At 37.6% G+C, this 72,089-nt stretch overlaps 3 protein-coding genes across 3 annotated transcripts; 1 reads left to right on the top strand and 2 right to left on the bottom strand.

The window, feature by feature from the left end:
• Positions 1-2,032: 2,032 nt before the first annotated feature.
• LOC136830914 (thiol S-methyltransferase TMT1A-like) lies at positions 2,033-11,369 on the bottom strand. The gene is made up of 5 exons (XM_067090887.1): positions 11,062-11,369; positions 4,278-4,441; positions 3,780-3,914; positions 3,359-3,477; positions 2,033-3,002 (listed from the first exon to the last, which is right to left on the bottom strand). The coding sequence occupies exons 1-5, from the start codon at positions 11,367-11,369 to the stop codon at positions 2,742-2,744; spliced, it is 987 nt and encodes a 328-aa protein (XP_066946988.1). The 3' UTR covers positions 2,033-2,741.
• A 14,124-nt stretch (positions 11,370-25,493) lies between these two features.
• Positions 25,494-31,256, bottom strand: LOC136830805 (thiol S-methyltransferase TMT1A-like). The gene is made up of 5 exons (XM_067090733.1): positions 30,868-31,256; positions 28,298-28,458; positions 27,487-27,621; positions 27,049-27,167; positions 25,494-26,799 (listed from the first exon to the last, which is right to left on the bottom strand). The coding sequence occupies exons 1-5, from the start codon at positions 31,029-31,031 to the stop codon at positions 26,539-26,541; spliced, it is 840 nt and encodes a 279-aa protein (XP_066946834.1). The 5' UTR covers positions 31,032-31,256; the 3' UTR covers positions 25,494-26,538.
• On the top strand, positions 27,465-68,096 carry LOC136830804 (TBC1 domain family member 19). The gene is made up of 15 exons (XM_067090732.1): positions 27,465-27,586; positions 46,800-46,915; positions 48,106-48,303; positions 49,483-49,621; positions 58,366-58,453; positions 58,778-58,838; positions 60,599-60,719; positions 61,041-61,153; positions 61,713-61,787; positions 62,117-62,179; positions 63,789-63,951; positions 64,922-65,031; positions 65,362-65,453; positions 66,475-66,661; positions 67,030-68,096. Exons 2-15 carry the CDS (start codon positions 46,811-46,813, stop codon positions 67,117-67,119), a joined length of 1,605 nt encoding a protein of 534 aa, XP_066946833.1. The 5' UTR covers positions 27,465-27,586; positions 46,800-46,810; the 3' UTR covers positions 67,120-68,096.
• The last annotated feature ends 3,993 nt before the right edge of the window (positions 68,097-72,089 follow it).

Raw genomic sequence — 72,089 nt, 5'->3', positions numbered from 1 at the left:
TCCGTGTTCAAGGAATATATTCAATACTGTAGCTCCGGGTAAATGGTAAGTCAGATCTCTCTCTCTCTCTCTCTCTCTCTCTCTCTCTCTCTCTCTCTCTCTCTCTCTCTCTCTCTCTCTCTCTCTCTATATATATATATATATATATATATATATATTACAAAAACGTGTCTACTTCTCTTTCATGTGCATGTACTAAATTATATATAAGCACAAAATGGTACTTTCGGCCTAGATAACCCAAACTTGTAGGCAGGAAGGGTGGGATCGTCGTTTTGATAGTCTGGTGAAATATATAGATAGTTCGAGCATGGTGAAGAGTATAAAAATCGACAGTCAAGGGTATGTGGAGCATCATTATCGAGGATATTCATGGTAGGCAGTCTCTAGGCTCAATTAAGCGCTCGTGTTGGTATGCAGCATGGGTTGTATGTAAGTCGCCCAGGTCTCGGTCACCTACTGTAGAAGTAACCTCCTTTTTCGCAGAGTAATGTAATACAGTCTCCCAAAAGCCATGATTTTGCTACATTGCCAACAAAGATGGCATGTTTAGTCTTCAAAACGATTGTGTGTGTGTGTGTGTCTAACAGGAGGATGCCTCTAAGGCGTACCGACAAAATTTGATGAGACTTGGGAGATAGGTTCCTTGCAAATCATCACAGTTAGATTGTCTAATTACTAGCCTGCAGGGGAAGGTAAATAAATGGTAAGGAGACGGCCGCATGAAGATAATGTTCATTAATATAATTTGACCAAACGATATGGAAATGACGTATATAATACATCAGAGGTGAGATACTTTGAGAAGTTAGCGTTTTTCGTATATGTTTTGTCGTTCATTCCCGAGGGGCTGGTACTTTTACACATGGCGAAAGTTCCGCGGGACACCGTGTGACCGTATTTAGTACTGTACCATCCCATCGGGAATGAAAGCAAAAATATAAGCAAAAGACGGTAAAATTTCCGTTACCTCGGTAAATTTCTCAAATGATCTCGCTGTACTGTATTATATGTACCTTTTCTAAATTTTTCAGTCAACGAATTATTATATTATAGTCAACATCTTCGTGCGGCCGTCTCTCAGGTGACGATTTTTGCTGTGGAATCCATTTCACTCATGTTAAAATGATTTTCGGCGCTGAACTCTTACAACAGATTTGAAGTTTTTTTTTTCTATTAAATTCATGATAGCCATTTCTTTCATTTTTATTAGTTCATTTTGGTGATTGGCTTCTGTCAAGTGCTTTCTGTTTTAGGCTATTTTCATCTGCATATACTCTTGCATTCGTTTAGCACTGTTTCTTTTACTTCACATGAACATTTCGTCCGCTGCGAGATAGTCAGGAGAGGCGAAACATATCAGCCTATCAATGTTTCACATACACTCGTGAGTAAAGTTCTGTAGGCCAGAAACGAGTTTTCAAGATGAATAAAATGTTGGTCTTCCTTGTCTTTCAAGCTATTCAGAGGGAAATTTAGGCAAAGTGGCATATCTTATGGAATCTTACAGCATTTACTGATAATTTGTACTAGGCAGCACCTAAGCTTGCAGTGCTTCTTAACGTTCGTGTCTGTGGTGGGATTTAACTGGTTCACGGAGTGGAGGAAGGGGAAGTCAGGTAGGACGCTGCTGCTGCGTGGTATTGGTTAGGTAGGAATTTAGCTTAGGTTAGAGTATATCCTTTGCAACTGAATGTTGGTATCAGGTGATCCTAAGGGAAGGGGCCGGGTAACGACCTGACCGATATTTACAGCAAAATTTAAAATTGTTATAACTAAGGGATTTTTCCCGAAAGATTTGTTCTTAAATGAGAGGGAAAAATAGGAGGAAGGTAAATATACACAACCAGGCGAAAAGAGACCGAAGTGAACGGACGTAAAATAAAAGACAAGGCAGTGCAGCACTGACTGAAGGGACGCTGCAAAGAACCTTTCTTACTGTCTACTGAGCTGATAGTGACACCTAAAAAGGTATCCTTCATTTGAAATTATATTTAAGCGTTCAACTGATGTAATAGGTAAATGATACACCTAATGACATAACCAGTTTAAAGCTTGACTTTCCAATAATGCTGTTATAAAGATGTATGTACCCTCCACGAGTTGGGTTAGCTACAGGTCGCCTCATTTAAAGAATGCTAGAGCTTTTGCTGACACCGATGAAAACATTGAACACTTGCATCACCAGAAAATATAATATTCCTTCAATTTTGTGCTATGAGACTTCCTTATGTTGATAGATTCCACTATTTCATTAAACAAATTCATTTTTTAACCATTCTCTCTTCTCGCTGTTAATTGTTAATGCCTCTGCAGAAATTTCTTAGATTACGTGTTCTTTAACAGTTTTTCTCTTCAACAATTTATGCTCTTTGCAACCCATCAGTGGAAGGAGATTAAGACATTTAAATTTTGTTTAATGTACATAGTTGGTAAAGATGTCATAATTATATAGAGCGTAAACATACGGCCGAAAAAACATACAATGAAGTAATAGTAAACCACAAATGGCAACTTGCAACGGCACAGTGATTCTTGAAGCACCTGCCACATGTCACAGCAGTTGCAGTTATAAACCTCAGCGTTTGTAAAGGTGGATGGTAGTTGTTGGGCAACACTATCTTACTAAAGGTTTTGAATGATCTTCATTGGCAAATTTAAAGAAGAAAAAGGAACACACAAGATCGAACTGTATATAGGCTACTCAAGCTAAAATATTGCATAATGTGAAATTAAAAGCCTCACTTAGTAGCCTCGCCAATGACATGTGGAGAACCAACTTTGAATACAGTACATAGAATAGGAGCGTAGAGGTACTCGGCCTTCACTTGTGAGAACCCGGCTGCTCTGATGAGAGGAAGAGGATCTCTGTTGAGAATACAACCCTCGAAGAGGAAAGGCCATATTCTTGTGACTGTCAGAAGAGACTGGATGATACGACGAGCTCTGTACGTCTTCGTGTCCCATTCATGCACGTGCTCCATGAAGAGGAATTTTCCACCCTGTCGATGCAGCATCATTTTGTTATTTTAACAGTCGTAACATTGTACTGCATTAGCATTTTATTAGTTGTTATAAGCTGATGATGAAATTCCGCTTATTACGGTATTTAGTAAATCGATTAACCTGTATGTTTTCATAATAACAGTCTTTATATATTTAAATCTGGTAATAACCAATTTTCTTAGGAAACATGGTTTGTTGGGTGATTTAAAATTGAGTTTTTTATTTTTATTTTATTTACTCGAGAAACGAATTCAGAGAAGCGAATGAAACTGTCTTGGTTATCAGCGGCGGGGAAACATGCTGTCAGATATACTGTATGTAGCATAATGGTAGAAATTGAAATAACACTTACAGGGACCAGTACCCTTTTGACTTGACGTAGGACTTTGGAGACGTCAGTGACGCTACAAAGCACCAAAGACACGACAACTGCATCCACGCTTTCGCTTGGTACGACATCCATATCCTCGCCTTGGGAAGGAGTGGAAAGAAGTCACTAAAGGGTCTGCTCATATAGAATCGGAATTATTCTGTCGCTTCATTTTAAATACTTAATAGCCTATATTATCCTAAATAACAGTACAAATTACTTTGTGGGGTGGCAGAGTGCCCAGCCGGTTGGTACGGTTAAGATAGTTTTGGAAGAATAGATAGGCAGAGAATGGGCGGGGTTGGGGATTGGTGCGGTTATAAGGAGTGATGTTTTGGTTACAAATATACGTATGCATGTACAACTGTGGATCTTTTAACTACAATAAGCATAATATACAAACCTTTTGAAACGATGATATCTTCAGGATTTATCTTTAGGTTACCGGTCAGCTTCTTGGTGAAGTGTTGTTTGAAATGGGGATTGGGATCGACCAGAACCAAGTGAGCACCATCAGGGTAATGTTTTAAATTATCACCTGCAAATATTAAGGATTACATGTTAATACTCAGCATACCAACACGCTGTATAGTAATAAACATTGCAGCGTGTCGTACAGTTAAAGTGAAAGTTACACAATAATTTAGAAAAATAGTTTGAAAGAATAATATACGCATTTTTCAAAAGAATAATTTATGCATTTTTCAAGAAAACACGCAAGCCTTCATATTTTGTATTTTTACATCTTTCATTACATTATCGTGATATGTTTTTCATGGTGTCTGTATATTTTTACATGGGGATTTTCATAGCCTTTAACTCTTCATATGACGTAGAGTGAAGATCTTTTTGCGAAGAAAATTCTCTATTACGATTAAAAAGCTGTATGAAATGTACTGACCACATCCCACTCCTATTTCTAAGATCCTGATGTTCTTCTCTTTCCTGAGTGCTGGGTCGTGAGACACGATAGACTTCAGGGGTGCCACAAGCTTCAAGCGAAATTGTTCGTACTTCTTCTCGTCTCTGATTTTATCTGACTTGCTGCTCACCCATACGAATATTCTGAGGGGAAGAAGGAACGATGTCAAGTCAGAGTACTTAGTTATATTATTTAGAATTTTCCTCAAATTACCTAACCTACAAGGTTGTGCTCTAAGGTTTGTTAATTTTATGTGGTGTCGTCACATGAGCGATCTTAGCGTCATGCAGGAAACTTTAAACCAAATAACCATTTTTTTTTTTGCTGTAATGGTACAAAACTGAAGCCATGCATTTTGTTATGGTAATGTCACACAAATGCGAAGGTGAACGATTTCAAAGTGTTAATATTGATTACTATGTTTACCAGCAAGAAGTCGGAAGTTTGCTCGTGTAACAGCCCCTAGTCCTTCGATTCAGGGAGTACACAGAACTCTAACCACAACTTAACAGATGATATTGTCATGCTCAGTGATACAAAATAACGGCATTCTGAAAAATGTAAAGTAAGGAAAGTAATGGGTACAACACACACATACATATATGTATATAAATAAATAAATATAAGTATATATATATATATATATATATATATATATATATATATATATTACAGTATATATATAAAAGCTAGGATTGCAACTTGCAAGTCGTAGTGTGTAAGAGTTTCGACGCGCAGCACATGAGCCTTTTTTCAGGCGTATGAAGGGGCTAATGCCTTTAGTTTAATTGAACACTGGGCTCCCCTACAGATCAACAGTTAAAAATACCGTGTGAGAGTATGGTAATGCAATGTTTATATATATATATATATATATATATATATATATATATATATATATATATATATATATATATATATATATATATATATATATATATATATATATATATATACTTACTCTGTATGTATTCTACCGTCATTGTACCTAGTCCATTCCGGCATAAGTATAGGATGCTTTAGCGTCCCTTGGCCCCTATCTGCTCTCACTTCTTATCCCTGTCATTTACATCCATTCGCTTCTTTTCTTCCAGCATACTGTCCAACGTCTAACTATCACTTTTAGTACTACCTTGGGGCTTTTTCCCAGTTTTATCTTTAGAGCCTTGCACTTTATCTCATTGATTTTTTTTATATCTTTACCCTGCTGTCCAGTCACTCCAGCTCCCTCTTTTGAATGCCTGAAGCGCTGAATAGTCGAAGTGCCCCACTGCTTGGTTTTATAGCCTAATTTCATGATCCTTTATATGTATGTTATATATTATATATATATATATATATATATATATAAAATATAAAACACACACACACATATATATATATATGTATGTATATATATATATATATATATATATATATATATATATATATATATATATGTATGTGTGTGTGTATGTCTGCATACGTTTTTGATGAACAGAGTATTTGGCGATAGGGAAATTGAAACTGGAGTGCAAGATCTGTTATCTTAACTCTAAGGCATTTGAAGCAAACCGCGTACACAGAGGTGAAAAGGATTACAAAAAAGACGTGGTTTTACAAAGAACAGCTAAGATTAAATGAGTATTCCCAGCAGAAGGGTAGTGCCGTCAATGCACCTCATGCTGTGCACCGCAGGCATTACTTAAGGTTCTTTGCAGCGCCCCTTCGGCCTTTAGCTGCAACCCCTTTCATTGTGTTTCATTCTTCCATCTGACTTTCTACCCTCTCCTAACAACTGATGCATAGTGCAACTGCGAGATTTTCCTCCTGTTACACCTTTCAAACCTTCTTGCTGTCAATTTCAGTTTCAGCGCGGAATGACCTCATAGGTCCCAGCGCTTGGCCTTTGGCCTAAATTCTATATTCTATTCTAAAGGAGTATTAAACCATTTAGTGTGCTTACAAATTTCATATTTTAGGTAGATCATCATGCTAGGGACAACTATCTTTGAATAGCTCGGGTACTGGACTAACGAAGTAGAGGCAAAGGACAGTTTCTTTAGCTTTGCTTTTGAAAATCCTTGAAGCATCTTGCGCAAAATGGGGATAATCTTATACAGACATAAACTTCAATAAATTTGATTTTCATTTGTTAGCTTAAGTATTGCAGATTATAATAGGTTTATCGTTACAATATTGTTATTGTAACTAGAAATCTGCAATATTGTTATATGTTATGCTAATAAGGGACCAGTAAATTTTGTGAGGTTATTTTAACTCAGGTATATACCCAAAAAGAACGTTATCATTTTGGCCAGATAATATTTGGGATACTTGCTACAATAAAGCTGTGAAGATATTTTGTACAAAACGTCAGTTTACCTTGTTTCATCAGCTTTGAGTCTGTGAAATCAAGGTTGAAATATTCAGTGTAATGGTAACACTATTCCACATAACCTTGTAGAAACATGCATATAAGAATTTGTCTTAGCCCGAGTAGCATTATTATTTATGAAATCCCATTATATACTGTGTTATTTGGGATAGACATTAAGGATTTAAATGTTACAGTAAGCCAACAAGAATATTCTAAATGAACATAAATACCAGTATTTTGTTAGAAATGGCCAAAAGAATAATGTGTTTTTGCTGTAGCTAAGTGAAAAATCACATAGAATTAATTGATCCAATAATAATATAATAACGAGATGCAACAATATTGTTACTAGAAATCTCATAGAATCTGCATCAATACAGGTAACGATGAAAAATATTAATTTAATTCTAGGTGTTTATAAACTTGTCCCGTTCTGCACAAGATGTTTGAAGTAAATTTTAAAGACACTGAATAAACTCAGTATATGATCCTTGTTTATGCCCTTAGCCTCTCCTTGGTTAATCCAGTACCCGAGTTTATCTAAGACTGTTGCTCCCAAACTGAAGAACGTTTAAATTGGGAATATACGCCTTCAATCTTAGTAGCTGTTTGCAATAGCAAGTCTTCTTCGAAATCCCATTTTTCTATGTAGTTTTCTTGAAACTATGGTCATATAATTTCTCTCTCTCTCTCTCTCTCTCTCTCTCTCTCTCTCTCTCTCTCTCTCTCTCTCTCTCTCATTATATATATATATATATATATATATATATATATATATATATATATATATATATATATATGTGTGTGTGTGTGTGTGTGTGTGTGTGTGTGTGTGTGTGTGTGTGTGTGTACTGTATATATGAAAATGATAATAGGAAAAGTTTAATTTGCAAAGTGTACCGAGAATTTGCTGTGTTACGGTTCCTGATTGTAATTTTTCACCCTCTAATTAATAAAGCTTTGCATTTCTTTCATACAAGTTATCAAATTCTTAAATATTAATAGGGTCTATATATATACATACATATACACACATATATATATATATATATATATATATATATACTTATACTGTATATATATATATATATATATATATATATATATATATATATATATATATATATATATATGTGTGTATGTATGTATATTCTATAGCTAATTGCGTTAATCTATATTTTGAGAAGTAAATGAATAATTGCAGTGAAAAAAAAGAGAAGAGAAAGTCGTTTAAAAAGGCCAAGTTTTCATTTCGAGAGCTAACAATTCTGAATTATCATCTTTTGATGACAAAAGATCGAACCATCAGAGGCATGTCTCGACAACGACAATGGAGGCGCTATCCATTGTCATGATGGATGAAGGAACTTTCCATTCCATATCGGAACGCTCGTTCATGTTCGCATAAGAAATCCAGATACAAAGAGAGAATGAATATGCTGGAAGACTAGACAATAGAAAGAAAGTCAGTTTTTTTCGTTGTCTGGCATTTTTTCCTGGGTGCGTTACGGCTCCTTGATATTGCATGATTTTTAATGTCTGCTTTTGCAAACTACTAATAACTTTGGGGAACGACATAAGAGCACCGGGGAAGACGACATTGCGCTTTCTATTAATTTCATTTATATTATTTTTGAAATATCTTAAAGATTATAAAATCATTAGTGAAACTACTTATACTTCATTATATATAGTACAGGTGCCTCATATGGAGTGATATTTGAGCTACCTAAAATTCATAAAGAAGGTATGCCAATGAGGCCCATCCTCACCTCTTATGCTACTTCTAATTATAAAATTGCTAAATTTCTGGTACCTCTCCTAGCTCCTTTAACTACGAATAACTATAGCTGTAAGAATTCAGAACATTTTAAAGAAAAAATCTTACCCCAGGATTCAGACTTATTTATGGTCAGCATGGATGTGGAGTCTCTTTTTACTAATGTACCGGTAGAAGAAACCATTGACATTATTGTTAGCCGTATTTTTACTGACCCAGATGCCACTTTTAATCATTTTAACCTCACGGATTTTAGAAAATTGCCGGAGCTCGCTGTGCAGAACACAGCCTTTGTTTTTAACGGTAAAGCCTACATTCAGGTTGATGGTATGGCGCTGGGATCCCCTTTGGGTCCCACCTTTGCAAACATTTTTTATGTGCTCCCTGGAGGAGCGCATAGCCTTCTGGACAATTGTCCTTTGGCCTACCATCCCTTATTTTATAGTAGGTACTGTACGTGGATGATACCTTTTTGCTGTTCAGAGATGAAGATCAAGCTGACAAATTTCTTGATTATGCCAATAAAGTACATCCTAATATTAATTTTACTATTGAATATGAAAATGAAAATAAGCTGCCATTTTTAGATGTAACAGTTTTTAAATATAATGATCATTTTAACACCACGGTTTTTAGAAAGAAAACTTTTACCGGCCTGGGCTCAAATTTTTATAGTAACTGCTTTTATCATTTTAAACTAAACTCCATGTCTATGCTCTTTCATAGGGCTTTTAACATAACGTCTGATTGGAATCTTTTTCACAGTGAAATAACCTATCTCCACCAATATTTCACTGACAATTGCTTTCCATCTGAACTTTTTTATAAACACCTCGGCAAATTTTTAAACAATAGCTTCCATCCTAAAATTAAAATACCAACAGTACCAAAATTACGATTATATGCAAGTGTCCCATTTATTCATGACCTAAATTTCTATAGTGAATTGAAGTTGTTAGTCGAGAAATTTTTACCTGCCATTGAATTAAAGCTAATACCCTGCAACCCAATGAGTATTAGATCTCTATTTAAACATAAGGAGAAACGTGATCCACTAATGACCTCAGGAGCCGTATATTTATTTAATTGCCCTAGATGTAATCTTGGGAAGTACGTCGGCTCCACACGGAGGTTACTGAAAGTGAGGTTGGACTCTCATCGAGGCGTTAGCTATAGAGCAGGCGTCAAATTGACTAATCCTGAATTTTCATGTAAACGTGAATATGCAAAGAAATGTAAATATGACAAACTACAAAGATTTTAAAATTATAGGCCAAACTCCTAACGAACAATATTTAGCAATCTTGGAATCACTCTTTATTAAACATCTAGTTCCACAGTTAAATACCCAGTCTTCCTCAACACCTCTGTATCCCTCGTGAGTTTAAGTCGAGGCTGAACCCGGCTCGAATTGTCACTCGGTCTGTGCCTTCAGCACCTTATGGTAGTTAATCCTTCCTATCCTTTGTACTGTACTTTTATATTATTTGCACACACACACACACACACATATGTATTTTAAACTTAATTTTAGTCCGAGTTGTTATTTTAAGTTTTAACTTCTATTTTTATTGCTTGAAAATGGGACTTTCGTCCTGAAACGTCGCAGCAACAATAAAGTACTTTGAAAAGGAATAAAGGACTGATCCTTCACCCTAAACCTACTGATATTATATATATATATATATATATATATATATATATATATATATATATATACCTCACATGGTGTGTATATATATATATATGTATATATATATATATATATATATATATATATATATATATATATATTATACACGTCTTTGACGTTTCATGGAAATAGTCATTAATGCAAAAAGCATAAATGAAATTTACACCAAGTGCAATGCCGACTTATGTCATATATATACAGTATATATATATATATATATATATATATATATATATATATATATATATATATATATATATATATATATATTTATGTATGCACTGACACACACACACACATATATGTGTGTGTGTGTGTGTGAGCTTATGCTTTTTCTTTGAATCGGAAGACAAGATGATAAATTTGCCTGTCTCTGAATTGGAATGCTTCAATTAGAATGGCAAGACGTTTTCGCATACCTTTTGTTCTTTCTACTTATTCGACACATTCATCTGTGCAAACAAATTATCAGAGGATTGCCTGATGACGATTCACATTGTAAACTAGAAACTACACGCACTTTTGGCTGTTATTTTTACGGTAGACGGGTATGTGTTACCTGAGAGTATTATTACGTAAATGTGACGTTACACACTCCCCGTAGCACTGAAAGGGAGAAGGTTAAAGTTCACATTTACACGCTACACTCTTACGGCTTCTGTAGTAATGATGGTTGTGTACACCCTTTCTCATGTGCTGACTATCGAATGGAATGCAAACAAGCACCATAGGCCTAATGCCACCTCACTTATAGCAGATGAGAACCTTGAGTATGTTTGGCTTACTACTGAGTCTGTGTTTGAAAATCACTAAGTGTCCAGCTTTAACGTGGATAATAGGGGTGCGTCACCTTAATTAGCACATCATTAAAGACAGTAATCTAACAACAAGGCAATTCACTGACAACCAAACCTGACGGAATATTCGTTACCTCTTCCTGATATCTCTCAGAAGTGTGTACGAGCATGTAGTGAGAACAATAACGCCGACGCCATAGATGCATGCGGTTTTGTTGTTTATTACAAAAGCTGATACAGCTTCAAAATATCTGCCAAAGCTTTCGAGAGGGAAGTTTCGTACATCAGTCACGACGTTCAACATGACGTTATTTCCAATAGCTAACTGCGAGATACGCCGGCCGTATATGCTCTCGTCACCAAGGTTCAAGTGAAACCATCCGGGGCTACGTAAGCAAGGCAGTTTCTGGTATCTTCTGCTGATATCATGAAGGGAATTCATAGTAACAGACGGGTTCAATAATCACACGAATTTCACGATGAGGGCTTAAGAAAAGCTGGTGTATGTTTACTAATTTTCTCATGCTGGGAAGTGTCCATTACAACAACAACTAAAAAAGCGCTTTCGTTTTGAAATTACATTTTAAACAACTACACAGCTGTTGCCATGTATGAGGTAGATTATGATAACTTGAACAAACAAACATTTGTCTTCTGAATGTAAAACTTTGGTTGGGAAATAGCATTCGATTAACAAGCATATAATTATATCAAAAGGCTTATACTTAAAACCACACCATTCATAATTTTCTTGTCTGTTATTTTCGTAACTTACAAATAAACAATTTAGGTAAGCATAACGTTAATATTTGCATAATACGTCAGACTAAACTCAAGGACAGCGTTCGATCTTGCTTACCAGGCGATGGCTTCGAATTCGATCGGAACGTATGTGGCCCACATCCTTTTCAGTAAATTATATCAAAATTACTTTACTTATAATTAATTTGAATATCGCGTGCTTGAGAGAAAGAGGGAGAGTGTGACCTGTATCTACGCACTAATCTTGTTAAATCTTTAAAGGCCAGTGTGTGTCTGATTTATGTATTTTGTCGTTAGAAAGAAAAGGGCACTGAGGTTTTAGCTTTTAATAATTAATGTTATCATTAATTCATCTGTGAGACACTCCGTTAAGGATCCTCGAAATCGAATTTAAGAAAAAATCGCAAAGAAGAAAAAGATGAATAAAATCCTGGCCATGCACGCGTTTCCTAAATGAAAAAAATTAACAAAGTAATTGGCCTAGGAATATTTTAAACTATAAGGAACAAAAAAAAAATAACTTGGTCTTGAGGTCTTGAGTTTATAAAACATGCAACTCATACTTAGATACGGTTTGTTCTTCGGCTTCTTCATTTTTCCCAGTCAGTCCCACTCCACCGAAGGGGCTCTGCGAGAACCGCAGAAGTCAGTCAACTTGTCATACACAAAATACTGCAGAAATATTCTGAGATTTATAAAGTGTATTCCATCTTAATTGTTCAATCCACACTGTCATAACAATCAGAAAATAATTTTTTTTTTCTCGAAAGATTCAGTTTTTCAGTTCCTGATTTCAAGCATAGTGTAGCCTTGGAGCTGCAAATTTAAAGGCTATAAAACTAACATTTGAAGTGCTTCTTAGTTCAGATCATCGCGCTGACTCCATCCTGTGGTTGCATTATATACAGCAAGACTTCAAATATTTTGGACCCCCAGTTGTGATAGCTAGGTGATAGTTAAAACATTTTGCAGAGAACGAATCCGGATAATATTTTCTGTTTTACGAATTTCTTTCTTAAACCAAAGTATTTTAGGATAAAAGTTAATCTACGCTTGTTTTGTGAATGTCAGTCAGAAAATAGTTTTATATACGAAGTATTTGGTTCCGCTTTCCTAACCAGGACTGAGCATTATCCATTTTCCATAAACAGGAGAACTTGGGTTTATCCACTTTCCCTAATCATGGTTTTGTTAGATTGGCTAGCTGTGGTTTTTGAAAGGGACATTTGTATATGAGAAGTTTGCTTTAGATAAGGTACCTCTTAATCGTCTCAAGTTAAGTTTATGCTAAATATTGAGGTAAAAAAATTTACATGATCTCTTCATACTGTGCTGTTTAGGACCAGTTTTGCGGCTTCATAGTTTATACAAATATTTTAACAATTACTAATTGACCTTGACCGACCAAGGAGGCACCATGTTTGGAAACTTATTGAAATTTATTCCTTGGTAGTTTAAATATCATTCAAGAAGACAAATTAAATTTTTTTTCATGTCTTGCAGGTTTGTTGTACTGAAATGCAGTCCTTATAATTTGAAGGATCAGTGCGCGTTAATGTTGGACTGTAGGCACACCAGAGTGCTGTCTTTTATATGGCCGAACTTTACAAGTACACATACGAGTAAAAGCAGTTAATAGAAAAAAGAACCCGAAACATCACAAAAGGTAACAGTCATTTTTGTCACTTCAGTTCCCTACGTTATGCTTCATTGCCAAACTTTTCATTCTTTAAAGTTGTACATAAAGCATTGCCATTTATAGCTTTATTGTTTTACGTATTGTTGGATTTATTTTAATATTAATTAATTTTAATGTGCAAAGATCAGTTGTAACTGTTATCTGTAAATTTTTTTATGGTCCTGCGCTTGTGCTATGCCTGAAAAATTTTGCCACTGTACACTATCAAAATTAATATAAGTAGCCTAGTACACAGGAACATTTACAGAGAGAGAATTAGAATGTCAAGTTTAGTATCAGAGCGCATTAATTTTAGGCTTACATACTCTGTGGTATATGAAATTTAGGTGAACATTGTTTGGTACTTCACTTATATCATTCTGCAGTTCTGTGTAAAATTCATCTTTTTTTTCTTCAGAGTTCACTCATTGGTACATAGCACAGTCAGCTTCTTTTCTGTATTTAAGGTTAAGATCATGCCTACTCCTCTCCCAACTCCATCTGCTGTTCTTGAATAAATATACATATTGCCCCCCTCCAATCTCTTTTTACATATTCCTTCTCACCGTGATTCTCAAACAGCCGTGATGTTCGGTCCATGTCTTTTGAATTTTTTACCTGTTTTATTTTACAAATGTAATGCAGGGCTCCTCCGTTCACATTTCCCATTTTCAGTTCATTGAGAAATTCCTAGCATCCTCACATGCTCGGGACTAGGGCTAAATTGTTCCTATCCATTTACATGGCAGAATCTAAGAGGACTTGGATATAAAAAGCAAATGTCCGTTGTGTTACTCATTTAAGATTTTTTTTTATGCTTTCATGTAGTAGCAGTAGCATTATTAATAATCCGAATAATGAAGAAGTGAATCATATATATATATATATATATATATATATATATATATATATATATATATATATATATATATATATATATATACAGTATATATGTTTATATATGTATATATATATATAGTATATATGTTTACATATATATATATATATATATATATATATATATATATATATATATATATATATATATATGTATATATTATACAAGATTCGTTTAAACTATCATCGGATTTAAGGTTAGAATTGCTTCAAGTCAATACTGGGTGATGATGAAAACTTATAAAACTGGTGAATGATTTAGCATTTGCTGTGAAGAAAAGGTATTGTGACTTAGGCCCATAATTCTTGGGAAAATTAAGCATTCTGAGAATTAATTAATTGTTGGATAAGTAACCTCACGCTGAATTTATTATTATTTATGGTTATTCTGAACGTTTCCTGTGAAAATATCAGGTAATTATTGCTGTTCAAATCCTGATATATCATTACTAACAAATTGGTTTGTGACCAGAATTTTTTCTTAATGCGTTTTTCGTCAACTTTCATAACCTCATTCCGATGAGGAGGCCGTAGCAGATCAGAGCTCCGTTCATTTTATGCCCATTATAAATGCTTACCGATGCCGTCAGGGAGAGGCAACGAAGCTACGATGACTATATTCATGTGACCTTTTGTAGGAACGTATCGTAACAAAACCAGTCCTTAAAAGTCGGGTTGAGAGTGGTGGAGAGCTGAGCAAAAAGTAGCCCTTCGAATTTGGGACATGGAAAGAAACATAAAATGAGTAGAGAGAAAGCTAGCTTTCCTGTCCTAGATACAGGATACTGCCGATGCGAAAAGTACGCTGGAAATTATATGAATCTTGATTTTTCCTCAGGGTGTATCTGTATTTATGATGATTTCGTAGTCGGACGAAACATAATTTTAAACCAAGGAAGAATAAAAAAAGGCCAAATTTGGCTCCTTCAAGCTATTTTAAGAGCCATTTACCGAAGTATCTGTCTTAGTTACGGACATCGCAGAAATAAGGAGAACCAAGTCGATGTTATCAAGTTAATGTCTTATAGATATTTCGCTACTCTTATAACCTCCAGGCAGAAAGTAAAGGAAGGAAGAGGTTATTCTGGATAGCGAAAATGGAATAATTCTGTTAAGTCAAAGAGGAGTGCCTTTGTCTGTAGGCTAAGGGAAGTAGATTCTTTTGAGTATGAAGTTTTATTGAAAATGTGACGTTAATATAAGTAACGGATCAGACTTGGATTTAGTCCTCAGACAAAAGGGGTGTACTCAAGTGGGGGGGAAAGGGTGGTTGTCTTACGTAAAAAAGGTGTTACTAGAGCTGGATAAAAAGAATTTTGTTCTCGTAACCCGAACGAAGATATTTATGGCTCGATGTTTGTGGCTGCGTAAGATTCGAATATTACATTAAGAAAAAATGTAGGCTTGCGAGAATCGAAAACGAAAATTGCTTGGACGGAGAGAATATGAACTTTCTTAACCAGAGGATTAAGAAAAATATGGCGTTGAGCAGACGAAATAAGCAATGATGCTAGACAAAAGTAGACACACACACATTTGGGATTTAGAAGAGTGAAGGATCCTCCAAAAAATATAGGAGGGATACTTTTTGGAATAAAAATATCAATAAAGATTTTCCAAGACAGGATAATGCTTCACGGACTATAGTAAAATACAGATATTGCTCTATCCACGGCTAAACGGTGAAGAAGACGATGTTTGTAAAAGTAAATCAAGCGTAAATTTTGCCATTTAGAACGCGAGATGCTTGATCTTTCTACTAACGGAGTTGTTGCATGGAAGAAAATTACTAAGGGTTAGAGAACTCGGAAAGCAGTGCAACAAAAACCTGTTTGGGGTCAAGAAAATGAGATGGTTAAATAATGTTTACAGTCTGACTACTGGCGATGAAACGAGACAAATGTAAATCGGGGATGACACTTTAAGAAGACTGAAGAGCGATTCTTGCGAAGAAAAACCAGGATAGAATTTATTATTATTCAGATCCCGTAGCGGGGTAGCGCTGTCAGTGCACCTCACACGGTGCACTGTAGGCATTATTTAAGGTTCTTTGCACCGCTCCTTCGGACCCTAGCTGCAACCCCTTTCATTCCTTTTAATGTACCTCCTTTCATATTCTCTTCCCTCCCACCCTCTCCTAACAATTGGTTCAGTGCAACTGCGAGGTTTTCCCCCAGTTACACCTTTCAAACCTTTTTACTCTCAATTTTCATCTCAGCGCTGATGACCTCATAGGTCCCAGCACTTGGCCTTTGGCCTAAATCTTGTATTCTTTTCTATTCTTCTATTTCTATTATTCAGAAGATTAACCCCTATTCATATGGAACAGGCTTCAGAGTCCAATGACTTCTTCTGGCAGGCTGCAATGATGTTAACTTTGGGGAAGTACGGGAAGATGATTTCATTAAGATTAGAACAAGAATACCTGGATTGCTTGAGATATGTAGTGCAACACTTCTGCCTGAGCTAATTTACGGGAAGAAAGTTGCTCCAAGGAGGTTATGGTCATGCAGCTCAAAGGAATCAAGACTCGCCGAGAAATGTAATGTTGTTGCTCTAAACAAATCAGAAGGAAGGGTTACGTGGGCACAAATTAAAGATGAATGTGTCCGGAATAAGGGGTAGTGGAATGGTTATTCGGTTTAAGGCGAGGTCTCCCCTACGGGGGCAGTGCCGTCATTGCACCTCATACGGTGCACTGTAGGCATCATTTAAGGTTCTTTGCAGCGTTCCTTCGGTCCCTAGTTGCAACTCCTTTGATTTCTTTTACTACACCTCCATTCATAATCCCTTTCTTCCACCTTAGTTTTCTCAGCTCCCTCCTCACTATTGATTATAGTACAACTGCAAGGTTTTCCTTGTTACACCTTTCAAACCTTTTTACTCTCAATTTCCGTTTCAGTGCTGAATGACCTCATAGGGCCCAGCATCTGGCCTTTGGCCTAAGTTCTATATTCTGTTCTGTACTCTTTAAGGCAAGGTCAGATTTTTTTTTCTTCAAGTCGCAGAAAAGCCATTTCCTGTGAGGAGATAATGGTTGAAGGCGAAGCGATGGGAAAGACGCACAGGATAGAATCATATCGGAATATTTTTGAAACAATGAAAGTGAATGTGTCTTGGCTGGAATAACGAAACAAAATTGTTTGAATTAAAGGCAAGAACTCAGAGATGATTAAAGGGTGAATGACGCAGATTTTCTCATCACGTAACATCTAGTTACATTGTGACATTTAAAAAAAATATGCAACGACGAAGGAAAATGAACAGTTTGTTTCTAAGACGTACATTCGTCCTCAATTACTCTAAGATAGCTTATCAGCTACCTCTGGCTGTCATTATGAGCTGCTGGTGCTGTGCAGGGTTTTTCTTCCCTATGAATTATATAATCGAAGTGTACAGTCGAGTCGAGCCGGGCCACAACTCGCCTCGACTTTCCTCGAGTCGCCCAAAACATCATTGCAGCCTGCCAGAAGAAGAATCATTGGACTCTGAAGCTTGTTCCATATGAAGGGTTAATCTTCTGAATAATGAAATAGAAGAATAGAGTAAAACAAGATTTTGGAAGGGTATACTGGGAAAATGTGGTTGCATTAAGACGGAAAATTGTTGAGTGTAAAAAGGTTTAGATGGAAAGGTGAAATGGACGCAGTAAAAGGGGGTGTACCAGAATGGGATTGCAGCTAGAAGAGTTGGTAAATAGAATAATTCCTACAAATGAATGGGGTTGCATGAGGTTTACTAACGACATTATTTTGAATGCATTTGTGTCCAACGCCTTTTTCAACAGTAGAGCAAACCATGGATGGTCACCTCACGCACAAGAAATCAAATATATATATATATTGTTAAATGTGAGGGTCTTGATTTAGTGTGTATTATTCAATTTACGTAATTTTGACCCTGCAAACCAAGATTACGTAACCTGCCATGACCAAGTTAACCTCAAAACAGTCGTTAATTAGCCAAAGGTCGCCAGTTAATAGATTTATTAACCTTAACAAGAAATATTTGAGATGAATTTGATTTTAAGCATAGCGGTTCTTCCAAACATTGGACATGAAGACATACAAAGCATCGAGATTTAACTGATTTTGCTTACCCCAAATCCTAGGTATTTTACAGATATTGCTGGGGTTAAACTAACAATAATATAATGATGGCTTAATCTAGACTTCCATCATACACCTGCAGGAAGTGGTGGCTGAGGAAGAAAAACAAAGAAAGAGTTAGGCTAGAAAAGAAGTTAAAGAAATGGGCTGAAGTTTGAACAGCACACAGTTTCTACCTTAATGACGAGCGTTGGCGCTTGCATTTACAGACGTGCTGGAGGGTGGGTGTGTTTCTTGCTCCACCATTCACTAATAAAATAACAGACAAAGGCGAGACAGGGCCACCTTCCAGACGTCTGCTCAGGCGACTAGTTTCTCTCTGAAGTTTCCCTGACGGCGCTGGGTGAAACAGGCCTACAGTCTGCCTTGGGCGTCTATGCTCTGTTAAAAGCCCATTAGCCACGAAGACAGGTAAAAAGGAAAAAAAGGACCTTGGACCACCTATTTTTAAGCAAAGATGACATGAATTTTCCTATGGGGGAAAAATGGCTAAATGCTACCTATCCTTTTCAGCAGACGTTAAAGTTTGAACTGAAGGCGCTCTAGCGTGGAGACAAAACATTCCCTGTCTTGATCAGGCTGATACTACTATCCCTAAATGTTTGAGGGCGAACGTAAATATTTATAAAGCTCCCCCTTTTAAGGGCCTTCCTCCCTTTTCAGTGTGAAGGTCTATACTAAACAAGCTGTTAGCCTCTCGCAGAGTTTATATAGCCTAGGCAGATTGGTCCTGGTTAGCCTACTAGCTATGAACTACCTATAACCCTAGATAGGATATAGACTATAATCACTACTTAACCTAATTCTAATAGTACTAGAAGGTGCTCACGGTTGTATGAAACTTACACTCCTACAAATCATGATGTGTTTTAGACCTACAACCTAGTGGTACATTCTATGATATTCCTAACCAACCTATCTAACACGACCGTAGCACCAACATACAAGAGTTAATACTCTAACGCTAAATTTTACAACATGGTTTATGTTTAATACAATTAAAACACTAGTTAATTCATGAGGGTTGCCTCATATGGTAAATGGGTGCCTCATGAGTCTTGAGCCATCGCGTGTCACGACACTCGTGGCTCGTTCCCTGTCAGATTAAGATTACTGAAATTAGTTAGGCTGCCCACCCAGACCTGCGGCTCGAGTGGTAAGTGGAAGGAACAAGGTTACTAAATTGATGTACCGTACTTTAAGCTAGGCTGAGTGCAATAAAGGAAGGAATCACACTGGCTACCTTCTCTGGAGCAGGGAGCCAGGTGCTCTTAGATGTTAGGGCACTGTGCAGAGGGCATAAAGTGAGATGAGCTATAGCTTCACAACTGCTGGGCTCTCTTCGCCCCTTCTTCTTCTTCTTGGTTCACTCCAAGGCCTATCAGTAGCTGGCCTGGCAGGTGGTAAGGCACAAACTCCCGAGGACAGGCCAGAAGGGCCGTGAGCGGCAGTCAGGGCAACTGCAAAAGCTGCGGGGAGGACTCCTACTCCGGCTGCTGGAAACCTTCCCGGAGCAGGCGTCTCGACTTCTGTGTTGAGGATGCGGTTCCTGGTCTTCAAGGAAGGTACCATTTCGATCCTCAGGGGTTCATCCTGAGTCAAGAGCCTGCAAGAGAAAGTGTCGGTGCTGAGCTCTCCAGTGCGATGATCAACTGCATGGGGGAATCCTAAATCTCGGAGAAGAGTTGCGCCTCATGGTTTAGACCGGCATAGGGCCTTTTTCATTGGTAGCTCAACGTCCGTGGCGGACGGAGAGTCTGGCACTATAAGTGCTGCCAAGTGGCACTGGCAGCGGTTGAGGTCAGGCATACCTGACAAAGGGGTCGGAGGTGCAATACCTCTCGGACCGACTTGGGTTCAACTGCGGCAAATTCCCTGCCCCAGCAGAGATCGTAACCTCTGGTGAGTTTGTTCGGCGTCCGGCTGGGCGTTGCTTGGTTGAGCAGCCCTCCCAATTTTAGTGGAGTGGTCCACCCGCTTGCGTCCTGCAAGCCCAGTGCTCCTCCTGGATCTCTCTTCGCGGAGGAAGACCTCTTGGTGGGCCAGCCCTTAGCAGGTGGAGGCTAGGCCTGGAATAGTTGAGTTGTGCCCCTTCCGCGGACCACTTTGGTGGGCAGGTGGAGGTTTGTCATGGTTGAGAGTTTGTGTGGCCTCTGTGGAGAGAATACTTGGCGGCCTGCGAAAGTGGCGTTGACAACGGGCTTCCGCAGACAAGATCCCGACAACAAGAAGACCACTCCGGGCTGAATTCCACCTACCACGCCAAGGCGGTGGGATGGCGTGCCCCAAGGCGTCGTAACCTGGGTTGGACGTTAGAGGCGGTGATGGTGGCCTCATCACTTCATTTTCCACAGCGTTTCTTCGTCAACCACAGCACCGGCTGACATGAGCTGGTAGTCAGGCTAATGTCTGCCGCGGTGTCTACTGTGACCGGAAGAGGTCACGGGCAGGCTAGTGCTCTGAAGAGGGGCCACGAGATGAACTGGGTTTCACCAGTCTCACCGGGGTAAAGGATCGGTGCGGATAGCAGCAGAAAATGAAGTGCTGATTAGGTTGACAAATTTGGTGGTGGGGACATGATGTGGACAGGCAGTCCAGCATTGTAGTGGCTAGCAGCCCCACAGGATTTGCGGAGCCTTTTGGATGGAGCTCGGTGGCCTGCAGTAACTGTTGGAGGAGAGGGCTGGCGGATGAATCGGGAGGCGGGGTTCTGGCTGAGTAGGGTTAGGCTGCTTGTGAGTGCCAAAGTTTGTATCGGCACTCAACTTCAGCGTGGCCCCCTTCTTGCAATAGTTGCATATGGTCTTGCTAGGCAGTCCATTCTTGAACGGAGTGGAGTTCGAGAGGTAGGCCGGGAGGGGATGATTAAGCTTCTGAGAGGTGCTATCGACTGATTGAGAAAGTTTCCCACAGTCAGCCATACGACAGCTTCCATAAGTGTGGAGGGCTGTTTTGCTCGTTAAGATATACAGCAAGGGGCCTAACACACATTGGAAAAAGGTCTTCTAACATGGTCGATTGAAGATCCTCAAACGTCGTGCGAGGCCAAGGGAGTCGAACCGTGCACCGGACTGGGTTTTGTGACATGCCCATTCCGTCCGAACCAGCCGACTTCGCCAGCAGGAACCTCAGAACGTTGTCTCATTTTCTGGGAATTCCTTCGTAGGCCTTTGTAATGACTCCTACGAACTTCAGCCATGTTGCCTCTCTGGCTCTTTTCCAGTGGCCCGACGCTGCTGTAGCTTTCCCTCCATATGCTTGGCCAGTATTAAGGCTCTCTCCGTCTCCGTGGTGCTGTAGTTATCAAAAGAGCCTGATGCTCCTCCAGCATACTTCTGGCTCAAGTCCTCAGTCCACTGAGACTAAGGAATTGATGCTCAGAAAGTGGGCGTTTGATGCAGCAGGTGTAGGACTGGGCTTGATGGCTGTCATAACCCGGCATTCTCCATTTCGCTCTCTCAAGCTCGAGCTCCTTCTCTTCGCAGAGGGCTAACTCAGTTTCCTTACCTTGCAGACTAACTCATGCTGTCTCCTTCTTTCTTCTCTCTTTCCTCGTCATATTTCCTCTGCTCGAGTCTTTCTTCCTTCTCCCGCTTGGCCGTCGTCCACTTGCTCCCTTAACCCAGGTGGTAGGGTTCGAGGCAGGTGAGACCTGCGCCGTCCAGCCCCAGGAAGGTTTATAATGCTCTGCTGCCATGGTTCTGGTGGGAAGGGCGTCTAACCGGGTCGACTGGGGCGTGCTTGTTGTGTCTCTTCAATAATGGCCAGTGGCACCCCTTTCAAAGAATTGGCACTGTGGTTTGGGTGTGGGTGTGCAGGTCACACTGGTGGCACCTCAGTATCCCCTAGGCACTGGTGCAGGTTAGGTCCCAGAAGACTTTCTCTTCTGTGTTCCCTTTTGGTTTTTGTTTTTGGCCAACAGCTATGGTGCCAATGTGTTCCTAGGGACCTCTACAGGTCCAACTACAGGCTATATGGGAGAAGGCATACACCTGCAGGTGCAACAATCAGATGAGAGAAAGGGAAGGTAAAAGAGAGAGAGAGGGAGAAGTAAGCTATTCAAGTGATGATGCTGCAAATTATTGGCACTGTGGAATAAAGAAGTAATTTAAGGTTTTTCTTTAAGTCCTCGTGAGTGGCTGGTCCCAGTACCGGCCCAGTGCAACCCCTTCTTTTTCAGAGGTGAAAACTACTGTTTACTTCGGTCTGGATAGCAGGCCTCACTCGTGACCGACAGTTTATCACTGTATTGTAATTACTCTTAACTTGTCCTCATCTATTGTGGGACAGAGGTGTTTCTTTTATTTGGTTTATTGTATTCGAATTAATTAGCCTAGTGTCGGCCGTTCTTTCTTTGAAGAGGGTCACGTACACTTAGGTTAGGAATGCTTACTGGAATGACGAGAGAGAGAGAGAGAGAGAGAGAGAGAGAGAGAGAGAGAGAGAGAGAGAGAGAGAGATTTTCAATCAGCGAATTTCTTGCTGCTTGAGAACATGTAAATAAAGATTTTATACATACTACAATGGCATGGATCTTAATAAGAAATGGTAGTCGTCGTCTTGGCTTCCCTTAGGGATTACTTTATTATCTTAATTTTCCTAGGGCCGATGTCACAAGTTTATCGTAAAATTTTAAATTCTCTTTATATGATTTTTATAGCAGGTATCTGTATAAAGAACATTACTCTAACTAAGGCCTATCTTTCCCTGCCTAAATTGTCTTTTGATTTTGTCTAGCTAAGATATTGCGAGGTGGGTTTACTACGAAAAGCAAAAAATTATGCCAAAGTGGCGGGGAGCAGAAGTCAGTCACAATAACAAGGTCTTTGAGATTGGCGTAAAGTCACGTTAGGCCTAAATTTAAAAACAACCTCGGGCGTGAAGGAACACCGAAGTAGCCCGTTCTCTCTATGATTCGAACAATTTCTAAAACAACCAGCGCGAACCTGGCGGAGGAATCAAGATGGCGGGTGTTTTCTTTTTCAAACAAATTAAAACAACGCAGCAAATGCAGGTATCCAGATTTTACGCCCCAAATATACCACTCATGCATGGCGTTTTTCGTTACGGATGAAAGCTAAATTACCAAACAACTTTGTCTTTTGTTATACGTATTCTCACCCAGACATTAAACAAAAAATGAAAAGAAATGCTAGTCTGCCTGCGTAAATTTACGTTTGTTGGTGGTACGCTATTGTAAATTACTGCTGATTCGTTGCTACTTCACCAACCAGTTTTTTTAATGATTCCCTTTATATGCAAACAATAAATCCCGGAATTGTGCTTGATTAGTATATTACTTTGTGTACATGAAACAGGCTCCACCCGATTCGGCCTTAAGTAGGCCACCGATTGTGATTCTCTGCTCTCAGTCGCACCCTTTCCTACCTACGCTGTTCCTAAAGCTACACTTGTTATTATAACTATTCTCTTTACTACTTATTATTATGCCTGGTTCCTTGTTTGGAAGATGAAATGGAATTCAATATCTGACTTTTATCTTTGGAATTAATGTAATTTTAATTTCCTTTTTCTCCAGATTCTTTCTCTAAAATGTACTTTGGAATTCCTCGCAAGGTCGCCAATGTTACGTGTGAGGGTCTTGGTTGATCATGCGTGGCTCAATTTCGTAATTTTTACGACCCTGCAAACCAAGATTACCGCGTAACCTGCCACTGAAACCACAAGTTAACCTCAAAGACAGTCGTTAATTATTAAGGTCGCCAGTTAAGGGTTATTAACCTTAACAAAGAATATTTGAGATATGAATTTGATTTTAAACACAATGAACGCTGAAACATTGGACGCGGACATACAAAAACATCCGGATTTAACCTGATTTTGCTTACCTAAATCTAGGTATTTTACTGGAATAGCAGGTTGAAGCTATGTATAATAATTGAAGCAATCAGACTTCGTAAGCATATACCCTAAGTGGTGGCTGAAGGAAAACAAAGAAAAGTTGGAAATACAGAAAGAGGTTAAAGAATGGGCCAGTTTAGACAGCACCACCAGGACTCTACCTTAATGACGTTGACATTTACAGACGTGCTGAAGTTTAGGTGTGTTTTCTTGCTCCACCATTCACTAATAAAATAATAGACAAAAGGCAGGGGACAGGGCCGCAGCCAGACGTCTGTTTCGAGGCAGCCACTTTATACTAATTGGAATAGAATAGAATAGAAAAGAATATGGAAATGGACAGTAAAAAGGTTTGGAAGGTATACCAGAAAGAAAATCTCGTGGTTGCATTAAGAGCCAATTGTTAGAAGAGTGTGGAAAGTAAGATGGAAGAGAGAGAATATGAACGGAGACGCAGTAAAAGGAATGAATGGGATTGCAGCTAGCGGCAAAGAACCTTAAGTAATTCCTACAGTGCACCGCATGAGGTTTGCTAACGACATTAATTTGAATGCATTTGTGTGTATATATATATATATATATATATATATATATATATATATATATATATATATATATATATATATATATATATATATATATACATATACATATACATACACATACACACGTTTACGCTGGATGTGTCGCATTGAAGCGATTCACGGCGAGTCATATATATATACATACACGTTTACGCTGGATGTGTCGAGTTGAAGCGATTCACGGCGAGTCAGAGTCAAAGCGAGTCACGGGTAGGGCTGGATCTATATTTTCATGAGTCATGCGAGTCAGCAACGCTGCGAGCATGACGCAGATCGAGGGCTTTAAAAGTTTGGATCGAGTGAGGCCTTCTCTACATGATCCCAGTGATCGTAACCAGCTTTTTGAAATTTTTTGCCGTCATCCTGAAGTAATTATAGAATTTTCCTGGATAACTAATCAGTTCTTGGATTAAATGACTGAAATTCCCAAATCAGGTCTTTTGATGTCAAGTTCACGCAACCAGATTAGAGTTTTGCGTTTTTGGCGCCGAATCTATAAAAAACAGACAATTCAGCAAGAGAATATGCTTCCTTACTCCACAAAATCAGATTGGGTACTGAGCGCTGATAGACCATTTGACTCCGCTTGACTCATTCAGTGTCAGCAGGAACAGGTCAATTTGACTCACGTCAGTGACTACTCGACTGGAGAAGGTTGAAGTGAAACAGCCATAAATATTGACATTACCTTTATTCTGTAGCTTTTCGCTGATATTGAAGTGGTCTTAGCATATGCATATTATGCAGTGTGTAAATCTAAAATATGTTTATTCAAGTTATTAAATTTTCGATTTTTGAGTACTTTTTTTTTTAAGCAAAACAAGATAGCTGGAAGACTTAAGATATAATAGTTTAGTACAGTGATACAGCCTTACAGTTTATTTGTTAAATTTTCTTAAATTAGGTTTAATTTATTTAACAAAATATAGAAAGAAGACTATTTATTAAAGATAAAGTCAGGCATTTTGTGTATATGGAACGTGACATACTCATTTGAACTTTTATGGAAGTCCCTTTGCATACAGCCACAATTACACGGAAACTTATGCCTGAATTTGATTCTTAAAAATGCGAAGCCGAATTGTTGTTAAATCTGTTGAAGGCAGTTAATAGTAGCATGACAACTAAATGTCACAGTCAGACAGAGGTCATCGAAATTATTATTCGCTTTGTCTCCCGAAAGTTTTAGGCTGGGAGAGTTAATAAAAGGTAATAATTGACAAAAATTATTTTTGACATAAAAGGCTACGGTAACAGTAACAATTGCGACATAGAGAAATCGTGGTGTAGGCTACTCTGCACGAAAATACTGAATGACTTTTCCCGCTGTCTTTTTATACTAAAAGAAAATGTAAAGCAACTTCGGAGCGCATCGTAATAAACAAAACCAGCATAGCCTACCCCTATTGTTATTGTATTCAACAAATAATATTCTACGACACTAAATTAATATAAGTACTTAGGAAGTAATTCGGGAATGTCAGTTTATAATGCAATATAGGGATCTTTCCTAGATAGTGACACCCAAGGGTCATTATCTTTAGGATATTTACAGTCTTTTGTTTGTTTTTGCGGTCATCCCCAACGGGCTTGTGTTAAACACGCCGTAAAGGTGGATACATACCGGGTTAAAACCCGTAGGGGTCACTATCTAGGAACTAGGAAAGATCCCACTATAGCAGTTTCCAACAGAAAGATTCGGGCAGAACATGATTTGATTCACTTTGTGGCCTCACCAATGACATGCGGAGAGCACAGTTTGAATAGCGTATAAAGAATAGGCGCATAAAAATACTCGACATTCACTTGCGAAAATCCGGCTGCCTCTATAGCAGGAAGAGGATCTCTGTTGAGACTGCAGCCCTCGAAGAGGAAAGGCCATATTCTTGTTGCCGTCAGGAGAGACTGGAGGGCACGACGCGCTCTGTACTTCTTCGTGTCCCACTCACGGATGTGCTCGATGAAGAGAAATTTTCCACCCTGCCGTTGAAAGAAACGTGTTTTTAGAGGATGTATTATAGCCAACTTCTCTGTGGTTGCCTCAGAAATATACTGGTGGCTGTGGATGTGTTGTTATATTCTCCACGATTTGTGATTACCAAGCTAATCTACTTGCAGCTATTTTTCTCAAGAAAGTTTAGGGTGTACTCGAAGAAAGTGAGAATGTACTGGTTAGGATTGTAGATGAAAGAAATCTTGGCACAAAGGCCTTCAATGCGATATACTTACAGGCACCAAGACCCTGTACACCTGCTGCATAACTTTGGCAACGTCGGTGACACTACAAAGCACCAAGGACACGACAACCGCATCCACACTCGCGTCTGGTACCATGTCCATTTCCTCTCCTATTTGGTCGACAGAAAAAGCGGATGCATTAATTAGACCGTATTATTTAATCTTCCTAGCGTAGAAAACTAATTACATTATTGTGCTGTCCTTGCAGAACTCTCAAAAGAAAAGTTCAGGTGTACTCTGTTCACATAAGAGGTTCATTTCACTTGTCCATGGAGTGGGAAAAAGGAAGCTGGAGAGATTTCACTATTCAAATAAATGTCTGTTTACCAAATTTAAATTGCAAAAATTTTCACTATTCAAATAAATGTCTGTTTACCAAATTTAAATTGCAAAAATTTTCTACATACAGGCAGACTGCTCTGTACTAACCCATGGACACGATGATATCTTCTGGTTTGATCTTGAGGTTTCCCGTCAGCTTTTCTGTGAAATACTTGCCGAAGTGTGGATTAGGATCAACTAAAACCAGGTGAGAACCTTCCGGGTAATTCTTGAGGTTATTACCTGTAATTAAGTTACTTGATTAAAATAATATATATATATATATATATATATATATATATATATATATATATATATATATATATATATATATATATTATATAAAATGCAAACAATGGTATTCATATGTCAGTTACCGTCGTAGAAAATTAATAATATGCCATTTAAAGTTCTTAATTTTTTCTGTATAAAACAAAGTTACCTGCAGCATAGAAGTTCAGTTTTGCCTTTTACTTGACTCATTATCGTAAGATATTACCCTAAATAGTCATAAGTAGCAATTGCTTCTTTTTATAAAAGTCATAAGTAGCAAATTGCTTCTTTTTTTAATAGCAAAAATTAGCAAATTGATTCTTCATTTTCCACCTAGTCTAATAACCTTCCCTCCTTCAAGAGGCAGTCTATCGTTACCTTCTTGTTCGAGCCCTACGTTTCCTTTCCATTTTGATTTTTATGGGGAATATCAGTTTTGGCCGAATGTCAATTTTTACCATAGTTTTAAAACAATTCTTAGGGTACATAAAGATATTAGGTTAGCCGGACCATTGAGCCTTTGTATTAAAATGAATATTGTAGTGCGCTAAAAATTAATTTTTTACATAAGCTTCCCAGTTCCTTAAGAAATATATGTTTATGGATAATGATAATAGTAGTTACGGGAATGAACGATGCTACTTACCACATCCGACGCCAATTTCCAAAATCCTGATGCTTTTCTCTTTCCGAAGCTCAGGGTCGTGCGATTCGAGGTCTTTCAGGGGAGCAACCAAATGCTTGCGGTACTCCTCGTATTTCGGGTCCTTGATCTGGTCAGCCTTGCTGTTGATCCAGACGAAAATCCTGGAGATAAACAAAAGATTATTTCTGGTACTCCTGTTAAGCATGATGTGTTCACGTTCTCTTAGAATGAGCCACAAAAAATATATTTATGCGCACAGAAAGTTTCCACAGAATAGAATGTCCATTTGTGAAGAGGAAAAACTTGGCTAAGAGGAGCCAATCAAAAAAACACTCGCTGGACCTTGGGAGCATACGAAAAAAATCGTGTCACATTTACCATAAAAAATAGCAAATAATTGAAAATTTATTTTCAGGAAAGTTCTGGGTCTCATTAAAGATTAGACGAGTATTTTTTTAAGAATCATGAAACAGTATTTGTCTCTTTTCTCGGAGACTTTTAAGAATTAAGTAGAAAAACTTCTCATTATTTTAGCAAGTGAAGCAAATATGCAAAATCCATAAGCAAATCAGAAAGATTGAATCAGAATTTACATTGCGCTTGGATGATAAGTTAAGTATACCTTAGTTTAACCAGACCACTGAGCTGATTAACAGCTCTCCTAGGGCTGGCTCGAAGGATTAGACTTATTTCACGTGGCTAAGAACGAGTTGGTTATGTTCCTCTAATTCTTCATTGGCCGGCCGGAGAATCGAACTCGGGCCTAGGAGAGTGCTAGCCGAGTACGATATCGACCCATCCAATGAAGAACTGCGCTTGGATGATACATTCCAAGGAAGAGACTAGGAATCATGAGGCCTTCGACGATAGTACTTGGATAATGATAAAGTGAAAGTGAACTGTACAGTATACGTAAAATATTGATTAATGAGGTAATTTTTAGTATCAGGTGAACGGTCGTTAATATACGCAGTAAATAGAGTAAAATGTCAACAGAAATAAAATGAAATAGAATAACTACTCAGGAAACAAAACGACGTTGTTTTGGTGTTTAATAATAAATTGTCAGTGAAATGAAAATGATAGCTGTCATAAAACTGTATAGAGTATAATGTGAAAAAATGGTAGTGACATCCTCACAGAATCAAAATAGTAATTTCATTTCTAAACATCGCTTTACTCTTGCATCATTTAACAGAGCAAATTGGATGGAAGATAGTTTTCCATATCCATCTTCCTTGTGCAGAAATCGGTTCAATACATATTTGGAAAGAGGGTTTTTTGAGGTTATAAAATTATTCAGGCCGGTTTTCATAGACGAGTTTTTTAATTTATCGGGCCTATAATGTTATATATATATATATATATATATGTTAGGACAATATATATATATTATATATATATATATATATATATATATATATATTCCTGTTAGGACAAGGCCATTGGTACTGCAGTTATTATAAATTGTCTTTCAAAAGGTATGACACTGTTTAAAACCATTATTGTAAATCCCGTTTATGTTTGGTGTTCTGACGTCGTTTTACTGGTGAAGCATTGCGAATGAGCAATGTCGTACTACTGTAGCTTTTGTCAATAATCATCTCCCTCTCACTGCCATGTTTATCAGTAGACTTCTTACAGCACGTGAACTGCTTACTATTATTATTATTATTATTATTATTATTATTATTATTATTATTATATGGATTACAAAATGAGTGAAACAATATAACTAAAAAACAAACCATGTGTGAAAGAGAGCATTGCAGCTGAGCAACAATACCGATAAATCGACAATGCAATATATATATATATTCTTTTCACACATGGCTTGCTTTGCTAGTTAATGACCTTTTGGTTTTGTTCCATATGGGGTTTCACTCATTTTGAATAATAATAATAATAATAATAATAATAATAATAATAATAATAATAATAATAATAATAAGCACTTCACGTGCTGTAAGAAGTCTACTGATAAACATGGCATGAGAGGGAGATAATTATTGATAAAAGCTGCAGTAGTACGACACTGCTCATTCACAATGCTTCACCAGTAAAACGACGTCAGAACACCAAACATAAACGGGATCTACAATAATGGTTTTAAACAGTGTGATACCTTTTGAAAGACAATTTATAATAACTGCAGTACCAGTAGCCTTGTCCTAACTGGAACTGAGCACTGTAATATCTGAAGAGTAATCGCCTTCTTTAGATCAACATGTACAGAGACTCAAAGAAGATAAAACCGTTTTCTGTAGCGTTATCAGAGAAAATGGTCCTCTCTCGGTATTAAACTGCTGTAAATCAATACTCATCTGATAGTTCTAAAGGAAATTTATCTGAAAGCCTATCTAGATTCACGTTTCATAACAAAATTATCTAGTTTATTAGACATGTCGTGCGTTGACATAGAATTCTGTTCAAATCGTCCAGTGAATTTTTCGTATTGACAAGATTTGAACAGTTAGCCATAGTAAGTAACGAAACGGGTTTCCTTGTCCCGTTTGAAAACCGCGCTAGATGATTGCGTTTTCTAGCGAACTCTACAGTCCCCTACCTACCTTTGTTTAACATCTTTCCCAAAAGTGTAAGAAAGCACTGTGATGGCAAGGGCTCCTGCGCCATAAAAACTAGTCCTAGGATGTGTTTTGACGAAATCTGAAACTTCGACCATGTATCTTGCAATGTCTTCCGTAAACACTTTTCCTTGTGTTAGAGTGTCCATTGTCAACACGGGATCTCGGATACCACTACTAACACCACGACCCACGAGATCTTCAAGAATCCCAAACGTGCTGTAATCAGCTGGGCACTTTCTTCTTCTCCATGGTTGTAAACAGACGTTAGAAATCTTTGGTCGAGTGACGTCTAGTTGTTGTTGTTGTATATGATTTCTTCGTTTTAACTTCTTCGTTATATGATTAAGCTGGCGTCATGCTAGCACGGGCTCTCTCTCGTAGAACAGTCAGTTAGCTACTCTATGATGTGAAAGTGAATGGTAAGGAAAGAACATTCAGAAATTTTATTATGAATGCTTGTGCCTGTGAAATGTTAGTCTGAGTCAAATGAAAGGATTAACTGGCGAGAATACAAATCCCTTTAAACCGTAAGGTATCCGTCTGTAAGAGAAATAAAATGATAGTAGCGAGTCCTGGGGAGTCGTAGATAGACACTACGTAATTGTTTATTGCAAGAGAAAAAACAGAAGACTTTTCATTGAATAGCCAGTGTTTTCGAAGAATGTTGAGTAATTACCTCATACAGAGCGGAAACAGATACATTAATAGTCCAAAAAGGGTCCCCTTTATATACAGTATACATACATACATTATATATATATATATATATATATATATATATATATATATATATATATATATATATATATATATATATATATATTGAATTTTATTAAATCACTGTGACATTTTTATATACAAACATTAAGCTACAAATTTCACTTAATATCCAGTTCGCTATTCCTCGGAAATAATACCGAAGGGGAATTATAACTGATAAGTGATGGTTACCTATCAATGACACACATTATATATATATATATATATATATATATATATATATATATATATATATATATATATATATATATATATATATATATATAATAGCATTTGCTGCATATGCGATGGAAATAGGGACGAATTAAATTGTAGCTTCACACAACCTTATATACCGATAACAAGGTTAATATTAATTTGGAAAAAATAACTAAAAAGAAGGGAAATGCAAACCAGGTAGAAGGACAAAAAATATTATAACTGGCTGCATGTAAACAGGAAGTAAAATAAAAGAGCTAGAAAAATGAGGAAACTTTACATTAGAATACAGTGAATAATATAGCGGTAATACCCGGTATGTATTTTTGCTTATAAAATATTAAACACTGAAGTTCCGAACTTTGTGGTGTGGGAAATCACAGAGGTAGGAAAAGACAAGTCAACAACCTCTTAGGCCTCTGGCAAATTCAGACATAGGGATTTGGCGAGTCATGGTGCGTGGTCCAAGGCTTAAGGATCCTATCACAGTAAGCAGTGGCACACTCGTACCTATTTTCAGAACGAAACCCAAAACTTATCTCCGGACTTTGCCATGATATTTTCTCGTATGAAATTATTACGACACAGAATGGGAACTATGAATCTATAGATATATTAGGCCAAACCAACTTTTTCCATAGCCTTCAAGTAGATGTGTATATATATATATATATATATATATATATATATATATATATATATATATATATATATATATATATAGATATATATTTGTTACATGTGGGGCTTGGCTGATGAGTTTAATAATTAATTAACGTAATTTATGAGGCCCTGAGTGCCTAGGACACAAGTAACCTATCAATTAAGGTTAAAGTAACCTCAAAGACAGACAATTATTAATTGAATAAGGTCGCCAGTCGAGAAAAAAACCTGACAAGAAAGAATATGTAGTTAGAGAGGAAATTACATGAACTATCACCCCACTTCCGACACAGTCAATTTTCCCTTTACTTCACATAAGGTTTCAGCACAGTGGATCACATCGTATGCAATTTAGTACTGGTAAAAGCTATTCCTCTTCCGAACAATGGGATCGAGACACAAGGCTGCCTGAATGCTGAAAATTACTTACTTAACCTTCCCTTATTCCTAATTACTGCATGGGAATAGTTGAGTGCCGCTAAGCAATATAAATTATTCTTACCCTAGACTTCATAAAAGTAAATTGGTTACATATGTTATCGTAGATGGTGGCGAAGAAGGAAAACAAAGGAACTGGAAATACAGAAAGAGATACTAGCAAATCGACGAAACTCTACAAAATTTCCCGACTTACCGTGGATGTAAGTTGTTTACGCATACAACGGATGATCAGAAGTCTTGAAACTGGCCGTTGTCTCAGCTCACTAATATCAATGAAGACAGTAAGAGGGCACGTACAAAGAATTTAGTTATACACAACGCGTGTGTCCTGCACGCTCGTGAATTTCTCTCTGACCCGCTGCCGATCAAAACAGGGTGGCTGTTTTCGCATCAGTATGTCTTTATGCCTCAGGGCAGTCTGAAAATTTGTCAAAATATCGCCGAACATAGAACAGGGAAAAGGAAGCTTTAAGACCATCTTCAATAGGGGTTACTTGGTGAAACCCTCCCTATGGGTTTAGACCCCTAATACTAACTAAAGACGTTACTTTTTTTGAAATACCCAGCCTACCCCTGCATGTACAAAGACACCTTCTTGTCTTTGTTCTTGTATTTTTTCTACAATAAAATACATAGAGGGCGAACAGCAGAATATTTATAAAAGCTCCCCCCCTTAAGAGGGCCTTCATTCCCTTTCGGGTGTGAAGGTCTGTACTAAGCAAGCTGTTCGCCTCTTATTACGTTACTCTTCTCCCCTGAGCAGATTTGTCCCGGGCAGCCTGACTTGCTACGGATCTACCTAACTCTAGATAGGATATGAGCTTTGATCATTATATTACAGAATTCTAACCGTACTTGAAGGTGCTTACTGTTATTACATGCTACATCCTATAATCATGATGTTTTAGACCTAGCCTAATGGTACATTCTATGGTATTCCCTAGCCTAACCTATCCTAACCTGACCGTAACACCAATGTAAGGGGTCATGTACTAACTAAATTACAAGGTTTTTTCAATACAATTAGTAATTACAGTACTGCTTAATATGTGAGGTTTGCCTCATATGATAAATGGTTGCCTCAATGAGGTCTTGGACCATGTGTGTCATGAACGTAGTGGCTCTTTTCACAATGGTTTAGATTGTCTGATGTTTAGTTACACAACTTACGTGATTACTGCGGCTCGATGGTAAGTGGAAGGGACAAGGTTACTAGTCTGATGTACTTAATCTGGTCTAGGCTATGTATGAGAAAGAGATCACACTGGCTACCTCCTTTGGGAAAGGATGGTAAGGCATTGTGCCGAGGGGGCACTAGTGCCAGGATGAGCTCATGGCTCGGCAACTACTGGGCTCTCTTCCGCCCCTTCTTATTCTTCTTCGGGTTCCTCCAAGGCCTATCTGTGTCAGACCTAGAAGGTGATGAGGGCACCGACTCTGGGGAAAGGCCAGAAGGGCTAGCGGGCGTGAAGTCAGGAGTAACTTCAGAAGCTACATGAGGGCTCCCTACTCCGGCTGCTGCAACAACCGGAGCGAGAGCGATCTTGACCTCTGTGTCCGAGGAGGCCAGTTCCTGGTCTCCCAGAGAAGGTGTAACAGTTTGATCCTCCAGAAGTTCATCCTTTGGGGACAGATTTGGTGAAGAAGATGTGGCGGGTGCCGGAGGCTCTCCAGTTGTTATGATTAGTGCCGTGGGGAATCCTGAATCTTCCAGAAGAGGATCCGCCTCATGATTTGGACCAGGCACAGGGTCCATTTCAATTGATGGCTCAATGTCTGTGCCAGACTGAGCGTGGCACTGTTCAGTGCTCACAAGTGGTACTGGCAGCAGTTGAGGGCCAGGCATGCCTGACAAGGGGTCCGGAGGTGCAATGCCTCGCGGATGGCTTGAATTTGGCTGCGGCAGAGATTCCTGCCCCAGCTGGAGATCAGAGCCTCTCGGAGAGTCTTGCTCAGGGGCGTCTGCTGGGTGTTGCTTACTTGGGCAGTCCTCCCAATTTGTGGAGTGGCCTGTCCGCTTACACGTCCTGCAGCGGTACTGCTCCTCCTGAACGTCTCTTCGGGGAGAGGGAGGACCTCTTTGTTGGCTGGCCCTTCGCGAATGGAAAGGGCTAGGCCGAGAACGGTTTAGTGTATGCCCCTTCCACTGACCACTTCGGTGGGCGGAAGGTGGGGTTTTGTTGTGATCAGGTTCTCCTACAGTTGGGGCCTCCGTGGAGGAGGTAGCGTGGCTGCAAAGTGGCATTGGTGAAGGGCTTCCCCAGAGAAGGTCCCAACCCATCAGGAAGTCCACTCTGGGCCAAATTCCACCCACCACACCAAGGCGGTGGGGTAGCATTCCTCAAGGTGGCATGACCTGGAGCTTGACCGTGGGAACGGTAATGGTGTGGCCCTCTATCCACTTCATCTCCCACTGGGTTTTCTCGTCAACCAAGGCACCGGCTGGCACTTGGGTCCTGGAGATCACGCTAATGTCTGCTGCAGTGTCTACTGTGACCAGAAGGGTCATGGGCAGGCTAGAGCTCTTAAGAGGGGCCACCGAGATGAACTGGGTCTCCAGTCTCTCGGGGTAAAGGATCTTGTGTGGCCTGGCCGCAGAGAATGAGGTGCTAATGAGGTTGACAAACTTGGTGGTGGAGACATGATGTGGACAGGCCGGATGTCCAGCACTGTAGTGGCTGGCAGCACCACAGGATTTGCACGGGCCTCTTGTAGGGGCTCGGTGGCCTGTAGTAACTGTTGGTGGAGAGGGTTGAGTGGATGACTCGGGAGAGGAGTTCTGGCTGGTAGTAGGAGGCTGCTTGTTAGTGCCAAGCTTGTATCGGCAATCAGCTTCAGCGTGCCCCACCCTCTTACAGTGGGTGCACGTAGGCTTGCTTGGCAGTCCATTCTTCGGGCGAGTCGAGCTTGAGAGGTAAGCAGGTGGCACGATGCGTCTCTGAGATGTGCTGTGGGACTGGTTGGAGGTTTCCCATGAATTGGCCATGTGGCAGGCTTCCATAAGAGTGGTGGGCTGCTTATCATTTAGATATACAGCAAGAGGCCCAGGCCCACATTGGTAAAGGTCCTCCAGCATGGTCCGATTGAAGAGGTCCTGAAACGTGCAAGACAAGGAGTCGAACCAGCGGGTACCAGACTGGGTCTTGTGACAGGCCCATTCAGTCCACGACCAGCCGACTTCCTTGGCAAGACCTCGGAACTGCTGTCTCTATGAACTTCAGCCATGTTGCCTCTCTGGCTCCTCTCCAGTGAGCGAAGAGCTGCCTTAGGTTTTCCCTCCATGTGCTTGGTTAGTACTAAAGCCCTCTCTGTCTCGGTGGTGCTGTAGTTATCGAATAGTGCCTTGATTTCCTCCAGCCATGCTTCTGGCTCGTCCTCAGTCCACTTGGGGACGAGGGAATTGATGCTCGAGATTGGAGCATTTGGTGCTGCAGGTGTGGGGCTGGAGGCTTGCTGTCTAGCCATAGCTTCAGCATTTTCTCTTCTCGTCCTTTCCAGCTTGAGCTCCTTTTCCTTGAAAGCTAGTTCGCTCTCCCTTCTCTTTTGTCTTCCAGCTGCCTCTGTTCAGCTTCATACGCCCTCTGTTATTCATAACTCCTCTGTTCGGCTTCATACGCCCTCTGTTCGGCTTCATAATTCCGCCGTTCGAGTCTTCTTTCTCTCGCTTGGCCAAGTCATCCATCTGTTCCTTGACCCACATGGCGAGGTCCAATGCAGTGAGACCTGCTGCCGTCCCCAGCTCCATGAAGGGCTTTATAATTCTCTGCTGCCATGGTTCTGGTGGGGAAGGGCGTCTATCCGGGTCGACTGGATGAACTTGGGCAGCGAGGAAATATCCCTTCAGTGATGTGGCACCCTTTCAATAAGGTGGCACTTTGGTTGGGTGTGCTGTGTAAAGCTCACACTCAGTATCCTTATGTACTGGTGCAGGTTAGGTACCATAAGGACCTTTCTTCTGTGTTCCTTTTGTCTGGTTTTTTGTTCCTTTTTTTTTTTAGTTTGCTTGGTGGGTGGCATTATGGTGCCAGTGCTTTCCTAGGAACCCAGCAGAGTGTAACAAATGAGTGAGAGAGAAAGGGAAGGTAAAAAGAGAGAGAGAGAAGTAAGCTATTCAGTTGATGACAGTGCTTCAGATTAGTGGCACTGTGGAAGGAAAATTGAATTGTGGTTGCTTTTTTAAGGCCCTCATGAGTGTTTGGTCCCAGTACCCGCTGTGCTACAACCCCCTTCTCATGCAGAGGGAGAAAGGCTACTGTCTGCTTAGGTCTAGATAAAAGGCCTCACTCGTGACCGGCAGTTTATAACTGTAATTAATCTTAACTTGTCCTCATCTGTTTGTGGGACAGATTTGTTTCTTTTATATTGGTTTAATGTTATCAATTATCCTGGTGTCGGCCCGAACTTTCTTATGAAGAGGGTCACGTCCACTCGGTTAGGTTAATTGAATGCTTACTTGAATATATGAGAGAGAGAGAGAGAGAGAGAGAGAGAGAGAGAGAGAGAGAGAGAGAGAGATATTCAGCCAGCCAATTTGTGCTGCCTGAGAAAAGTTAAGTAAAATTTGTATAGTGCATATTGGCAGGGTTCTTAGTTGAAGATACGTCGTCTCTGGCTCTTTTAGGGATTTTTTTTTTTTTTAACAATCATAGCTTTCCCGGTAGCCAAGTCGGATGTCTTACACTGAGAAATTATGATTACAATTATAAAGTCTTTTCTTTATATGATTTTTTTACATTGGGTATTTGTATAGGAACTTGTTACTGTATATTTCCTAACTAAAACCTATCATTCCCTGACTAAATTATATCTTGTTTTTATCTGTTTTATGGAACCCTGTCCTATTCTCTACCTATTGAAGTCTATCTGGCTCAGATTTTGCAAGGGGGATTACTACGCACAACAATGTACAGTAGTCCAGAAAGTGGCAATGAGGCAGAAGCTAAGAGTGACTGGGCTACCCGAGTCACACAGACAAAACAACAAAGGTTTTAAGATGGCGGACACGGGGAGTGGGCAACCAAGATGTTGGGCGAATCCCGTTAGCATAAGCAAATTCAAAACAACTGGGCTAGAAGCGGCCTCGGCAGATGAATACACTATTCTTGAGGTGCGCTTTTTTTTCTCAAGTGAATTACACAAAGCACTTGAATTCCTCTCACAAAACGAACAAAGCAAATGCAGGAATACAGATATACTCTAAATACACCGACAATGCAAAGGATTTTACGTTAAGGAGATGGAAAACGAAATTACTATGCTACGCTTGTTTTTCTTTTTATTGTCTTTCTCGCGCAGAACTAATGCCGTTCGCTGCCGAGACAAGGGAATAGATTCGTGATGTCCTGACGGGACTGAATTTACGTTACTTAAAATGCAAATTATTATGAAATTAACCACTGCCGTTTGTTTGCTATTTTAATGACGCAAGATTTTTTATATGCTCCCCGCTGTATGAACATTTATTAACTCCGTCACACTCGATCGAGGCTCTCCGTAAGCGGACGCGGTTACTGATTTTGAAATTTAACGAACTCCGCAAATTTTTGTCCCCTACCTATGAGAGACACGTTAGGCGCACTTTCTCCATTCTTTGTCGTGCACTAGTTAACTCGTTCAAACATCAATATCATGCATTAATCCTTGGCCGGGGAAAATAGCAAAATATTAATGATGACAACAACTTGGCCCATGACCTTCGCTGGAATGTAGCACACTTGGTATCCAAATGCGGCAAAAGTGCTTCTTTTTTAGTTTTTGCAAATTGTTAATTCTACTGCTCTCAGTGCGCACTTTCCTACCTACACTAATTTCTTAATCATAACTGGTATTCTTATTATTATGCCCTGTGCTTTCTCCTTGTTTGGAAGAATAGCATTAAATTAAATATCTGACTTTTCTCTTTGGAATTAATGTGTAATTAATTTTTACTCCAGATTCTTTTCTCTAAATTACTTAGATCCTAGGCTAAATCGCCACTGTTATGTGTGGGGGTTTGGCTGATGAGTTTAATAATTAATTAACATAATTTATGAGGCCCTGAGTGCCAAGGACACACGTAACCTGTCAGTGAAAGTTAAAGTAACCTCAAAGACATACAATTATTAATAGAATAAGGTCGCCAGTCGAGAAAAAAAACCGACAAGAAAGAGTATGTAGTTAGCGAGGAAATTACATGAACTATCGCCCCACATAAGGTTTTAACACAATGGATTATATCATACGCAATTTAGTACTGGGAGAGGCTATTCCTCTTCTGAACAATGGGATCAAGACACATGGCTGCCTGAATGCTGAAAATTACTTACTTAACCTTCCCTTATTCCTAATTACTGCACGGGACTAGTTGAGTGCCGCTAAGCAATATAAATTATTCTTACTCTAGGCTTCATAAAAGTAAATTGGTTACATATGTTATCGTAGATGGTGGCGAAGAGGGAAAACAAAGGAACTGGAAATACAGAAAGAGATACTAGCAAATCGACGAAACTCTACAAAATTTCCCAACTTACCGTGGATGTAAGTTGTTTACGCATACAACGGATGATCAGAAGTCTTGAAACTGGCCGTTGTCTCAGCTCACTAATATCAATGAAGACAGTAAGAGGGCAAGTACAAAGAATTTAGTTATACACAACGTGTGTGTCTCGCATGCTCGCAAATTTCTCTCTGACTCGTTACCGGTCAAAACAGGGTGGCTGTTTTCGCATCAGTATGTCTTTATGCCTCAGGGCAGTCTGAAAATTTGTCAAAATATCGCCGAACATAGAACAGGGAAAAGGAAGCTTTAAGACCACCTTCAATAGAGGTTACTTGGTGAAACCCCCCCCTATGGGTTTAGGCCCCTAATACTAACTAAAGACGTTACTTTTTTTTGAAATACCCAGCCTACCCCTGCATATACAAAGACACCTTCTTGTCTTTGTTCGCGTATTTTTTCTACAATAAAATGCATAGAGGGCGAACAGCAGAATATTTATATATATATATATATATATATATATATATATATATATATATATATATATATATATATATATATATATATATATATATATGTAGATAGATGACAGAGATAGATATGTAAATGCTGGCCATAGTGCCGAGAGCAGGTGACGGCTTACCCAGGATTATCTCCTTCAATCCCCTTTAATACTTGTTGTAGAAATGTGGGTTGTCAGTGGCATCGGAATTCCAAGACCCTTGGCAGATATTCATAGTGTTTATTTGTTTGATTAAGATGGTTTCTGATAAATGGCCTGTGGACAGACAGCTACTCTTGAGAACAACGTGTGACAGATTTAGTTGGTATGTTGAGTCAAATTATTTTTATGACTGATAATAGCAGAATTTTGATGCCCATATCTGACTGAACGTTTGTGCTGAATAATTCTCTGAGAAAGAGATTGACCTGAAAATCCCATATATATTGCACAAGGCCTGCCATAGTAGAGACAAGGATTTTATATAAGCATATGACTTTGGGATTTGGTACTGGGATGGTTAAAAAAAAAAAAATTGGTCCGTGCCAGAGGCTGGCTTAACTTTTTAGTGCCAGACGGGATTTCGATTTTATGAACGTCTCTACAGGCTTAAGTTTGGGTATGATAGAATATTTGGTTATATTTGTAGAACACTTTATCAGTCATGAGGTTGGGGTATTTTATAAACAATAATGGTTACGTATCAGTTTAAATACATGGTCTAAGTTTTCTGGGAGACCACATCCCAAGGTCTTGAAAGGTGCACCGTAGGCATTACTCAAGGTTCTTTGCAGCATCCCTTCGGCAGCTAGCTGCAACCTCTTTCATTCCATTTTCTGTGCCTCCGTTCATATTCTCTTTCTTCCAACCTGCCTTACCACCCTCTGTAACAATTGTTTCACAGTGCAACTGCGAGGTTTTCCCTACTGTCAATTTCCCTATCAGCGGTGAATGGCCTTATAGGTCCCAGTGCCTGGCCATTGGCCTAAATTCTATTATCCGACCCCATCCAAGGTCTTGCAAGTACAAATTGCAGCCTAAACCTGTTTTAGCTGATGGAGAACGAGTCTTAATCGCTCGTAAAAATAAATTGCAAGTTAAAATGTGAATATGCTGGGATGATCGTGAAGGGATAGTGAGATTACGTTTTGCTTGAGTTTATTTCTCATGAATAATATACAGAGGAGTGTCAACGCGCTCTCTCTCTCTCAGACACAATTCCCCTAGAACTCCCATTTATTCCTATCTCGGCCTTTCCACGCACACTTCACACTGAAGGTCACTAACTCATGCTTAGCTCAGTTGACATAAAGGGATTACATAGATAACAATTTATAGAAAAATGGCATGAAGGTAATTTAAAAACGGTTAAAAATAAAGTTGCAGGGACCGTATCTTTATAAGATTAAAATTATAAGTAAATCTTGAACAGCAACCATTGAATGGTAACACATGCTTTTAATTCCTTTTAGTTTTGTGTAAAAGAAAACTATTGTGCCGGCTTTGTCTGTCCGTCTGCACTTTATTCTGTCCACCCTCAGATCTTAAAAACTACTGAGGCTAGAGGGCTGCAAATTGGTATGATGATCAACAACCCTCCAATCATCAAACATACCAATTGCAGCCCTCTAGCCTCAGTAGTTTTGTTTTGTTTAAGGTTAAAGTTAGCTATAATCGTGCTTTCGGCAACGATATAAGCTAGGCCACCACCAAACCGTAGTTAAAGTTTCATGGGCCGCGGCTCGTACATCCTTATATCGAGACCACCGAAAGATAGATCTATTTTCGGTGGCCTTGATTATACGCTGCAGCGGCTGTACAGAAAACTTGATTGCGCCGATGAAACTTCGGCGCATTTTTTACTTCTTTGGTGTAGCTACTCTAGGATTAATAGAGTATCCTGTTTACCAATCCTGGGCTATTTGACTTGAAGCCAGTTATTCTGATTGTACTGTACTGCAGTGCGACGACGTCATCGAATTCCATTTGCATCGTGGTTTGTCTTTTGTCATTAATTGTTTACATATCAACTTACTTTTTAGCTCTTTACAAATTCCTTTTATCTTCACCCGTTACGCTGTGAGTTTTATAAATCGGGGACTTACTTATATCATTATTGCACTCTAAGGAATCATTGTTATTTTCTTCATAGCATTACTGCTTCCCAGTTTCCACTTTTAAGATTTCGCACCAATGATTCATATAAATGCTTTTGTTTCAGTCTTCATAAAAATGACGTGTTTGGAATTAACACTCGATATCACAATTTGCCCATAAATATAGAATAATGAAAATTGGGTTTTCCATAGGCATGTATTTTTTGTTTCTACTATTTAAGACGTCTGAAAAAGGCATTTTTGTTAGTTCCCCTTTCTGTTTTGAATTTGATGCTACGTAGTAAGTTGTCTAATTTGTGAAACATTAAGGAAAATCGCCTAAACTAGAATGCCAGAGAGTTAAATACCGTCTACATATCTCATGGAAATTATGTCCACGGGGATGGATAATTTGAAGGATTTGTAGAATTTTTAAACTGTTGAATCACAGTTAGAGATTTACAGTAATATCCTATGGCCTACCTTCGGGAAGATTCTTTAACATTTCTGACCTGATTTCTGAATATGTGTATGTATATATATATATATATATATATATATATATATATATATATATATATATATATATATATATATATATATATATATACTGTATATATGTGTGTATAATATTTTCTTTATATACTAAAATTATTTACAAGTCCTTTTTTTCCCCCTCAGGCATACATCTTAGGAACAATGAAAGATTACGCGCATTTTGTCGCTTTGTAGAACAGAATTAGAAGGTTTTTAGATTAAATTAAACTGTCCGTGAGTTGGCCAGTTCTTGCTCCTGTAGCAGCCCGTAACAGTTATGTTGTTAGGGGAAATACGCATAATATTTACTCATTTTGGATATGTCATTAGAAATATAAATGAAATCAGTAATGTTTTGTTATTGGTCGCTGTCTCACTTTCGATTCGGTCGTCATTCAGGTAAGGTGCTCGTCGTTGCACTTCTAATGCTCGGAGTGCTTGTGAGTCGCCGTATAATGGTAGTGCGTCCAGTATAGCAGTTGCTGAGGGCTTTTACACTACCTTCCTCCGTAGGGGGATAGTGCCGCCAGTGCACCTCATGCGGTGCACTGTAGGCATTACCTGAGGTTCTTTGCAGCGTCCCTTCGGCCGTTAGCTGCAATCCCTTTCTTTCATTTTACTGTACCTCCATTCATATTCTTTCTTCCTTACTTTCCACCCTCTTCTAACAATGTCTAATAGTGCGACTGAGAGGTTTTCCTCCTGTTACACCTTTTAAATCTCTTACTCTCACTTTTTCTTTCAGCGCTGAATGGCTTCATAGGTCCCAGCGCTTGGCCTTCGGCCTAAATTTTATATTCTGTCTATCAATCTTTACTGTCCCTTCAGGACATTTAAATCTATTTACTAAGTTGGTACACTTTCTAGTATCCCAATGTAAAATATAAGTTGGAGTTATTATTGCAAATATTTTTAAGTTTCAGAAATGCGTGAACTTTTGTGATGTACTTTGCAGCGTTTATGCTTGGCAGTGCATGAATAATGACGTTAACTTTGAGCTACTTAGAGATGTACAGTCAGTCTTTATGTAATATAACTTTAATAATTCTTTATTTCATTATAAAGCGCACTCTAGCACCTGTTAGTCAATGTACTGTATGTGGCAGTGTATGAAAGATTTTAATCTGGGTGACGTATCGGAAAATTATTTACAAATTTATAACTATTGTGTTATCGCATAATCACTGTTATTGTTAAATACCCATTGTATCAAATGGAAAATAAGATGATTATTATTATTATTATTATTATTATTATTATTATTATTATTATTATTATTATTATTATTATTTTAGTCAAGAAGCTTCCTACTTTTAAGCGAAGGTCGTTTTAGTCATTAATTATTTCCAAACTAACTAGTGATAGTTGATTAACCGGAGTGCGAATAATTTAAATGCCTGATTTTTAAAAAAATAAATGTAATCCAAAAGTGTATTTCGAACGGAGAGGGAAACAATAGTTGAGATGAACAATCGGTGTTCATTAATCTGATATACTTACAGTAGCCTTTTCCAGTATCCTTATGTAAACAGTCTCAGATTCAATGTAATTAAGAATAAATCCCGAAGGATAAAACACCATGAAACTGTTCCGTTTCTGGTAAAACATTTTGTTCGTTTATTTACACCGGCCTTGGCTTTAAACTCCTAACAAGATTACCTTATCTTATTTCAGGAATGTTGAAATAGTTGTTCTAGATTTGATGTAAAAACAAAAATAATTTCATGACCTGGATAGAAACTATTTTTTTTCGTAAAGGTAGAGCTGTGAACATTATTTCAGTATTTATGACTCATAAAAACAGCTGTCACAGCACGTCTCCGTCTCGCATAAAACATACTGAACAGGCTTCTCGTGTGCCGTTGCCTAGCAACGATGTAAACAACTAGCCTCACGCATTGCACACATGTTCACATAGAAGTCAGTCCGTGAAGTGAAGGCCAATAGTATTTGCTATATATCATCGGCGTTATTTTACCGACAGAAATAACCTTTCTACGCAAGAAGAAGCATCTTTCCAACATCTCATTCAGGTGAAGTCACTAAAGATTTACTTGCATGATTACTCAGCAAGCCACTACAGGTACATTGTCATTCACGAAGCCTTATCTTGGACGACGCAGTATATATAATAGATAATGGTTCCGTTTACTGCTTGTTTTTAAAAGACTAGTGGCTCTTCGAGAAGGCTTTTTTAAGAGGTTTTTAAAATTATGACTAATATAAAATAAATAAACCGCACGTGAACGTTTATTAGGCTTAGGTTGAATCTACAAAATCTTTAATACCATTTACCTGTCAGGGGATGCCTTCCATAATGTAGCACGTAGGAAAAATAGTTTCGTAGTTACTCTTTCAGTAGTATGACCTATCAGCTGAGAATGTAAGATGATTTAGCTCTGAACAATGTAAGGGGACGTGACGCTTTGATTTGTATTTACTGTCATACCGAGAGATTCAAACAATGAATTCACCGTATAATCCCAAATTGTTTCAGTTTTGAACTTGTGAAGTTTTCGTTGGCTTAAATAACAAGGTCTTTCGTGGTCACAAAATACCAGTTGGATGTGGCCCGATCTCTCTCTCTCTCTGAAGACAAGTTTCCTGGTATGAGTTAAAATTGAGATTAAATGTAATTATGTGTAGATAATATCTATTTCCATCTACTTCGACATACTTTATAGCCTCAATTTTTGTGTGTACGTTTGCAAGAAACCTTCGATAATTATAGATGATTTCATATGGAAGGCCCAAGACAAAGGTCTGAAAATTTGAATACACCTCAACTTCACAGGTAGTGCCATAAAGTAAAAATTAATGTACTCAAATGTGAGGCGGTTTCACGCAATTTGAAGTCTTTCAGACTATAAACGGTTTTCACATTAGACGGTGATCATTATTCATGTATTTATTTATTAATTTGTTAATTTGTGTTTTTCCAATGACCGGTCTCTCCTCTTTTTGTATTTCCCATTACCTTCTGTTACTTCTTTCGAATGAACACCATATTCTCTGGAAACTTGAATTTCAAGTCAATGACCCCTGTGGTCTTGTTCCATAAGAACAGCGGTCATCTGAATAATAATAATAATAATAATAATAATAATAATAATAATAATAATAATAATAGTAATAATAATAATAATAATAGTGTCTTTAGGTCTGTTAATAGGTTCCTTCTGAAAAGTATCCTTCTATGTAAATTGTAAGGAGTGTAATGTGGTTATGCGTTATGTATGTAACAAGAAGTTGCAGAGCAGCGGAACTTGATAATATTGCCATATAGATACGAAACAGATACGAAATTGCTTAAATATTGGCAACATTTTTGACGGGACAGGTACAGCACTTAGTGAAATAATTTGGGAAAATGAGTCTACAGTTTTGTATGATATAGTATATTTTATACCAGTGTACAGTAAGTCTCGTCTGCTCGAGCACTAGACCTCCTTAAATGGCTCTGAAAAGCTATGTTCTGGTATCAGATAGACGAAAGCTGTTAGTGGTGCGTCACTGTGGACTTTTTCCTTCGTATTTCTAATCACTTATTTGTGATTCCTAATGTATGTATAAGTGTATCATGAAGCCTTGAGAATGATTGGGCTCATATGTGACTTTAGTTACACTGATAGAGGATCCATAAAATTAAGAAAAGAATCGTTGAAAAGTAGTTAGCAGCAGATCAGGATGAACTGCCCTCACAGCTTCATGAAAATGATTGAAATGGTATTTTATGAGAAATTTGTAACTGTACGGTAAGCTAAGGATACTTTAGTACTTGATTCCCTAAATTCTAAAGTATAGACATGATTTTTTTTCCATGATTTTAGAATTACAAGTAATCGTTCTAGTTTCTTAAAACCGAGCCTGTACGATTTAAATCTTGAAAAAAAAGCAGCACTTTATCGTCCTTTGTAAAATAAATATTCAACATTTTTCATTTATTTGGAAGATTTTGGAAGAGGTCGATATGATTTTGGAATTTTTCTTATAATTTCAGAACGGAAATTTGTTAGGGCGGATGCAAAGAAAGTTAGTATAAAATACGTATCACTTTGGTGACAATACTGCAGAGATTACTATAGAACTGAACATCAAAAGACCTACATGAGATAAGGTCTTCGTAAGGAATATTACACACTTCAAAACTGAAACTAATTAGGAAAACTTTAATTTCTCCCGTTATCCAAAATTTTGATTAAAACTATATTTATTGCAGAACTGATCACCATGTTGCGAACCGAGATGGGCACCAACATCACGGCCATTGTCAATCGACTGGCCTCGGAACTGCAGAACACCTCCTTTTATGCCGACTTCTTAGCAGACGTACAAGTAAGTATTTAATGCTCAGTCCCTCGAGGCTTCTTGGGCCTCATGTGATCCACCAGACTCTTAAGGCCATGCACAAGTTCTGAAGCATTGATTTTTGGGATGATGTTGCTAGTCCAGTCCCAAAGGAGGATATGAGAGGTTATGTGCCACTGGCATTCGTGGTAGTCACTCAAGCAAATCTTATATAGACCCAATTAGCCTGTAAGGATAATTGCAGTGCTGACGTCAAATGATGGTAAAAGGAAGACTTGGTTTTTCTGTCGTCAGTGTGTTGTATTTCCCAAATTACGGTTTATTTTCATAATAAAAAAAACTTTAACTTAAATGCTCAAAAAATGATAGTCTTATTTTTGTTACCAGGGAAAAATAAAATGTTGACAACATTATCAGGAAAAATATAAATACGCATCTCATGTCTTATTAGGCTGCACAGATTATCATTATTCCTAAACAGTTTAACCAGACCACTGATTTAACATTCATAACTCTCACAGGTCTAGTTCCAAGGTTTGTTCTTAATGAATATTTTAGGTGTTTTTGAAATATATTGCAGTTTCCTAACGCTTTAATTACTAGGTACTCTGAAAGAGTTGAAGATTCTAGTCGCCTGCATGAATCTTGATTACATTTGTACGGACTTATTTTGAGAGGACTTGAATACTCGGTACAGATTCTGAGTCCTTCACGATGAACTGAATCTAAGTTTTCCAAACTGAGTCTGATGCTGAGGTGTGTATTTTGCTATCCTGGTTTAAGGTATAACAGGTAATCAGCTTGACTGATAAGCTAAAGAATTCCTAAGCACTTATGTAAACTAGGAGAGCAAGAAGATTGACTGAAAGTTTTGATAGACACTATAATAACGAAATTACAATACGATACCAATATAACATATTAGAGGAGTGCAATACAATTGCGTGTGTACCTTCCAGATATAGGTCTATCAACGATACATATACAGCGTTCATTAGTGTTTGCATCTATGTATGTATGTAAGTCTGAATGAAAATAAAGAAAATCATGTATAGGCCCTGTTGGATAAACGAGAATTTCACAAATGATCAACATTCAAAGACAGCCACACTCCGCCAAGCGGAAGAAAAAGAACAAAACAAATGCTAATGAGAGTAAAAGAGATAAAGAACAGCATTAACACCTTTCCCCATGACCTACTAATTTTATCATTTCAGACCACAATGGCGACGCAGAATCTGAGCACCGAAAAATTCGCTTCCGAGTGTTACGAGTGGACTCAGGGGAGCTGGCTGGACACGAGACTCAGGAACGCTCTCTATCGCCTCATGCACGTACAGCCTACTTTACTGTCCAACCCCGACACACCTGTCCATGTCCTTAAGGAGCCTTTGGCCTACGTCAGGAAAGCTCAGGTGGGATCATGGTCACAATTATTGTTATGAATAATTTTTGAAAAAGATCTTAAGAAACAATATTTAAGGACCATGGACTTGCAAAGCAAGTTTCTCAATCTAGTGTCTGCATGTAAAAAAATGGAGGAGAGAATAACAAAGAAGTAAGGATAAATAAAATAACAAAAAATTCATACGTACTTAAGGAAAATAAGAGTTAGATAAATCTACGGCACTAATGCTTGCATCATTAAAGTTGCATTACTGGCTCTGTTACACAAGTGAGCGTCAGAACAAATAACTGCCCCAAAGATGGTTACCAGAGTTTTACAGAAGAGGGATTTGTAGGTACTAAACAGGTTGAAAGGAAGTTATTCTAGCTGATGAGTTACACCTGCTGGCAGTAGGTCAGAAGAAAATCCTTTCAAGATTAATGGGAAGGGAAAGTGGAGAACTAGGCAGTATCTTGAGGATGTTTTTCAGGTATCTTTTAGCATCTCATCTTCAGAACTGCTCAAGTTTCAAGTATTTTTTCCTCTGGATATGTGATGATTTGAAGTTGAATACGTTCGTTCAAGTGACGTCACACAAGCTTGAACCTCCGTGACTTAATTGGTCCTTGTGAAAGAGATCAGCAAAAGAAAATCCTCCTTGGATCCAGGGACAATTTTCCGTGGAGGTGCTGTACTGAAGTGGCCCTCTGAGCTTTTCAGATTTTAAGTTAGACCTGTAATGTAAAGTCAGTAAAATAGAGGCTTCAGCTTTCTGGATTTTCTTTTTTTTTTGTGTGTTACAAGGAATAAATTGTTGATAAAAACGATTTTGGCAAAAGATTGGTTCCTAAAACTCCTCTGACCATTTTCCATAAGAAAAGGATGTAGAAGTAGGGAGAGAGCAAAATGTACTTTTAAAAGAGGGTAATGCATCATTAAGCTATTTTAGAATATGACTGGGATCCAGAAATCTAATAGGAGGCTGGGCTATGAACATAATGACAAGAAAGTTTTCCGCATTCAGATAACTGATGACACTTGGAAATCAGTGGAGTTTCTTGATAAAAAAAAATACAATAAAATAAATTTCAGTCTTGTCCTATAGAAATACATTCTGACCTACACCTACTAATTTATTATTACCGTGCAGATTGCTAGACAAATAGCCCTTTCATGCCATCAGTGAAGAAGACGTTTCATTCCGCAGAGCTCTTGGGAACGTCGCCTGGTGAAGTGCGTCAACAGTATGGCCTCTGAATTGGGTGTCCCTCTGGCTCGTCGAAGAACCAAACAAGAGAGAGAAGACCTGGCTGAGCGTTGGGCAAACCTCTCCACCGATGAATCCGGTGAGCACATTTCTCCAGTGTTTACAGACGATTGATTAACAGTGCATGCTGGCATCTGACAGCAACTGTTTGATCTATTATTTATGATTATCGTACGTACAAACATTTGATCAATAATACATTGACATTATGTGGGCAAACGTTGTTTCAGTATTACATAGGCAAAACAAAATGCAAACGTTTGCTGAATAATATTTACAGACATTATAGATGCAAACATATGATCAGCAGTGCATGTTAAATATCATACGTGCAAGCGCGTGATCAGTAATTCCCAGTGACACTAATTATGCAAATGCTTGTTCATTAGTACACAGACGTGATACAGAAACTATTTGTTTAACAATTCACAAACGCAATATTCCTGCAGTCGACAGATAAATAATGCACACATTATACTGTAGTCATTGTCATGCAACACCTCATCCGTGTAATACTGTAGCTAACGTTTCTTCTGTGGTCTTCAGTTTCTTTTCAGGTAATGGCTCTTGGATTTTCCTCTTTCTACACATACACCAAAGTTCACTTAACGCTAAAAACCGACTGTAGTTTACCATTTGTTCTTTGTTTAGCCCAGCAGTGATTCTCTCGTAATGTTACTCCAGTGGCTCTCGGGCCTTATTGTGGCCTACTGCAGCTTGCACTAGACTTCTCCTTGTTGCTATGGTTTTTCCCTTATACCTCCCTAGTCTGTAGCATTCTGTCACATAATTATTGTTATTTTGTCCATTTTGCAAGAGAGAGAGAGAGAGAGAGAGAGAGAGAGAGAGAGAGAGAGAGAGAGAGAGAGAGAGAGAGAGAGGAACACTGTACATTGAAATTAATGCAAATTATTCTAAAACACTTATTATTATAGTAACAAGACAATTATTATAGTAACGTAAGACAGGCTCAAAACTTCTCATTACATGTGATTTGTTTATTCATTCGACACAATTCATCTATGAGGTATAACCTCCTGTCCTCCATCTTTGAATTTCCTTTTACAAACTGTGAACTTTGAAGCTCAGGCATTTCATATACCTCCTCTTTTTCTCTTTTGTTCCGGCTTTCAACATTAACCAAATTAACGTGATTTTAACATGAGTAAAGAATAGTAAATTATAATCTTAGAACTTCATCAGTGAACATTCTTCGTTCCAATTTGGGATTGCTTAATAATGTAATTTTTGTAATTGATCACAATATCTTAATACATTACAATAAGAAATGAATGTTGACCTACCAGCAGGTCTGCATAGCAGCTTGTAAATCTCTGACCAAGTGTAAATTCAATAGGTACTTGATTGATTTCCAGGGGAGTGGAGTTTTGTCACTTATGGTATAACAAGTAAGCATTTTCTCGTAGAGTATATGTAATAATCTTGTACCGCTGTAATCTTTACCTTTCTGCATACTTATTAGATACACTTTCAGATACATTGACAAATACCAACTTATTTTGAGTCGGAATTTACCGGCTCTTCGCCTGTGACCACTGTTCTGATTTCTAACAACCAAATCTTTTCTGTTACATTTAAAAAGAACCTTAAGAGCGATGCTAAGATATCTATCTCTTACTGCACTTCTTTCTGACAATATGCATACCCACAAAATTACTATATGTGGGAATAACCCCATTACTTTGAATTACTACACTGCAGCACTCAATCTGTGATGGCAAAAGGTATTTCAGAGACAGATCTGCTTCTTTCGAGAGTATTAAACGATGCAAAAATGACATTTTGTTGGGTAAAGATAAACGAAAAAGTGCCGAAAGCACTAACTTTCCTCAAGCGGAACTCATCCATATTATGATTCCAAACTGCTTAGGATAAGGCAGATGAACTATAAAAAAAATTTTACGGATCCTTGGGAAGTAATGTAGTACATTATCAATCTACACCGATACAGTGATTGTTTCTTCTATTTTTCATAAATTAGGCGACAGTAGATTTCGCTTAGGTGTATTTTTAAATACCACCACTTATTAGAGTAGTATTTTCATTACACTCACTACAGTGCTTGCTTCCCTCGCTTCATTAATAATTTACTTGCTTGATTTTGTGAATAATTGCCACGACCTAGTACGACTTTGGTATGTAGATTATTGAAATAAGGTTCACAGCTCGTTTAAAGGTAGAGTAAATAAAATTATTTTTTAACTACTCTGTAAAACATAACCTTTTTTAAACTGAGATATATTGTGTGTAAATAGTAAATAATGTATTCATTTTAAAAAAGAACCCTGAGATTTAACGGTGTGAGTATAAATAAAACTTCTTGAATATTTCGTATTCCTTACTACAGCTTTCAATACAATTCTGTTGCAGGGGATTGGAGTTTTATCACTTATGGCATCACAAGTAAGACGACCTTTTCATATCAGACAACCATTACTGTAGTTTCTTTTTTGTCAAGACTGATGTGCACAAGACAAAATTTAAAAGCACACTGTCACAATCATATTTGCTCACCAACAGCTACTCTGTTTGTAGTTTCATTACAGACCCTATCTAATACTGATGTACACATAAGATTTGCCTGAAATCAAATCAAACCCTTCAGAACTCAACAACTAACTTTTGTTAGCATAGATTATTTGGACTAGATTGGGTCCTGTGCTGGCTGTAGTAAGGACCTAACTAGTGGACAACCACTCTCAGTTCTTGTCCTTCTGGGCTATTTGTAGCAAGGACTGAAATACACTTCTTCTTACATATGTTGCTGTTACTGTAAAGTTTGTTTAAGCACTTCACAAAACTAACCATCAAGTGACAGTAAACATTTGCACCAGCTACAAAAATAAAATACAAGTATTTTCTCACGTATTTTTGTTGCTTCCCTCTGCCAACCTTGTTAAATTTTTAATGCCGAGCAGAATTTTAATATTTAAGGTAGAAAGAAAGAATTCAGGGTCTCCGTTGCCAATTTTTCATTTACTGCTGTTAAAGTAGGGTCCAAGCTTGAATTGTAAGATTTATTGAAAGATATTACGAGTTGAAATTTATTACTCTCGTATAAACATTGGTTAACTAAAGACGTTTCAACATAAAAGTAGGGCAAAATAGTTTAACAACGAAACAAATAACTCAGGCAAAGGGTAATTTTAATTGAGGAATTGATATTTCTAATACAGTAGCTGCATTACAAGTGCTTTGGATAATATACGAGTTTTAATTCTCACGAAAGTTACTATCTTGTTTACTCGAATTTTTTTTTAACGTCTGAATAATTTTTATAGGTAAGTATCCCAATCGTTGCTTGTTATCTTCTTAGTTACTGCACATTTATTTCCATCCCGTATGGTACTGAGTACCATATCTCATTCCTTGATATAGGTTAGGTGTATATCTGAAATGGTATGATTTGAAGCCACTTTGTCCAAAGGTAAGAAATGGTGCTGAGGTTGTTGAATGTCCAGGTTGCCATAATGTTTTCAGGATATATAATTCATCCATGGCTCAACTAATGAAGGTCTTTTTGACCTTAAAGAAGAAGGAAAATCTTGAAACTGATTTTGGAAAGACTGTAAGTGTTTTGTATTTGCTACTCTCATAGAAAGATAGGTGTGGTAGATCTTAGTTTCTTGTTTAATTTTCTTTTGAATATCCATGTTATCATGAGCTCCCTGTGAAAATGCTCATTTTTAGCATTTATGACCTGGGCACGTTTGCAGTGTAGCAAAAAAAAAAAAAAATATATATATTATATATATATATATATATATATATATATATATATATATATATATATATGCAGAATCTACTGGTCACTTTTACCAGACACATATGTAAAAATATATATATATATATATATAACTGCAAGCATTCAAGGGAGAATATAGCCTATCGTGGCTATGGGCATATATATATCATATATATCGGCTATTACAAGCATATCCAAAAAGCGCGAGAATTAGCGAAGTTAAGATATTGTGGCTATTAGAATTACATATATATATATATATATATATATATATATATATTCACAATATTACCAAACATACCAGGGCCGATATCATTATTAATACATATTTTTGTATCCAAAGGGTTTCACTTAGATAAGGCATGCATCTTGAATACAGTAATCCCTCGATTATCTGCACTCACCTTATCTGTCACTCGACACTATCTGCAGGGCCCCAGCACTGCTTTATATATATGTATATTGTATATGTGCAATATGCAAAAATAGAAAAATGCAACACTGGATAGGCAGAACGAAGTCTTGGTAATGCTGCTTACTAGGACAAACAGGCTGAGAAAGGGTTATGGGGGGAGGGACAGGGAGCAGGGAACAAGTTTCCAGGTGGGAGTGGACAGGAAGTTTGTGCAGGATGGGTGGGGAAGGGAAGGGAAGGAGTGTGTTCAATTTGAGAGAGCTTTTGCAAACGTTATTGGCTTAAAAGCTCGGTATCACTTGACACATCGTCTAATATCATTTTGAATTTTGCCTTTAATTGGCTGATATGGATACTCATCAGTTCTGTAGTTTACTGTAGAAGATGCAAGGATGGGCAAGCACGTGTGTTTTGTAAGCTTTCCCGCTGTTTGTGGAAATGGAAACGTCATTACATGTCATTGCCCTTTTTTGGTTTTGAATTGGCTGACTGAATATGCATCATGATAACATAAAAATTCCCTTCTCTAAATGGCTACATTTAAAGAATATCAATGAATTTGGTAGCAAAGCACACTTCTTTGTCCAGTTCTGCATCAGTTCTCAGTATTTGTGCATTCAGTGGGTGCTGTGATTGTCGCGATGCTTTCCCCTAATTCTGTTGCTTTTGTTTCGGTGCCTGCAGCATTGCAAGTGCTGTTGTTGCTGTGTGTGGTGCTGTGTATTTGCGTATGGCCCCACCTCATTCTAAAAGGGTGAGGAAGGTGTGACCTTTCATTAGGAGCTTGAAACTGTCAGGAGAATTTAGGCAGGCTTGTCTATGGAACATACAATGCAGGAATATAGCATTGCCGGGTGAACCTTGCAGGAAATGAAGAATGCCAAGGACAAGCTGAAGAAGCATGCATCGGACTAATGGAAGATGTGGAGAAGCCAGGCCTGCAGGGTAGTAGCAAAACCCTGTCATGAAGAGATTGAACAGTCGACCTTGATCTGGTTTTGTCAGCAAAGGACAGCTGGCATGCATGTGTGCGCTGCTGAGTTGAAGGCTGCAGCTACAAGTTTGCAGGCTGGCATCAGTTGAAGATTTTAAGGCATCCAAAGGTTGGCTGTTTTGTTTCAAGATTGAGCATGGGCTTTCTAACAAGGAGACTCAGATGCTTTGAGGAGGATGAGCAATGGAATTTTCTGTAGACGTTGCAAAGTTTATTTTAAAAAATAAGGCCATGTTTTGGGTCAAATCTACAATACTGCTGAAACTGGTCCATTCTGTCGCTTCTTACCCTCTAATACCTTGGCTGATGAGAAGAATAAGAGTTTACTTAATCAAAAGCTTCCCAGCAATGCCTTTCTGCTTTGCTATGTGTAGATGCTTCTGGTAACCATCATTGCAAACCAATGATAGTTGAGCAAGACAAGCAACCATGTGCCCTGCTTGGGTTGTTGGATAAACTCCCAGTCATGTGGTATCATTTGACGAAGGCTTGGTTCACCTCCAAGATTGTCTGGTTCCATAGTCACTTTTGTAAGGAGATTGTCCACCATCAGACACAGGACCTTGGCATTGCTAGATATTTGATGAAGACTTTGGTTCTCATGGACAATGTGTCTGCACATCCTACCACAACCCAGTTAGTGACGAAAGTCACATTGGGGTCATGTTTTTGCCTCCTAATACAACTGTTTTCATTCACCCAATGGACCAGTGTGTTATTGCTGTAACGAAACAACAAAAACAGAGGAAGTTCATGGGGGAGGTGATCATAGTACTTAAGGACTAGGAGGGGAAAGAGCAAGGCTTGGATACATCAGGGAATGGACACTGGAGAATTTTCTAAAGTACTTGGAATCGTATCCTGAAGGGAGAGGAAGGTATGATGGACTTCCGTGGGTTCAAAGTCGATGAATTCTGTGCTACACTCGTGAAGGGAGGGATGAGTGGCTGGATAATGATAATGGCGACCCTGGCTGTCAACTGTTATCTGACAGCGAGGTTGTTGCGGTTGCTGCTGGTGAGGAGGAAATCCATGAAGATGATGACCACAATGATGACAAGGCTGTTTCATAACCATTGCTCTTGTATAAAACTATTCGGATGGTCTTCGATCTGTTTATCAACATATGGAGAATCCCAACTTTGACCGTAGAGATTTCTCTAGGGCCTTGGACTTGACTGCAGATGTTCGAGAAATGCGGTGAACACATTGCAGAGCAGAATCGCAGTTCATATCGTCAGAGTGCTCTCAACAGCTTCTTCAGATCCCAAAAACCTGTACACCCAAGCCCGTTGCCATCAACTTCTTCTTCAGCACAGAAACGCAGGTGAGCACTCCGGTTCCATTTGTTGATGTGTGGGATTTGTTCAGCCAAGCATCTGATGTATCGCTGCTGCATTTCAACGAATACGACCTTCTTCTGGCCACTTCACTGCTTAAGGTTTCTGGGGAGTCACAAGAAGCGCTGGAGGCAGAAAATGCTGGTCTTGGTGACACAGTTGAGCTGGAGGAGTGGGAGAAGGAGGAGGAGGAGGAGGCCTTGTAAACCTGACAAGGTTTTAAAAGTCTGGCTGTTGTAAGCAGTTTTGGCAGTGCAAGCAAGTAAGTGAGAGAGAAAGAGTTTTGTTTTTATTTTTAATGTTAAATTTTTTATTGTGTTTAGGCAAAATAGGAGAGACGAAGTAAAACCCATGTTATACATTAATGTACTGTACATACAGTACAGTTTCCGTATTGTGTGTTGCATATAAGAGGAAAGAAGAGGTTCGCTAATTTTTTAAAAATGTATTTTCAAATGTTAATGTTTACAATATTGTTAAGGCAAAATAGGAAAAACTGTGTGATACCCGTGTTATATGGTAGTGAATGAATAGTACACCTACCATATTGTGTGTTGTGTGACAGAGAAAAAGTGGTTTTATTTATTTTCACTGGGTGAGAATATATAGTATATTTTGTTTTACATCAGTAGAGTGTTTTTGCACCATATCAGGAAATTTCCATTATTTGGCAGGGCCTTGGCTCTATTAATGTGGATAAGAGAGAGACTACTGTATAATTATCGGATGAGAAACTACAGGACGAGGCATGCAAACATGTTCCATCACAAATCTTAAGTAGATTTGTTGATCTATTTGTCTCCTAACAAATAAAACTCAAGGATTTGCCTGTAAAGTAAAGGGAGATTAATGACTGATTAATAAAGATAAAATTATCAGCAGCTAGGAAATTCCAGTAATAACAGTTTTTTCAGAACAGGAGGCTACTGATCTCATGAACTTCAGGTACTGTATTTGGGAACCTGTATAATAAGGCCCTTTCTTTAGTAGAAATTAGAGATATTGTTGGTAGCTGAATGATAATGTATTATCTACCCGGAGAACCAGATATGATTCCTAAGGCATTTTCCCTGTTTACAAAGAACAGACTACTGAATGATAATTTGTTCACCGATGGTGATTTACCATCAAGTTGTTGAGTCATGTTGCGGATAAGAATAAAGAAGATTGAAAAATGAAAGGGCGTGTTAGTCTTCAGTTTCAGGATAATAAATGAAATATACAGTAACACTACAGATAAGAAACATTTGGGATTTTTCACAAAAGCATGAGAATCAATTCTAAAAATAAATTTGAAAGGCAGACTCAGGGCTAAAGCATTCCTGGATTAATAAAAGGATCTTTATTAGTAAAATCAAGCATACACATATATGATTATATATTTAATCTAATTCAGTCTGATAGTTTACCTGACTGCTTTCATTTTCTGAAGTGTTGTACTGTTGTAGATCATGCTTAATAATTTTAATATTTCACACTTTTCATATTCTGTTTCTGCTTAACCTACATTTCCTTGTTATATGTTATATATATATATATATATATATATATATATATATATATATATATATATATATATATATATATATATATATATATATATATATATATATATATATATATATATATATATATATATATATATATATATATATATATATGCATAGTAAAAATGATTTAGGCAAGTACCGTACAGTAAAATTATTAAATAGAATTGTAAGGGACAGAGGAAGAATAATAGTGATAAATGTAGGGTAATAGTAAGATCAGGGAGAAGAGGCAAATTGCAATATGCACTCAAGTAAATTATCAACACTTAACAGTATACGAGCTACGGTATTATGAGCAAAGCCAAGGTTGACATATGGTCTGACAATAGAGGACATGGTCTTAGGACCTGGTAGTGTTTTAAGGCCTTTATTGAAACCACCTTTACCACAAAAACAATCACCAATGTAGCAACATCTAAATGATTAGGTGGTGAAAGAGAGGGCAGGGATAGTGATGGTTAGGAGATTGCAAAAGAGTGCATATAATCGCCCCTCCAACATTATGCCTGCATTTATAGCCCAAAGGCCTGTACATACAAATTTTACCATCTGAAAATGAAATATAAATTCTTTACAAAATTTAAATTACCCAGATGCATTACTTAAAGTAAGATAGAAGAAGAAAGTATACAAAATCGCAGTTCTTTCCTTAGGAAAAGCGAAAGAATCAGTTCGACATTATAGATTCTACTTGCGGCTCAGTATGAGGCTGATAAGGTTCAAATGTTATAGTGAACTTTCTTGTTTTTGTATAACAGATCTGTCCATGATACGGCCTGTGTATGCACCTAAAGATTTCTTGGAGGTCCTCTGCAATTTGAGGAATCAGAACTACGACGAAACAGTGTAAGCACCATGAAACGATTCTTGATATTTGTGTGTACCTTACTAGACTGTATTACAACCATTTCATGAAGCATTTGTCAATACAAAGATAAGTTCATGTTAAATTGTAGCTTAACTAGTGTACTGTAATAACAAAGGAACAAATTAAGGGCTGAATTTTCTAATGCAATGTCAGAGAATCACTGTAGATACAAGAGGTGAATACGTAATATTTTTGAGCAGCTCATCACTGAAAATAATAGAAAACTCTGAACTGTCTGCTTCAAATTCTAGATAACACATTTATAATTGTTTCTAAATAGTGATTATATTTTCATTTTGTAGGGAGGAGAACCTATGGGGTAGCATCCAACTTCCGCTGAGGGTAAAGGATATTAAAGCTCTGGTAAGTCTGAAAAAATTTGCCAAGGGGACCAAGTGTATACTCAAAACCTAAAAGTGGTCCTCATGTTTAGAAATACGACAATGCGGCATGCAGTTTTCTTATTATAAATGGCTACTTCTCATTGTAATCAGTTTTATTGCTCGGTTTCTGATGGGTAAATTGCACACATGCAGAGTTCAGAAGATGAAAGAGCCTTTAAGAGGCAGTCGATCACCCTTTTGGGGGTTAAGCCCTACCCTTCTTCTCTTTCCCCTTGTTATTATAAGGCTGGATAAGGGTATTTAGTTGGCTTCCTGTTGGTCCCTGTATTTAAAAGATAGTTTTTTTGGTAATGTCTTCATCCACATACTCCCTGAGAGGAATTCAGAATTTCATGTTTCAGTGCGATGTGAGTTATGCTCTTCTTTATCCCCTCGATTTTTTTGTCTGGCCTCATTAGGGTTTGGTTAAACAAGAAGCTTTAGTCATCTGTACACGTCATTGGTTCCCATTCCTGCAAACATTACATTTCCCACTTTTACTCACTGTTAATAGTTATTAAAGATAGTTTAACGAGACCACTGAGCCCTCAGGTGGCTTGTTCAAAGGTCTTAAAGTATCCTAATTTTACAATAAGATTAATCAGAATTTATATACTGAATCACCAATTCGTAAAAATGGTATGATTCGGTAGACTGAAAATGTTGAAGTTTCTGACAAAATTACGCTCAGTGATTATTGTCCAACAGTTGTCATTCGCCGTCGATTGAAATTTGAGCAATCGCGGAAAATATGTTGTACTCCACAATTTTATCAATTAATTTTTTCCAATTTTTTTAATTGAGGTAGGTGGCGCTTTCCTCCTGGCGGGTGTTCAGTGTAGTGTTTTTTCCGGGGTTTTGATAAGAGAGATCTTTCGTTGTTTCCGTGGTACACTACTTCCTTATACCGCCTTCCTAGAAGACGCTCGACTTGGGGTAGGGTTTTTCTCTGGTAATCTAATATTTTATACCTAGAAATTCATGCTGTAATGGAATTTCACCGGTGACACGATGCTCCCATAGATTTTTCTGTTCTGATTTTCACATCTTATGCCTTAAAAGCACTTGATAGAATGAGATGTTAACATCAGAAACATTTGTAGAGAACTTAGTTATGCCTTAAAAGCTTATGGGGTCTTTCGAAAATAATATTGCTTGTCATAGAATGAGATGCAATGTTACTGTTCTGATACATCAGAAACACTTGATATGTTAACACAAAATTTAGAGAATTTTGTCCGTAGAATTTAGTATGTATACAGAACATTGGGAAAACCTGATCCCCCAGACAAAATTTGTATAGCTTAGTAAACAAAGCTGGATAATGCATTAAATATCTTAATGAGCATTTGTTACTCAGTTGTGCCATGAGGAGGAGCTTCTTCACCACTTCTCTGGATTTTTGCAAGTGAATCCCTTGTCATCATGATGCATTCTGTATAAATACCATAGCAAATCTTTTCAGCATGCTTTCAGACACTGCCTAATTAAATTCTTTTGGTTAAAATTTGTAACGCAATCTTTATCTTATCGTTTTCATTAATAAGTTAACCAGATTTAGTGGTCTGGTTAAATTACTTAATAAAGATAAGGATAACAGGAAGATTAGGTTGCAGATTTTTATTAAGGGAATTAGATTTAAGGAGGCGAAGTACGCAAGTGAGACGTAGCACTAGCTATAAGGAGGGCCTTGAAGGGTCGAGACATAGGTGCTGTAATGCTGTAATATTTTTTCCACAGGTTGAGTTGTATGGTGAATTAGCATGCTGCTGTAAGCACACAGGATTAGATGAGACTGTTCCTGGAGAACACAAGCCTAACCTCACATTAGCTGAAGAAAGGATCATCATTGGCCAGAAAGGTTAGTACAGTAGTGCAAAGTACATGGTTTATGATTAGTATAGGTTCTTCGACTGTATAATAGCATCTGGTTGCGCTTCATAAAAGTGTAGCATGTTTGAATAAACCCTAGCATTCTTGTTTTATGGCGTGCTTGATAAAACATGGAAACGTCCATAATCTGCAAAGTTAGGTGAATTGAACCATATATGTCACATGTAATAAAGTCAGCTCAGTGGTCTGGTTAAACTACTTTAATAATAATAACAAGTAATAAAAATTTAATTGACAACTTAAGTTAGATTGATATTCACTTTTATCACATCGTCCTCTTCGAGTGCAGTTGTTGAGAGAAACCATGGACCCTTGAGTAAAGAATTTTGCAAAACCGGCTGTCCTCCAGGTCTACGTGCGGTCTTATGGCACCAAGTGTTAGGACTGGAGATCACGGAAAAGGTGAGGGCCACTTATTAATTAATTGAAACTTCCAAATCAACTGGAATATGAATATGTCATCTCACCTACTTGCTCAGGTTTCCACTATTCGTCTAATGATTCCATTTATGTTTCCATCATGCGAAGAAAAGATCATCTATCACAGGACCTGCATCTCTTGAAGAGGCATTGAATATTTTGCTATTAATATTTGTATTCTTCACAGTGAATTATCTTTATAACAGCCTTTGATTTTATCCATACTTGTCAGTAATTTTTTTATATTTATCCCAGATACAACAAGAGAGCTGAAGTATGGTGAAACATTTGCGTAAAAGGATGTGTATTACATTCATATTCAGTACTAAGAAACGATCCAATTAAATTAAAATTAGGATTACATTTATATACGCTATATGACTCTATTTTGGGAAATGGCTTTAATTTTTTTCTCTACAAAAGCAAGAGGAAGCTGATTTCTTAATTACTGTATAGATCTCGTGAATTATGCATGACCTCATTTTGATAATGACTGTCTGTAAACCAGACAGAGACTGACACCGAGCATTTATTTCTTCAGCATTATAAATATTTCGATGAGCTGATGAAGGCAGTACTGCAGCATGATCTACTGGTCGACAAACTTATCATGAAAGTAAGTGAGGGTCACTCGTCAAGTAAAGCTAAAATAAAATAAGTGAGAGTATTAAGAAAATCTCATACAAAGTGAGAACCACTCTTAAAGTACACTGATTGAAAGTAGTTTGTTATTAGTTTTAGTTGGTAATCATTTGTTTACCTCTATTATTGACAGTATTTGTATTCAGTTTACTCCTGGTTTCTTAGATTATCTTTTTCAAAAGCAAAAATTCCTGTCTAAGGAAGTTTGTCAGTCAAGTATTGCCTTAAGATTGAGTTCACATTATGAACATTATTAATGAAACTGAAATTTTAGACCATACGTTTCCCATTGCTTCCTAACAGGACATACAACTGACTGCCTCCAACGATGACCAGTACTTTGTCTTTGAAGACATACTCTTTCAGGTAATGTATACGAATATTATAGTGGAGTAAAAGCTAAGAAGGGTGAGCTACCCTCATGTTAGCCTTAAGCCATGGAAAAGGGTATAGTAAAGGTTCCTGCCTTGAGAAAACATCAAGCTTTACTGAAACTTGAAGTATTTTAACTGTCATTACTAAACGTATCTTCGTGTCGGACCGTAGACACAGTTTGATGAAAGACAGATAATACCAGTTTGAAGTCCATTTCAAGGCAGACTTGCATTTCATATTTGGAACTATTTCTTTACAAAACCTTCATCTTGTGGTTCTGAATGTGTGTGTGTGTGTGGATGTGGCGTAGAAGAGGAAAAATGTTTGATAACTGGTTTGTTTAAGAGGAGAGGCGGATATTTTGGCACAGAGAGGTAAAGGCAAAGGGATCAGTTTGCACAAGAATGGAGAGGACAGGGAATGACTGTGTCTGGGTTGGCTGACCTAGAGAAAGCGTGTGATAGAATTGACAGAGGCAATATGGAACAAGTAGTAAGTTTTTATGGTGGAAGTTAAGAGAATGTTAGTGTTTGTAAACAGATGGAAGGATGAGTTAACGTCCAAACGCCTGGGACGGATAAAACGCGATGTCTGTTTGAGCAGAAGCTAAGAACGAAGATCAGTAGTCGGGCAGACAGTTAGGAACAGCTAGAATTGAGCCAATTTAGTGAACGATGAAATAGAGACTGTGATAAAAGGGAATGGAAGCCTTATATTTTTGTAAGCATTTAGGAGTAAATATATTTATCTCTGGTGATAGTAAGATGAGAGAAGAAGCGAGTCACAGAATAGGTGAAGCAAGGCGTGTACTAAGATTTATGCCAAAAATTAGGAGGAAGTCTGAAGTCTTTATGGAAGGAAAGGTTGGAATGTATAAAGGGATTGTTGATCCAACTCTCCTTTATTGAAGTGAAGTGTCAATTTTGTGTTCAAATGAAAAGTAAATAAAAAAAGTCAAAGCTGTTTAGAGGAATTGTATGGCTTATTTGGGTGACATGAAAATATAAAGTTAAAAGTTTAGTCAAGGGTAGAAGATAGGTTGGTGAAAAGAGTGTATAGCTCAGATGTGTTGGGAAAGAGGAGAGGAACACCTAGGAAGGGCTTAACAACCAGGAAGCGAGAGAGTGTGTGAAAGATAGAGGTTAATGGTTTTTGTTTGTATGATATTTAATGCCTTGGTGATGATCCTTCTGTGTCACTGTATAAGGAACTGCTAATGTTGTGGAAGTTTCTTGCATTGGGGTTTATTCACATTTTAGCATTTAAACTATGAGTGTGGCAGTGGTTGTTGTCTTTTCTTTTCTTGTGAGCTACCTCCTGTCAGTGGAAAAGGCTTCATTTTGAAATTTATATATATATATATATATATATATATATATATATATATATATAATATATATATATATATATATATATATATATATATATATATATATATATATATATGTATATAATATATACATACAGTACATAGAATAATGTAGACATACAGTACATAGAATGCTTTGCACAGAAGTAAATATATTTATTCATTGCTAATTATAAATGACGTGCTAGTTATACAGCATACAATGGTCTTGACTTTTCTTTCATTCTTCAGGTATTGTTGTGCTTCTTTAGGGATACCGAAGTGTTGAGTCACTTTGGGCACAGCAGTGCTTCACCGCCACTGTCAGTTGCCCGAGGCCAAACTCCATCTCCAGAAACCATGGTGGCCTATCCTCCCAGTGGAGTCATACCATTTCATGGTTTTACAATGTATGGTAAGGACGTTAAATCATCATATTTAATTAAAATCTTACGTTCATACACTTGGGCTTGTTCTGGTTGTGAAAATACTGTGACAGTTTCTCACCCTTAACAGGATCAAAAGTCTAATGTAAACGTTTGCCTGTGATGTTAGGTCTCCCAGACAACCGTATTTGTCAAATAATTCGTTGTGTGCGCTCAAGAGGTTGAAGTTCCAAATTTATTTTTTTTTTTATTGAACCTTACTGTTTATTGGTGAGAAAAGTTTGGCATAGCTGAAGAACAGGACTAGTCAAACCAAGGTATATCAGAAATAACTTTGGCAGTAGGGTGACCAGCTAACAATTTCAGGTTTTGAAGTCATCTTTCCACGGGAAATCAGGGTGAAAGTCCTGTAACTCTGCTTATTTGAAAGAATGAAGGGAAGCATAACAGGGTAGCTGACTTATAGAGACGGTTCATGGAAGCTGAACATTGTTTTGAGGGAAAATTGGGATTAGGACGAAGACTTAAGATATTGACAGTCTGTAAATCCAAGGTAATAATCAGTGAAAATTTTGAGGTAAAAGTGAAGGGAACGAAGATATATATGCTGCTGTAGTTTAAGAATTTATTGAATTTCATCATGCTGTTCTTTGGTAGACAAGTAAACGATTTCAATAACTTTTGTTGAGGTGGCCTGTAAATTCTTTTAATATGTTAATGAACAACGTTTTTACTTTTATGGAGAAATCAATTTTCAAGGTTTTGTAGGACTTTGATATCTAATTGCTTTAATTTCAGCGGCGATAGAAAAGAAAATAGGAAGGGAGTTGCAAAATGATAATTATAAATCTATTGCTTAACATATCTTAAAGCTTCTCAAATATCATTAAAAAAAGAAAAGAATGTAGCTCCAGCTGTAGGTCTGAATTGCTGTTTATATTTATAGTTTACTGAAAGTTTTATTAAATCCTGTGATAACCATGTACAAAATTATTCCAGCGGCACCTCTTAGTTGTCTGTATGAAGACCCAGTACACCTTTACTTTACATTCAGAGAACTGTATTGCCGATACTGGTATCGCCTTCACATTGTCACAAGTCATCCTCAGGTGAGTGTTTTGCAGAAACCTTGAACATCAATCTTCTTGTGGTGGAGCTGTCCAGCATCAAAGTGTCTCTGTACAATACTGACATTTTTTCGTGATTATGAACATTTTGTGAATATAATATAACCAATATCTGAGATATTTTTGTTGGATCCTTTTCTTTTATGAGAAAATACCAGTACAATTTCAGTAATAATTGTCAGTGATGTGAAAATACTAGTACATTTCATGCACATTTTCTCTACTAGTTTTTCCATCCGTGGAAGCACCAGTACATTTCAAGTCCCATATCACTATCAACCTATTCATCTTTCATGACCCTTTCTTCCCCAGGGTGCTGCTGGTCTAGCTCTTCAATTCGAGCTGCTGCTACAGAGTTCTGAAACTCGGCTGTGGCAACATTGTGCTGCAATGGGCATACAGCTGTAAGTAGCAGTTGGTATAAAATTGTAAATAGCAATAGGGGTAAGTTTATTTAGCATAGGCGGTTCGTGCAGGTACATTTCTTTAGATTAATACGTTGCTACAATAAAGAATACTTAAGTCAGATACTTCAACGTTAATAAGAAACACTGTAGGAAGTGTGCCCTTTCACAAACGTTAATATGACTTTTACAAGAATACGGTAGCCATGCTCACACGCAAAGCCAAATCACGCTGAATACCAGCGTGTAGTATTACTTGATGTTGATGAAAATCATGTGGAACTACGAATCATGTCTTCGTGTGGTAGTGAAATATTTTATATACCAGTGCCTAATATATTATAGTAAATAACTTATACAGAATTTTAAGCCCTTAATACAAGAAGTGGGTAAATATGAAGAAAATCAAGGAAAAATTTTGTTTTAATATGGTTTTTAATATCATAAATAAGTTCATTCATCATTATAAAGAACGGGCTGCATACACGAAAGGTGTATCTTGATATAACATAAAATTATAGGTTGTCTTAAGAATTACAGTGACTGCAGTTTGTAATTTTGGCACAACTGTGTGGTAAGTGTAAGATATTATTATGATTCCAAGTTCTTTGGTTAGCGATATCAAGCAACAATAAACGATAATAATCACCAGTGTTTGAAAAAAACTAGTTAAAGATAGCAAATACATTTGTACCATAAATCATTTACTGCTTACAGCATACCGTATCATAATGCAGTATTGTTCTCTCTACTGAGAGAATGGCAGACAGATGTCTACCCTTAAACATTTACTTCTACAGTCTGAGGGCGACACGAATACCAGTTTCTAGACCAACTTACTGCAGTTTACCCTCTCAAGTGAAGTATGGCTGCTTGCATTAGGTCATAAAGATTTGGTACAAGATTCAGTAAGTGGGATTTTTACTGGGTCGGGAGAGTAACCTTGCAATTAACCCTCCTCTTTGACCCAGCCAGGAACTGGCGTAAGTTCAACTTAGTCATGAGTGAATGTTTCTTACAGGCTTCCAATTGTTTTTAAATGGATGGTAAGAGGATTCAGTGGTTATTTAATTCCTGACCAGCTATTCCATTTATGGGACGTCATTCTGGCATGGGAATCAGTAGAAGTGCTGCCCGTTCTTGCGCTTGCAATTGTCAGCTTCAGGAGAGACAATTTGATGGATGTTACTTCCCAGCAAGCAGCAGAGGTTTGTTAAGCATGTATTTTTGTTATTAGTTCAGCTTAGTGATCTACATGAACTTCATCTAAGGGATCTACACGTAACGTAGCAACGGCTTCACCCAAGAGACTGCCATGAGATATACATTGAATTTTGCATTATTGTCTACTTGAAGTATAAAAAAAAATGCTAGATAGTTACCTTACCTTCAGATAATTACTTGATGAACATGAAAACCAGGATCTGTGGCATTTCATAGCATTTAAGGTTCTCAAAGAAGTGTGTATAACGTCCCACTTAAAGATTATAAAATATAGCAGTCTAAAAACATTAACTTCACTCTTAAGTAAGAATAAGTTTCCTGCTCTAACCATCAATCATTCTTCCTTTTACAGTCAGTCCTGGCAGATATAACTTCAATCAGGGTTATCCCTTTACTGAAGCTGGCCCTTGCATCTGATAAAGGGCGAGACAGAGAAACGTAAATCTTTATGGGATTTTTTTTCTGTGCAACATAAAGGTGTCTGCCTAATTTTAATCATGTTGGAGGTGTGTATGCCATTCCAAAAGCTCACCTTTATTCAATGCCTCTGAAAGGAGTGTATGAGAAGTACAAAAAATTCAAGGACAGGATCACTTGCAGATCATTTTTATAAAAAGAAGGAATAAAAGCGCTGCTTGGAAGGACACGAAATGAGACAAGTAAAGGTTATTTTGAAGTATGCATTGAAGATAAGTAAAATAGAAGGTAGCACGGACATCGTTGAAGAGGTGAGATATATGAAAAATTTTATGGTAATTCTGAGCAAATACTTTAGGAAAGAAAGGGAATTGCACTGGAAGTAGTTGGTAATAAAGAGAAAGATTAATGTGGAAATTTGGTATTAGAACAAAAAATCAAATGGAACGGTGATGTCTGAAGAGAATGCAGTCTTGTATGGGTGGAATGATGATTTAGAAGAGCTGTTAAATAAAGGGGGTAGAGGAGAGGCAGATGTGAATGAAGCAGGAGTGTAACAGTGAATATCATTGTCTGAGAATGGATGTGGAACTGAGAAGTGACGATCAAAGAGTCAAGAGAGCCATTAAAACGGAGAACTAAAAGTCACCAGAAAAGGAGGGAATTCTATGTGGAGACAGCTGATAGAGGCGACTGAAAGAGTGCATAGCAATGCTTTGTATAACTTAAGAGGTCTTAAGGAGTTGAATAAATAGCGCAGCCCTTGACAAGAAAGAGGATGAATGGATTAAATGTTTATTATAAAACTGTCTTCAGAAATGATCAAGATTGAAGGGAATATCGATATGTGCCATGCATGAAAGTAGAAGTGCATATGATATGAGAATGTTAAGTTTGGCCATTGAATATAAGAGAAAAACTGTAGAAACTGCTGGAGTAAATGGTTCACTTTGTAAATGGAAAGTACATGGGGTTGAAATTGTGATAATTATAGACACACTTAAGAAATTAACCCATGCAAAAAGCTGGTTCAAACTGCTTTCATAATATTTTGGCTACATGAAGAGAATAAATGACAGTAAGTTGGGGAAAATGTAAAATTCATAAGTTTTGAGGAGAGGAAACCGAAGAAATGGTGCGGTAGGTTTCAAGAGATGTTGAAGGGGGCCATAATATTCAGGAAGCACAAGATTGCATGCAGGATTAGAGGTGAGTACTGCAGTGTATGTAGGTTAGAAATGGGGGGTGGGGTTGGGGTTGTCGATGCATTCTTGATGAACTTTCTGTACAGGTATATAAAGGTGAGATAGAAGTTTTATAAACAAGGAATTATTCCTTGATTGAGCAGTTCAAGAATGAATGTGGTAGTACTTGTTTTCTTGTATTTTCTGGAGCCACCTTTCTTAAAGGAATGTATTTTTAGTGAGTATATATATATATACATTATATTATATATATATATATATATATATATATATATATATATATATATATATATATATATATATATATATATATATATATATATATATATATATATATATATATATATATATATATATATATATGTATAATCTATATATATAATATAATATATAAACAGATATATATATATATATATATATATATATATATATATATATATATATATATATATATATATATATATATATATATATATATATATATATATAATTACACTCAGACACCCAAACATACATACATATATCACGCACTAAACACATTATACACACATTATATATTATATTATATATGTGTGTATTGTATATATATATATATATATATTATTTATTATAATATGTCAAATCAACATCTTCGTGTGTGTGTGTGTGTTGTATACTACATCTATATAATTATTTATTATAACTTCAAATCAACATCTTCCAATACAAGGCCACCACATGCATTGATCTGAAATAACATGTAAAATACGTATTAACGTAGTCATTTATATTAAAGCACAAGATATTTACTTTAAAGACTGCCACAACTTTAAATGAAAATAGGATAAACCTTCCGTCGAAAATTGATAAACAAGGGAATGTTTCCCTGACTAATTTTATTGTCAGTACAACTCTTAACATATTTTATCAGGGACCCTAAAAAGCGGGTAAATCGTATCATCATCCTGACTCATAAATGCCGTCTTGAATGCTGTCTTAGTAAATTAGTAAGCAAGATGTCTCAACTCAATAAATGATGCAATTTTCACTAAATGGCTGGTGTTATTTGGTCCTTGGGAAGCCATGTGGTGCATAAGTGTCTCTAATTTCCGCAAGAACTTTTCAGTCACCAGTGTAGATAAGTCATGAAAAGACAGTTTCAGGGAAGGAAAGAGTCAAGAAAAATAGTACATGTGGGGTTACCACTTAGCTGCGTTCCTTTCTTCCTTTTACTTTCCCTTCCTTCTTCTCAGGTTTTTCTTATTTAGCTGTCCACCTTCTTTAACTTTATATATCTTCAAGTTTTTGCCTTCCATTCAAAAAATAAGTCCTTCAGCAAATTAATTTAACAATGGTCCTGTTAAACTAATGTATAATAATGATAATTTTGAAGATTGCACAATACAGTAATCAAGAATATATTGTAATGCAAGTAGACTTGGACTTAGGACCCGGTAATGGGTTAAAGCATTCATTATATCTTGTCAACTTTTGACATAAAAGATGTAAAGGGGGATTTAAAAAGATGGCAATGATAGGCATCAGAACAGAGATACATGTGATTATTTACAATTCTTTATCCATCACAGTGCCTGGATTTAGCATCTGAAAGAGTCACCAGGTGGCACCAACAATGCTGAATCAAAATACTAACTACAGATTAAGTGAAATGCAATAAATACTTAATTTAAGCAAATTGATAAACAACCGATCTCTTCCTGTTCCTTTTGCAAAACCAAATAACCTGACGCTGCTCTGATGGATAGCATTCTCTGCTGAATTGCCTTACCATATTCCCATCCTATAACAGCATCAGAAATGACTATACATCACCATCGTTTTTAGTTTTCTGTAAAAGAAAACTATTGAGATGTCTTTTTGTCTGTCCGTCGGCTCTCGGATCTTAAAAGCTACTGAGGTTAGAGGGCTACAAATTGGTATGTTGATCATCTACGCTCCAGTCATCAAACTTACAGATCAGCCTTGACCTCAAGATTTTATTAAAGTTAAAGTTAGCCACCACCGGGTACCAACAACACAGCCACCACCTTGCCGTGGTGAAAGTTTCATGGGCCGCGGCTGAGAGTTTCATGGGCCATGGCTGAGAGCTTCATATAGCATTATACGCTGTACAGAAGACTCAATTACGCCGAAGAAACTTCGGCGCATTTTTTTTTGTTTAGTTATGACTATTAAGTTTGTTCAGAGCAATCAAGTCCCCTATTTTCATTTTATACAGTGGTAATCATCCTGTCAGAGAAAAACTCTTTCTCAGGGTGTTGTTGAACTGATATATTTAAACCTGCTGGCTTAGACTATCGTCCAAGAAAGTACCACCTCACAAATATAAAAATGTAGCTGCAGCCCAGATTTTTATTTTCTTTACGACTACAACCACTAAGAGAAGTTATTAATAGGATAAGATTTTCTTTACTATTTATTTAAGCCTTTATAACCATTGGAATGACAAAAACTCAGCAGGGGACAGTCAAGTACAGTTCAGGTAAACATCCATTTCATTCTTTATAAGGACAAGAATTCCAGTCCCACTAATTTTAACATGAAATCTGAAACCATTTTTTATGCACATACTGCACTTTGATGCAAAAATGGAAATGTCAAACATATTTCTCAGAAGAATATAAAACATCTGCTGCAGTATTACACATATTGCCCCTCCCATGGACGAATACTTTGAAAGACCGTTCTGGAAAATGAAACGAGAGAGGAACTTGGTCACCACGATTTAACAGACTATTGGTCCGAGATCATCTAATATTGCTGCACCATTCCTAATATCCGTTGAGGAACTTAGGGAAAACCGAAGATGGCAGAGAATCCAATGTCTTGGAGATCGGTGGAAGGAAAAGAAGCACTTTCTAAATCTAGCAACAAGAGGATTTGTGATCTTTAAATTAATGGCAGATGTGGTCTGTTGGGTGCCGTTGAACCACATGAGAGGAGAAAGGTGTATCCCTAAACGAAAGGACGAATGGTCGAAAAATTACTTATAAATTAGAAAGGTAGACATATCACATTGCAGCAGAACGAAAGGAAATATAGGAAGAGGTTCAGATAGAGTTGTTGATGAGGTGAATTTCCTTCCGTTTAGATCCATCCCGAGGGAAATGAAGCGTCATTCCCCGTATGAGCAATATGCCCAGCACGGACGAATTAACCTCATGTAAAGCTATAATAACGAAGAAGAGGAATGAAATTATTACCCTGACGAAATATCATCTCGCTCTGTAAATCACCCTAAAACCAGAATTGGATGTGGAAGGGCACGCAATTCCAGATTAGGAGCAAGCAAAAAGTGGATAGCCAGGAAAAGGTTGAAAAGGAGAAAAATTGTCCAAGCTAAATTGGTAGAAGTACTTACAGGAAAAGAAACACTGGAGGCCTTTGATAAGTGGCTGAGAGAGATGAAACTTGTAAGAGGCCAAGAAAGGCTGATTTTTGTAAACAACAACAGGTATTATACAACAGATTAAAAAACTTCAAATGGAAGAACAAAACCAATGATAAGAGTTAGGTCAGCTTAGCTTTTTATGTTAGACTATAACGAATGCCTCAGAGATATCAAGTTGATGATTCTCAAAGGGTAGTTGGCCACTAAATATCTTACACTTGTCAGTTCTTTTGTTCAAAACAAACATGTTTTATGTAATTGTGAAATATAATTGTTGAGATTCACGAGTTACATTCCGTATCGGTCACATGGCTAAAGTTTTTGTTATATCTTTAATAAATTAAATTAGCTTTACTTAGTGATGTGTTGAGGGCAGCCACGTTGCTGTGATAGCCTGCT

The sequence above is a fragment of the Macrobrachium rosenbergii genome, chromosome 47 (assembly GCF_040412425.1).
Source record: "Macrobrachium rosenbergii isolate ZJJX-2024 chromosome 47, ASM4041242v1, whole genome shotgun sequence".
NCBI lineage: Eukaryota > Metazoa > Arthropoda > Malacostraca > Decapoda > Palaemonidae > Macrobrachium > Macrobrachium rosenbergii.
The sequence above is the reverse complement of the archived record's forward strand: the minus strand, read 5'-3'. Positions and strand labels throughout refer to the sequence as shown.

Bases quoted from the DNA above. Each gene is read 5' to 3' on its own strand.
- LOC136830914 (XM_067090887.1), bottom strand. From the start codon at position 11,369: ATGAATTCCCTTCATGATATCAGCAGAAGATACCAGAAACTGCCTTGC. The intron at 3,915-4,277 runs GTCAGTACATTT...TAATATTTGCAG, and splicing joins AGAAATAGGAGTGGGATGTG to GTGATAATTTAAAACATTAC. The intron at 3,478-3,779 runs GTTTGTATATTA...CTCCTTCCCAAG, and splicing joins AGATATCATCGTTTCAAAAG to GCGAGGATATGGATGTCGTA.
- LOC136830805 (XM_067090733.1), bottom strand. From the start codon at position 31,031: ATGGACACTCTAACACAAGGAAAAGTGTTTACGGAAGACATTGCAAGA. The intron at 28,459-30,867 runs GTAGGTAGGGGA...GTTTATCTCCAG, and splicing joins GGGAAAGATGTTAAACAAAG to GATTTTCGTCTGGATCAACA. The intron at 27,168-27,486 runs GTTAGTACAGAG...TCGACCAAATAG, and splicing joins AGATATCATCGTGTCCATGG to GAGAGGAAATGGACATGGTA.
- LOC136830804 (XM_067090732.1), top strand. From the start codon at position 46,811: ATGTTGCGAACCGAGATGGGCACCAACATCACGGCCATTGTCAATCGA. The intron at 58,454-58,777 runs GTAAGCACCATG...TTCATTTTGTAG, and splicing joins CAGAACTACGACGAAACAGT to GGAGGAGAACCTATGGGGTA. The intron at 65,032-65,361 runs GTGAGTGTTTTG...TTTCTTCCCCAG, and splicing joins TTGTCACAAGTCATCCTCAG to GGTGCTGCTGGTCTAGCTCT.